The 72,089-nt window shown below is 41.4% G+C and overlaps 1 protein-coding gene across 2 annotated transcripts; it reads right to left on the reverse strand.

Moving 5' to 3' along the window:
- Nucleotides 1–6,424: 6,424 nt before the first annotated feature.
- On the reverse strand, nucleotides 6,425–58,105 carry FGF16 (fibroblast growth factor 16). 2 transcript variants are annotated; one of them, XM_073637892.1, is made up of 4 exons: nucleotides 57,937–58,105; nucleotides 56,445–56,973; nucleotides 16,542–16,645; nucleotides 6,425–8,161 (listed from the first exon to the last, which is right to left on the reverse strand). In XM_073637892.1, the coding sequence occupies exons 2-4, from the start codon at nucleotides 56,716–56,718 to the stop codon at nucleotides 7,898–7,900; spliced, it is 642 nt and encodes a 213-aa protein (XP_073493993.1). In that variant the 5' UTR covers nucleotides 56,719–56,973; nucleotides 57,937–58,105; the 3' UTR covers nucleotides 6,425–7,897. The 2 variants fall into 2 exon arrangements, with proteins under 2 accessions (XP_073493993.1, XP_073493992.1); XM_073637891.1 differs by having other exon boundaries at nucleotides 56,445–56,977.
- Between the last annotated feature and the right edge of the window lie 13,984 nt (nucleotides 58,106–72,089).

Raw genomic sequence — 72,089 nt, forward strand, 5'->3', positions numbered from 1 at the left:
GAAAAAGCAGCGATAGCTGCTAAAATGCCCTCAAATGGACACAGGTTTCCTGTAAAGGTAGGTTCACATGAGCGTATAAAAAAATCCGATTTTATCCACGCATCCATAGACTTGAATGCGTAAGTCTCATCCGATTTATGGAAGAAACTAGAGCAAGCTGTGATTTTTTTTTTCATACGCAGATTTGGTCAGTGAAAAAAAGATCGCTCATCTGCCTTGCCCCATTGCTTTTTTTCATGGAGAGCACTTGAATGAAAAATACCGTCGTGTGAACGAGCCCTAAGTCATAAAAATGGATCTCACATATAACACTTCTTGAGAAGAGATCAGATCTACAAATGTTCTAAATCCCACTTGCCTGGGCTCACACATGTAGCACGCACCCGACGCGCGCCTGATGAGAACCCACATCCTAAATGTCACATCAAGTTTCCATTGAAATTATTTGCTAATGGCATGTGCATTTTTTGATCTGGGAAATGCACCTAATGCAAGTCTATAGGGAAATTCCGCATAGAAAGCTCAGCATACCTGCAAGAGAAATTAACATGCTGCTGGTTTGAAACGCGCACAACAGATCAGTTTACATTGGCTTAAAAACAAGCACAACGGCCAGGAGATTTCAATAAATCCCATCCACTTTGCTGAAACTGTAAGGCCACGTGCACATGTTGAGTATTTGGTGAGTTTTTTTACCTCAGTATTTGTAAGCCAAAACCAGGAGTGGAACAGTTAGAGGAAAAGTATAATAGAGACAAGTCACCACTTCTGTGTTTATCACCCACTCATGGTTTTGGTTTAACAAATACTGAGTTAAAAAGCTCACCAAATACTTAATGTGGGCTCGTGGCCCAAGATGCTGCAATTTTGACGCAGCAAAAATACGCAGTCAAAAATGCATCAAAAGCTCATTATGGGAACGTAGCCTAAGGCTTCGTTCCCTCGATGAGCTTTTGGGGAGTTTTTGATGTTGCTGATTTTCTGCACCTATTATGTAAATTTGACTAGTTGCTTATTTTTCATTGCGTTTTTGAGGTTTGTTTTTACATGTGTTTTTATTGCGTTTTTGGCCCTGCATTTTTGTCCCTTTTTTGGTTTCTTCATGTTTTAAATAAAGCTGTTTTGTTTTTTATATTTCCTGGTATTTGGCTTTGACAAAACTTTATTGATATAGTAATGTGCAGATTCCACCTGAAAAAGCGTGGCAAAAAATGAACATAGTTCACAGCAATGTCAAAACAACATTGCTGTGCACATTTTCTGTCTTATGTTAAAAGAAGTAACATGTTAATTCTTCGGGCAGCTTTACTTCAGAATCTGCCCGCTCTTTATACTTCACAGAAAGCCGCCACTGGACAATGGCAAAACCGCCGGCGAAGCTGTTTCAGGAAAACGACCACTGGCATTTTAATAAAGTAGATTTTTCTGGACAAACTCTATGACTGCGTCGATGTCCAATGGTGCACTTAGCCTTATTGTGTTTCTGTTGTAATGTGTTATAAGCAATTACATGTATAATTTATTTTTGAGTTCTGTGCCTTTAAGTATACAGCCATGTTGACCATGTATCTAGTGTTGAGACATGGTGAATTCTTGGTGAGTGGCAATGGTTCTGTCCATGTGGTGCTGGGAAGATAAGTTTCAATCTGAGTATTCTTATTTTTACAGCTGGACACTGCGGGAGCATAATAATACTCTCATTGTCCCGTGCTGGTGCTGATCGCAGCGCCAGTAGGGAACAATGATGAGGGTAGCATTCAGCAGCCGGCGCTTGGGAACAGCACTAACTGTACCGCTGATTCCCAAGCGCTGGCACATGTCACACAAATGTCATCCGTGTGTCATCAGTGTAGGGCGTTTTGAGGCCCATGCAGTGGTTAAAAAAATGAATATGTCAATGTGTTTTGCCCATTGACACACGGTGCGTGGAAACACACTGACATGTGCACAGGCCTATTCATGTGAATGGGTCCACGTGTGTCAGTGTCTCCGGTACGTGTAGAAACTGTCACAACACGTACCAGACACGGACGTGTGAAAGAGCCCTTAGTTGGGAGAGGCATAGTTCTGTGATCACAGAGTGAATGTCAGGGATCTGTGATTGGAGCCGCATTCTGCTGAGCTGTGATGAGCTCAGACACAAGCGTGCAGGCCTGTAGGTGGTGCTGTGGAGTACATGCGCCCATACACCCTTGGAGGATATAAAGCACAGGAAAGCTAATGAACCGCCAATATTATTTGTTGGTTGCTCATATTTGCTTGCCACTGTTCCGTTCGTCTGTTATGTTTCTCAGCCCTTGTGGGCATTGCTCCGACATGGTTGATCTCTGAAGTAAAAACCTGTTTTCAAGTTAAAAGTACTAAACTTAAATTTTCCACTTCTCCATCATCACATAACCTGAATCTTTATTATGTCCCTTATCTGCTACTTCTATCTTGAACTACTTCCAATACTTTGTTGGGGCATATGTGTTTCCATGTTCGTGCAGCACTTCTGACCACTGGACCACCTTTATTAATGGCAGATGCAATATGCACCAAATGTATTACAGTGGTTAAGGGCCCGCTCCGATGAGTGTATTATATGCACTTGCACTGTCATACTAAAAAATGTGCAGTTCACTGACCAATATAATTTAATAGGGCTCTTCAGATGACAGTTTTTTCACACGAAGAGCATGTCTGTATGAAAAAAAAACTGCACTGTTCTCTTCCGTATTTCGGATGAAACGTACCTGATCAAGTGTACTGATGCACAACTAAAATCGGATCCCATACGGATCATCTATATTACTTCCGATTTTTACATATATATTGCTATTATTAACATAGGAATCTGTACTTGATCATGTACATTTTCAAATGTTAATGATGCTGCATGGATTACAATATGAATGAAAATTGAGCGATTTTTTATATGCTTGGCTGAGTGTTACGTTGGATGCATCTTACATGAAGTTAAATATTTTCTTTTACTTATGTCACATTTCATCTTACATTTTTAAGGCACTAATTGGTTTCTGAAAAACAGTACTTACCAATAATAAATTTGCCGCATTTTTACTCTTCGAAGCCACTCTTCCTTTTCTAGCAGATATTTTTGGTGCAGATCTATTTTTCTAAATTGATTTGCACCAAAAAGAAGGTGCAACATTTGCCAAATTATTAGTGCAACCGCAGCTTCACAAATCACTCATGCACACACATAGTAGTCTCATACTAAGAAGGAAGAGCATGATAAATGAAAAACTGGTAAAAGGCATGAATTACATAGAAAAATGTGTCTTATCCATGAAGCGAGCTGACAACATGGAGCACAGACTGCAGTCACAGCTGACAACATGGAGCACAGACTGCAGTCACAGCTGACAACATAGAGCGCAGACTGCAGTCACAGCTGACAACATGGAGCGCAGACTGCAGTCACAGCTGACAACATGGAGCGCAGACTGCAGTCACAGCTGACAACATGGAGCACAGACTGCAGTCACAGCTGACAACATGGAGCGCAGACTGCAGTCACAGCTGACAACGTGGAGCGCAGACTGCAGTCACAGCTGACAACGTGGAGCGCAGACTGCAGTCACAGCTGACAACATGGAGCGCAGACTGCAGTCACAGCTGACAACATGGAGCGCAGACTGCAGTCACAGCTGACAACATGGAGCGCAGACTGCAGTCACAGCTGACAACATGGAGCGCAGACTGCAGTCACAGCTGACAACATGGAGCGCAGACTGCAGTCACCGCTGAACCTCCTATTATTTTCTATCATGGAGACATATCTCAGTCACAACATTTGAATTGAAATTTGTGAAACATTTTAGGTCCAATCCCTGAGCCAGAGAGAAGTGCTTTACCCTGAGGAGTTTATCATCATGTGCTTCTTTTCTGGCTATTTTTTTTATTATGGATTGAGGATTTTTTTGGCGTTATTACCTGTGGAGTTTATGTACAGTCATGGCCAAAAGTTTTGAGAATGACACCAAAATTATATTTTCACATGATCAGCTGGCCTCTGGTTTTTATTAGTGTTTGTCTGATGTTTATATCACATACAGAAATATAATTGCAATCATATTAGGAGTACCAATAGGTTATATTGACAGTTAGAATGAGTTAATGCAGCAAGTCAATATTTGCAGTGTTGCCCCTTCTTCTTCAAGACCTCTGTAATTCTCCCTGGCATGCTCTCAATCAACTTTTGGACCAAATCCTGACTGATAGCAGTCCATTCTTGCATAATCAATGCTTGCATTTTGCCAGAATTTGTTGGTTTTTGTTTGTCCACCCGTCTCTTGATGATTGACCACAAGTTCTCAATGGGATTAAGATCTGGGGAGTTTCCAGGCCATGGACCCAAAATCTCTATGTTTTGTTCCATGAGCCATTTAATTATCACCTTTGCTTTATGGCAAGGTGCTCCATCATGCTGGAAAAGGCATTGCTGGGCGCCAAACTGCTCTTGGACGGTTGGGAGAAGTTGCTCTTGGAGGACATTCTGGTACCATTCTTTATTCATGGCTGTGTTTTTAGGCAAGACTGTGAGTGAGCCGATTCCCTTGGCTGAGAAGCAACCCCACACATGAATGGTTTCAGGATGCTTTACAGTTGGCATGAGACAAGACTGGTGGTAGCGCTCACCTCTTCTTCTCCGAATAAGCTGTTTTCCAGATGTCCCAAACAATCGAAAAGGGGATTCATCAGAGAAAATGACTTTGCCCCAGTCCTCAGCAGTCCACTCCCTGTACCTTTTGCAGAATATCAGTCGGTCCCTGATGTTTTTTCTGGAGAGAAGTGGCTTCTTTGCTGCCCTCCTTGAAACCAGCCCTTGCTCAAAGAGTCTCCGCCTCACAGTGCGTGCAGAAGCACTCACACCTGCCTGCTGCCATTCCTGAGCAAGCTCGGCACTGCTGGTAGTCCGATCCCGCAGCTGAAACAGTTTTAAGATACGGTCCTGGCGCTTGCTGGTCTTTCTTGGGCGCCCTGGAGCCTTTTTGACAACAATGGAAGCTCTCTCCTTGAAGTTCTTGATGATGCGATAGATTGTTGACTGAGGTGCAATCTTTGTAGCTGCGATACTCTTCCCTGTTAGGCCATTTTTGTGCAGTGCAATGATGGCTGCACGTGTTTCTTTAGAGATAACCATGGTTAACTGAAGAGAAACAATGATACCAAGAACCAGCCTCCTTTTAAAGTGTCCAGTGATGTCATTCTTACTTAATCATGACTGATTGATCGCCAGCCCTGTCCTCATCAACACCCACACCTGTGTTAATGGATCAATCACTAAAACGATGTTAGTTACTCCTTTTAAGGCAGGACTGCAATGATGTTGAAATGTGTTTTGGGGGTTAAAGTTAATTTTCTGGGCAAATATTGACTTTGCAAGTACAGTAATTGCTGTTAAGCTGATCACTCTTTGACATTCAGGAGTATATGCAAATTGCCATTACAAAAAATTAAGCAGTAAACTTTGGAAAAATTACTATTCGTCTCATTCTCAATACTTTTGGCCATGACTGTAGACATGTTCAAAATGGGTTACCACTACTGGTGAGAACTAATCCCAATCACCATCTACCAAAAAATATTTCTTTGCACGTGAAAAATATCACTAAAGTAGATTTTTTTTCAATTTTGTCCCCATGAATTTGCATTGTTTTGTTTCATTTTCCCTCCATGATCACATGTTTTTTCCTGATGAAAAACTTTCAGTACTTCGAAACGCATCGACAAATAAACCGCAATACTTGGATTCCTCTCTTCTCATTGGTCTTCGACGGCAGCACAGGTTAACCCATTTGTTTACCTGTTTTCTTCCGGGAGATGAGTTTATCATTTCATCCAAAACTAGCGTTAAAGCATAATCTTGTTGCCTTCATGCATGAAAACATATTTAAACTGCTTGATGCTAATGCCAGTCTACTATGTCCTAGAAATTTCCAGAATCTCCTGCTCTGTAACATGTCATCCACCCCACTTTAGTGGGGGGTTCATGTATTGCACCTGCCACTGTCCAAAGGTGACCTGCTCCAAGCTGAGAGCCTGACTGATGAACATATATTTGATGGACAGGAGAGCTGGAGCAGAAAAATAAAGACCTGCCCCAACTTCTTGTAATCTGTCTCAGTGGATTACTCTTGACAACAGGCAGTGAACAGCAAGTTACAAAAGGAGGACAGGACACCTAGTGGCCAGCACTTTGGAGGGTTATAAGATGCAGTTTTCTGAAAGTACACTGACCATTTAAGTCTAATCACATGCGGTCATGATTGCCAATATGAAGTTTTTATGAAGATGTGAATAAAGTGATTTTAATCCCCAAGTGCTAGACTACAATATTTTTTGGGAAAGCATTTAAGTACACTGTAGTAATAAAATATTTTTTTTCCCCAACTAACCCCATGAAAAACAAAACAAGTTACAATATAAAGACAATTTTATTGCCAATAAGCTCTTAAAGACTCCAAATTATTCTTATTTTTTTTATGCGTCAGTAGGATTTCGTTTTCTCCTCCTGATGAAAAATCTGGTCATAGGCATCTCTCATTAAAAATAAAATTATTTGAAATAAATAAATATATAAAATAAATATCATATACATTTCATAAATAGTTTTCATCCTTATGCACAGTATCTATACTTGCATCTATATAACGTTCCTTGAAAACAGGAGCACTGTGAATTCAGGGGAGGGGGGTTTCCACAGATTTGTATCTTCTTAAGAGCATTGACCAAATGTTTTACAGGTCGCCATCAGGTACAGATTGGTGATGAAATTCTTTCTTGAATTAGTTTTCAGATCTTCTGCTATAGGGTGGCAATGGTTGTGTTCATCATCTATCCATGTTGGTCACAGAAGTTGATATATGCGTCCAATGTTCCAATACACAACATGTTTAACAGTAAGTGGCCTTAGTTGCCTATATCACATCCTTATAGGTGTGTAAAATGTTAGTGGGGCGGTGATTTATGGTTATATAAGGCACACGAGAAGATGGAGCATACTTGGGTTGGACTTCCAATCATCCTGTTTGCTCCACCTCGATCTATGCTTGTGTCTGAGGGATCATTTTATGAAGCTGGTTTGAGCCGCTAGAGTGGTTAATACCATTTCTCAACCTTCAGAATATTACACACAAGTCTATTGTAACGTGTGCATGTCATTTGTGTCATTCCCTATCAGCTCCCTACAGCTTCTAGTCATGTGCTAAGGCTTGTGGAAGATTTCAGTGATAGTTCACAGTCGTTTAGAATTTTTTTTTTTTTTGTACATGTGAATTTCTAACATGAGTTGATGTTTGGTTAAATAATTCATAAAAAGCCACACGGCAGTTTAATTGTTTGCCCACAGCACCAATATATCTTGTTTCACGAGATTCCAAAAAGAATCCCCTTTTAGGAATTTTTGTCTCATTTAAAAAAAAAAGGAACAAATATATGATCCCCTTAGAAAGATAAATGCTCTCATACATTCAAGCACAGTACCATTACTCTCAAGCTAAAGTCTTCAGTATCAAAATGACCATAAAGAGCCATTATTGCAGGCCTTTCATCTACTGAAGGCTTTAACTCAACCAATGTCAGGAATGCTTATGAATATTGGGTTCCAGAGACTGGTAACCAGTGGTATACGTTTGTGGTAGAGAATGGTACAAAGTACCTATTGTCTTATCTATATTTACAAAAGTAAGTATCTCTTTTATATAAAAAGGAAAAGTGGTCTATATTGTGACGGCCATCACCCTTTCTCCTAGACAGCAAACCTCTTAAACAGGTCCTCTCACAACAGTTTAAAAGAATTGTGCCTTCTGGTCAAGTAGCATTTTAAACAGCACTCCAGCCACTGTAAGAGTCCCAGGTATGTACATTGGAATCAGCAGGTAGCGGAACATCACCTATAGTGAAAAAGGTCTCTGTACATGACTGGTATTTTAGAAGGTTCCACAGGTCTTGGGAGGAAATGTGTGAACTTCTGGTGTCGTTTAGTCCTATATCCATCTCTTGGAGACCCATCTTTATTTAGGGCCACATAATACGGTCTCTCTTGCCTTTCTGGTCTCTCGGAATCCACGTGCTTATACAAGGTGGATGCGTATGTGTTGTACCAATTTTCTTCAAACTGCTCTCGAAAAACACATTCCCTGTTCAGCTTTTTCTGTCAAGCAAGAAGAAAAAACAACAATGGTGAGGCTCAAATGAAACACATCTGGTATAGTAAAGATGCAAAATACACTATCATATAGAATGTGATTGTAAAGAAGACACAATAGTCCAATACTTATCAAGGTAATGAAAAAACAGGGATATGCACTGGTGTAGTATTAACATAAGGCAGTGTTCCCAAACCTACGGCTCGGGAGCCATAGGTAGCTCGTAGGCCAATGAAGTGTGGCTCGTAGGTCAATGATGTGTGGCTCGCGGCTGTCTACCTGTTTAATGCATTAGCACCAGGTCTAGCAAACAGCTATGTAAGGCAGGTCTCCAGATGGTGACTTTTCTGAGTAACCGCGAACATAAGAGCAGATTAGGATGCTCAAACACTGGGTGGTGGGAATCGAATGATACTGCCAGATATAGTTGTGCTTGAAGCAACAGTGCGGCAAGCATGAGTAAGGGGGTAAAATGGGCACCATTGGATGAAAGTATCCGATTCCTACCTATAAGGGAAGGGGCACAAGATCACGGTGTGCTTAATGTGGGGAAGCTTTGTCTGTCATTATACCAGGTACTGGGTCTCAGTACTGCTGAGAGTGGGGTGTGGAGGACACTGAATGTGTCTTGCGACCCTTTCCCAGAGCTATACGTGGCTCTCATGGTAAGAAATGTCAGGGGCTACTGCCCTAAGTGTAGATCATAGGCAGCTGAATAGGGCAATGGTTAATCATATGATTTAAAGAGGACCTATCACCAGGTCAAAAGTGGTCAGTTTTTGCTCTTATTTTATTTCCGCTACTCCCCTGAGTATTCTACTTTTATCTTCTTTTAAAATCCACCATATGGTTTCAGAGATATCAGCCTTTTTATTTAATGCCAATTATATAAACTCTACCATAGGGTCATTGCTCATTGTTAATAATGCTGAGTAGCCTAAGGCATGCCCCCAAAGAATTCTGTGAGCGCCGCCCATAAAAGTTAGCGCTGAATAAAAATGTCCATATCTCTGGAACTGTTTGGCGGATTTTCAAGACGAAAAAAGCAGACTTCTCATGGGAGCAGTGGGAATAAAATAAGAGCAAAAAACTGGCCACTTTTGACCCAATGAGAGGTCCTCTTTATAGTAGTCTCCAGACTTGTCCGTGTCACCAGAGTGCCCAGAATACTAATAATAACCATATATTATGGAATTACTATTTGAGAAACTCAAGATATTCTAGTATGTGTTAAAACACAAGTCACCATGCCTTAAAATAATCAGTCTGCAATACATAGCTGGTTCTACAAAGAGTATTCAATAAATACATCAATTGGAAAGTTCCTACTGAATCTGGTGCGAGTGTTTGTATAGCCGCAGTCTGCTATTCTCTGCTTTTACTTTTACTAGAACCTGGACTGGCCTTTGTTGCTACAAATATAAAATAACATATATAATTAGCTCAGTCATTGAGTGTTTAAATACATCTTAATCTATGGGAAAGACAGATGTGATTAATGGTTTAGCGTGACTTCAGATGGAAGAAATGCTACTTTCCTTATGTTTTTTTTTTTTTACAAGCTATTTGGGGCCACATAGCCTTAGGGACCCTTGATGGATTTCCAGCAGCTTTAACAGCCAGACTGATCCTCCTGCTGGCCTAGGACTGAAGACACAGAAACACCGCCGTTTATACACAGCAACAATCTAGAGTCCTTTTGTCCTCGTTATCTTCCCCATACTGGCTAGCATACCTTCCCAGTACAAGATGCTGGCGGGTAGGGGTTAATTATCTATGATTTTTTTTCCTAGCATTCACCCAGCTGGGTTTCTGGGAAGAAAAAAAAAATTCCTTGACTTTTTCCTTTGGGCCAAGAATGTTTTTCTTTTAGCGTTGCTAATTGTGTCTTTGATCATTTTAATAGGAAAATCTCCACCTGTACATAGATTTTTTGAAGATTGTTCCCTTATGCCTTGGCACAGACAATATATGTTTTCAACATGAATTTTACAGCTTTGACATAAAAGAAGCTGGCTTGCAAGTGACACATCGCAGGGCCAGCTCAAATCCGCAGAGGGAAGAGAGCAGGCTATTGTAGAAACACATTTTTAATCATGAAATGACTACCATATGTATATACGTTTGTGAAAAGCGAGAGTTCGCAGGAGAAAAATCTACCTTCTTCTTACAGAAAAAAAAAGCAGCAACATATAATACAAACTTAATATCTACGGCCAAATGCCGGTCTGAAAAGGGGATTTTTTATATATATTCTGTTTTTCTGTATTAATCTGGCAGGAAAAAAAGCTGGAAGGTGAAATATAATGACTTATTTGGCAGGAGGTGCTGAAAATAGGTGCTCAGGTTGTGAACTTGTATGGGCCCCATTAAATTACCCTTTTGTGCCAAAAATAATTATTTTCTGAACAGTAGTTTAGCAAAACACTGAGTTCAATGAAGGTAATGTAGAAAGTCTAAGGGCCGGGAATTACCATTGCACTGAACTATAAAATTCCAGAACACGGGTTTCAGGATGTGAAGCAGAAGCTCCAAGTCTCCGAGTCTGCCGGATGTGGGTTATTTCATCTATAAGGAGTCTACGTACATCCATAGCCGCCATCAGGTGACTGCGCCTCTGACTACATGGTATTAGCTGGACGACAGGGCTGAGTACATTCACATCAATAATTGTTCTATATTGCTATTACGGACATCAGCATGGCACATTGACAGTTTCGGTAATTCTCTACTATGGAGCTGTAGGTATTTGGAGGGGTACTGTTGTATAGGGCCTTCCTATGCTTCTAGAGGAGACTAGCTCTGTAATACGAAATCTAATGGAACGCGGAATCAAATCCTGTAGAAAGAATAAAATTGTTATTTCTCAGAATTAGAATAGCATAGGTCCATAGACTTCAGTATGTGCCAAATAACGACTGTATACAACTGAGAATGGTTTCATAATAAAGCACATGTACCAGATTCCCTTGTTTCAGCCGTGGTTAAAGAAGTACTCCCATTACATAGACATACATTTAATGAATAAAATATGTGCATGTAATGTAGTGCATTAATATACTCACTCACCCAGTGTCAGACTGGGGTGCCAAGGGCCCACCAGAAACCAACTCCAGGGGCCCAATTCAGCTACATGCAAATGTGACATTATCCTCAATCACAAATTTGTATAACAATGAACTGGGTAGATTGTTACATGAATAAGATGTTGTCTGTACATAGTGATTCAAGTATATTGTGCCAAGTACTGCTCATATAAGAGGGTGGTGGCCCCCTCCTACACAGGGGCCCACCGGAGGATTCTCCTGCTCTCCTGCTGGCCAGTCCAAGCTGCTCTTTCCGATGTCCAGCGCCCTTCTTCAGCTCTTCTGTGTGACGTCACCTCAATTGTGACAAGCCAGCTCACTATGCTAAATACGTGAGAAGGAAATCTCTTTTACAATATAAAACTATTGAGCTTTGTTCTGATACTACATAGGCTTACAGTGTATGGGCAGGTGCAGACGGCCATAGATTCAATCGAGAGAGTCGGGCTGATTATGCAAATGACACTCTGATCAGAGTGTGAGCATTGTGTGACCAGATTCTCTCGGATGAGAAGATGGAGAAACCCCCCCCCCCCATCTTCTCCATTGTGTCAGTCCGTGGAAATCCGAGTGCAGTCCGATATTTCCCACGCACTCATTGACTTGCATGGCTGAGTGTGATATGAATATCGGCTCAAACTTAGGCATGCAGCGATTTTTTCCTCCGACAGGAACAAATCAGACATGTTCACTGCCCCATAGACTAACACTGGTCTGAGTGTGATCCGATGTTTTGTTGGATCACACTAGGACCACGGTCATGTGCATGAGCCTCAAAAGTCACTTCCAGGTAACACAGAGCGGTGACGTCACTGAGAAGAACAGCGCTGGACACTGGAAAGAACAGCGGAAGATGAGTATATTAATACACTCACACTACATTACATATACACACACACATACATACATACATACATACATACATACATACATACACCCACTCTCATCCGCTCAGTCGAGTACGACTCTCAGTCATTCTATCGATCATTGTTCGCAAGGTTGTTCTATCCCGCTTTGCTTCTTGCACTTGATGGTATCAATCCAGTGGATTCTGGCCGTCCTCTTCTGCCACTAACCGATCCAAGTATGACATATTTCTCCAATGGCTGACTCCGCATACACACACTTAATGAAAAAAAATCTATACATGGGAGTGCTTCTTTAATACAGAGGTGGCAGTGAATGATCGCCTTGCTATATTCAGCTACCCCTCAGTTCAGAGAGGATGCCAGTTGGGACAGCGTTCCCAGGATAGTGGTTCTAGAGGTAGGACTAGGTACACATTGCGTTTGTGTCCAACCTCATGGGCACATGCTCTGGAGATCCACATTGGACAGATCTGCTATGTACAGTACATGATACTTATTTTTCCAGGGCAGCAGAAAATGTATAACTTGGTTAATTTAGTTACGGTAAATATTTTTTGGCAACAACTAGAAGCCATCGGTCCATATAAAAATGACAGAATGCAGCCCATATACAGTGACTGTAACAATGCAATACAAAGTCTGCCACGTTCACAGAATCACTGGTAGGATTTACTGTTAAATAGTGATGGTCAACGTGTATATCTTAAAAGGTGTCATATGTGGTTTCCAAAATGAGTTCATACTATTAAAAATATAGCTCTAACATAAGTGTATAAGGATGGATTGAGCACTGAAACACTAACAGTCATAGACCTCACTTCTTTTTAGAACTATGAATATTTTAGAATGCTTTGCTGATGGCCACTAGGGGCGCTGTTTCTGTGCGCTCTGCAGAGGTTACATAATCCAGAAACATTTCGCTCCCAGGGAGAATGGCATACTGACTCCTATTAATTAATGCTAATATGAACAAACATGTTGTTTCTGTTTGGAACAATTTATGTAACATATTTTATAAATGTTTGTAGCAACCTAAAGTGGAATTAAACATCACATTGAAAATCTCCAATTTCACTTTTACTAGTCATGTTTTATTATAGGATTACTTTATCTGGATGGCTCTGCAGGGGTTAATACGAGGGTATGTATTTAACCAGCTGCACAACAAGGCAACCCTGATCCAATTTCCCAATGCCTAAAAATGCACATTCTTAGGCCCTTGGGCACACAAGAGGTGGGGTTTCACTCCGTAACCCAATTACTGGTGTTTTATCAGAGTAAGTGATCAAGATATATTCAAATTAAAAAATGTGATTATCGCAAGTCAACACAGCTTGATGAAGTGCAAACTGGGTGAGGCTGTACTATAATCTAGCACAAGGGACATAGTGTTACGGTGCATAATCTCTGCACTTCCTATTTGTCCATCTGCCCCACACTTAAAGGACTTTAATAGTTGGACTGAGGTCACACTGGCGTGTAACACGGCCGAGTGCTATGTGATGTTTTATCGGATAGCACTTGGCCCAATGTTATACTATGGGGCAGTGCAGATCAACGATTATTTTCTCATGCCGATTTGGCAGCGAGACTCAGTTCACACGCATCCATACAAGTCTATGGGTGCGTATGAAACATCGGACTGCACTTGAATGCCATCCCAGTGCAGTCAGATCTATGCAGAGGAGAAATTACTTTCTCCGTCCCCTCCGCAGCGGTGATGTGATTCTCGTATGCGAGAGGATCGGAGCACGGAGCACTGACACTCGGCTGACGCTCGTAGCAGAGCAGGAGCCGAGGTTCATTAACATATCGCATCAGATGCTATTCATCCTTGTGATTCTAGCCTTATAATAATGTTTGGGATCACTGCATGGCACAGTTTATCAACAGGATAAATCGGGTTTCTCTGAGTCACGATGAGTAACATGTAGGCAACATGTCTATTCAGGCTGCAACCATTGCCTGCCCTTGCTTAGTACGACTTTACTATGGTTTCCAACATGTCATCAACAAAAGGATATTTATCTCGTTTTACTATCATAATTAGCAACTTACATACTTACCCATGTACATTATCGAAAACACAATATAAGATACCGTATATACTCGTGTATAAGCCAACTTTTTCAGCCCATTTTTTATGATGAAAAAGCCCCCCTCGGCTTATACTTGAGTATATACTTACATTCCGGCTGTGGATGGTGGGGGGTGGGGTGGGAGCAGCAGTGGAGGAGTGGGGCACAGGCAGTAGCCGGCTGCTGCAGCTACCACGTGTGCTCGCTGCTAAAGAAGATGAATATTCACTCTTCTCCATGCCCATGGGAGTGTGGAGGAGTGAATATTCATTCTCCTTATAATAAAAATAAACGTTTCTACTCACCTTCCTCCCCTCTGCTCCAGCGCTGCGTCCTGTTCTGCCAGCAGCTCACCTCAGCATCTGAGCAGTGCATGACGACTCAGACACTGAGGTGAGCTGTGGGGATATTCACTCCTCTCCACGCCGGGACTATGTGCTTGGAGAGGAGTGAATATTCATTTTCTTTAATAGCGCACACTGTCAGTCACAGCCGCCGGCTCCTGCACCGGCTAAGCAATCCTGTGTGCCCGCTATTAGAGAGTATGCATATTCACTCCTCCCCACTTCCATGGGTGTGGAAAAGAGTGAATATTCATTCTCTTTAGTAGCGGGCACATAGGATCGTATAGCCGCTTCAGTAGCCGTGGCTGCGACTTACAGTCTGCGCTATTAAAGAAAATGAATATGCACTCCTCTCCACTCCCATAGTCCCGGCGTGGAGAGGAGTGAATATCCCTGCAGCTTACCTCAGCGTCTGAGGGTGCATGGCAGTGACATCATGCGCTGCTCAGATGCTGAGGTGAGCTGGTGGCAGAATAAGACGCAGTGCTGGAGCAGAGGGAGGGAAGGTGAGTAGAAGTGTTTATTTTTTCATGTGATGAGGGGGGCTGTGCATATCAGGATAGGGGGGCCATGCATACCAGGATTGGCAAATGAGGGGGGCCATGCATATCAGGATTCTGGATGAGGGGGCCATGCATACCAGTATGGGGATATTTACCAGTAGCTGCTGCATTTCCCACTCTAGGCTTATACTCGAGTCAATGAATTTTCCCAGTTTTTTTGTGGTAAAATTCGGTGCCTCGGCTTATACTCGAGTATATACGGTAAACTGTATAAATGACAAATGGAATAAACAACCAAATATAAGGGGGTCATGGACGCTCTTAGGGTAGGGGGCATGTCTGGGTGTCAGGGTATTTAGAAAAAGGTTTGGAGCAGCAAATTGAACCATTTCCCAAGGTAAAAAAAAAAGCTTTACTTTGTCTCCGAATGTGACTACACAAATAATTTAGTGTCTACAATTTTTTGTATTATAGTATATACAGTCTGATCCTGATGGTCATATGAATGGTATAGTCAACTCTTTGCCATACCCACTGCACCATGTAATCTACACATTTCTCATAATGTAAAAAAATCCATCTTGAGACATTAGTCTTGATTCAACCAAGCGTTTAAGCCTGAATAAGCTGCGTGAAAGCTTTGAAAAAGCATTTTTAAATGGCAGTTTATCCCAGCTCCTCCAAAATGTGCAGAGTTGGGGTGGGATGGGGTCATGGCAGGAGGATAGGTAGGGGAGGGTCGTGACACCATAGATCATCTAATTCATGTTGAGCTGTGGTGTTCCCTGTGTCAGAAATGTGAGACTTCTGGTGTGGTGCATGGAGATGCACACCCCTGGTCAAATGTTCCAGATTTATGAAGAGGCAAGCACCTCTTCATGAATTAGGAGTGTCTGGCTCCACCACACCACATCATCAAGACCGGCAAGAAAATTGTCGGTCTTGATCAGTGTTTCCCAAACTCGAGTCCTCACGGCCTCCGATTGGTCATGTTTTCAGGATTTTCATAGTATTGAACAGGTGAGAGAATTCCTGATGCTTTGATGATACTTCCAATGCTAAGGAATTCCTGAAAACATGACCGGGGGGGCCATAAGGAATGGAGTTTGGGAAACACTGGTCTTGATGAATCAGGGCCTTTTTGTATATCAAGGACAGAAATGTTCCCATGTTCTGATCTAGGGACTTTGCTTACAAGGTCTACCTTTCAACTGAACTGTTCCAATATGTCTGTACATGTCATCATCTACATTAAAATGCCAACATTCAACTATTGCAAAAACGTTCTCATGGAGAGTGAATTTTCTCAGGTTCCTTATACGGTTTCAATTTTTTTATTCAAAATGAAAAAAAAAAAAAAAGTGGAAAAAGCTTCATTCTAATATGGATCTCTAGTGCCACATTTCATATACATTTCATTTACAGCTGCAATGTTTCGCCTTTATTTTTATTGCTTATACAGTAATTAAATTGTAGGATAGCGTTTATAAAGTTTTTAAACTTACCGACCCATACAGCTCTCCTCTCTCATTCATGCCCAAATACAGTCCAGAGTCCACACCACGAATACTGACAAGACCAACAGCCAAGCTGATGAACTCCAAGATTCCTAAGGTGAAAACAAGAGCAAGTATGAGGGATCCTTAGCATTATTATTCATTATGAAGCCTCTTCTTATATCTCAAAGCTCAGAAAACCATTCATTTAAATAATTGATTTTAATTTAATAATTTTTTATTGAACAATTGAATAAAATATAGATTACATTAATTTATTTTAATTATTTTAATAAAAAAAATAAGCATGGTTTAAATTAATTATTCATAATATATGTATCCTTTATTGCATTGATGCACAAATATAGATTACATTAATTTATTTTAATTATTTTAATAAAAAATAAGCATGGTTTAAATTAATTATTAATAACATATTTATCCTTTATTGCATTGATGCACATTAATATATCCCTCTGATGGGGAGGCCATTTTTTAGTACGCTTAGTATTTTTCGCATTACTCTGCATAATTCATTGACACACTGATGAATCAGATTGGGATATAGCCTCACACGTAGCAAGTCACTTTGTGCTTTTCTTTTTTCTGTTTTCTCCTTCACTATTCACTAGCATCACATCATGCAGACAATTTTTTTGAATATTCACTTTATTATAATCCTTTATTTTTATTATGTCATTCAGCACAATTAAATATATGTATGTCCTCCTGTTATTTTACCAAAAAATACATGCAATTGTACAACTTCATACGCGGTGTTTTGACAGGTGACTGTACATACTCCTCCCTTTGCTCTTGGCGCCCTTTTTTGAAAATTTTATGTATTTAAACCATGGATATCGGTATTACCTTGCTATTTTGTATGGTGGTCCTGAAGAAGGAGTCAGACTCTGAAACACGTCGTCAATAAACCTACAATTTTATTTACCAATACTTGTTTCGTGACTCCAGAGAGCGCAGAAACACTTCCAATCCGGTTACTTTATTCTGGTAAAACTATTGAAGTTGTTGCATCTGGATTCCAGGCTACAGGTGAGCGGTTTTACCTTAATTCATCAACCTTTCAGCCTGGATAAGACCCTATTGCACTCATTCATTATAAAGCCTCTTCTTATCTTTAAATGTATGTGTGTTTGCTTTACTAAATTAGTATTTACTAAAAATTTTATTTAGTGGGTACATTTTAATACTCCCTCAGTATGCAGGAATCTCATACTACTTCTGGTTAGTATACAAGGCCTTTTGTTGTCTTGGAGTCATATTTGTCCTACTCCTGGAGTCAGGGGTACCTGTAATAGGCCCAGACTCTCACCTCATGACCAGACTTCCTGCCTTATGCTTTAGCCCCTTTTAGTTAAGCTGACTTTACACTGGCCGATTATTGTGAAGAAGTCTGTCCTAGGAACACATGTTTCCCAATAATCAGGCAGGATAATTTAGCTGCCAATCACCCAAAGAATGAGCAAAATTATGATTCGTCTGGTGACCTCAAAATCATCGTTCTAGACAACATTTTGTCCTCTGTAAATAGGACAAGTGCTGCTGAGAACACTGGCAACCTACGCGCACAGAATCATCTATAACTGATCATATAGTGCACATACAGTACAGACCAAAAGTTTGGACACACCTCATTTAAAGATTTTTCTGTATTTTCATGACTATGAAAATTGTACATTCACACTGAAGGCATCAAAACTATGAATTATATGCTTAACAAAAAAGTGTGAAACAACTGAAAATATGTCTTATATTCTAGGTTCTTCAAAGTAGCCACCTTTTGCTTTGATGACTGCTTTGCACACTCTTGGCATTCTCTTGATGAGCTTCAAGAGGTAGTCACCGGAAATGGTCTTCCAACAATCTTGAAGGAGTTCCCAGAGATGCTTAGCACTTGTTGGCCCTTTTGCCTTCACTCTGCAGTCCAGCTCACCCCAAACCATCTCGATTGGGTTCAGGTCTGGTGACTGTGGAGGCCAGGTCATCTGGCGTAGCACCCCATCACTCTCCTCCTTGGTCAAATAGCCCTTACACAGCCTGGAGGTGTGTTTGGGGTCAATGTCCTGTTGAAAAATAAATGATGGTCCAAGTAAACGCAAACCCGATGGAATAGCATGCCGCTGCAAGATGCTGTGGTAGCCATGCTGGTTCAGTATGCCTTCAATTTCGAATAAATCCCCAACAGTGTCACCAGCAAAGCACCCCCACACCATCACACCTCCTCCTCCATGCTTCACGGTGGGAACCAGGCATGTAGAGTCCATCCGTTCACCTTTTCTGCGTCGCACAAAGACACGGTGTTGGAACCAAAGATCTCAAATTTGGACTCATCAGACCAAAGCACAGATTTCCACTGGTCTAATGTCTATTCCTTGTGTTCTTTAGCCCAAACAAGTCTCTTCTGCTTGTTGCCTGTCCTTAGCAGTGGTTTCCTAGCAGCTATTTTATCATGAAGGCCTGCTGCACAAAGTCTCTTCTTAACAGTTGTTGAAGAGATGTGTCTGCTGCTAGAACTCTGTGTGGCATTGACCTGGTCTCTAATCTGAGCTGCTGTTAACCTGCAATTTCTGAGGCTGGTGACTCGGATAAACTTATCCTCAGAAGCAGAGGGGACTCTTGGTCTTCCTTTCCTGGGGCGGTCCTCATGGGAGCCAGTTTCTTTGTAGCGCTTGATGGTTTTTGCAACTGCACTTGGGGACACTTTCAAAGTTTTCCCAACTTTTCGCCCTGACTGACCTTCATTTCTTAAAGTAATGATGGCCACTCATTTTTCTTTACTTAGAATTTGTATTATGGCAAGAAAAAAGCAGCTAACAGTCTATTCAGTAGGACTATCAGCTGTGTATCCACCAGACTTCTGCACAACATAACTGATGGTCCCAACCCCATTTATAAGGCAAGAAATCCCACTTATTAAACCTAACAGGGCACACCTGTGAAGTGAAAACCATTTCCGGTGACTACCTCTTGAAGCTCATCAAGAGAATGCCAAGAGTGTGCAAAGCAGTCATCAAATCAAAAGGGGGCTACTCTGAAGAACCTAGAATATAAGACATATTTTCAGTTGCTTCACACTTTTTTGTTAAGTATATAATTCCACATGTGTTAATTCATAGTTTTGATGCCTTCAGTGTGCATGTACAATTTTCATAGTCATGAAAATACAGAAAAATCTTTAAATGAGAAGGTGTGTCCAAACTTTTGGTCTGTACTGTAGGAAATGCTATTTTCTGGTCTAAACAGGCGAGTAAATGACTGCCCATACAGAAACAAGTATCTGATTGTCAGGTATTCCCACAGCGACGACACCGAGGAGATCACGCAATATCTCACTGTTGTCATCACTCGGTCACGGATTTCATCAGGGATCCACGAGCACACAGTCCCCACTATTCTCTACGTAGGTTTCAGCGAGCGACCAGTGAGCGTATAGCGTCACAGCTCTGGATTCCAACACATGGAATATGTGTTTACGGTCACTATCAGCTTCACGATAGCCCGATTATTAATATTATTCGCTGCCACCACTGGCCGAGTTTGAAATCTAATACAGGCCTGGCCGGACGCCTTTTGTTCTAGTAGCGTATGGCTTCGGGGGAGGGAACGATTACAGGACAAAAGAAACAGAACTATTAAATTTTATATTTAATCCAAAAGGGAGGCAGTGTTTAAGAAAAATATACAAGATTTTACAGAGGAGACATTACAGCGGAACATGACCTCTAGCTTATGATACATATGCTCCCTGTAAAGAGTACTGCTCCAACCTCAGCAAACTATTTTATGCTGAAGGGAGAGACCTGTCCACACCCCCTGTGCTGACATCACGGGGCTGGTCTCCAGCCTGCACATTTTTATTAAAAACGCTAACTTCTGCGATAACTTATCCCTTGTTGCTCGCAGAAGCTTGCAAGCAATGCCATTTTTTCCATTATGAATTTGCCTTTCCATAGAGTCCATGCATGGCATAACTGTGCTCTGCTATTTTGTTACTTTTGCGCCACAGCCCCCTGGATGGGATTATGGCTATGGAAAAATAAGTATATTGCTCCTTGGCTGACCCTGCCACTAAAAATATGGGTCCCATCATTATCGGATGTATGGAACTTTAGTTATTCCATATTTCATTTTGGCTCCAAAGGGCCTGGAGACTTTTATTAAACTCTCTTTGACGTCTCGGGAATCAAGCTGCAACAGTTATGTGTAAATTGATCGCCAGCCTGTGTCTAATCACCCACTGTTTCCGCCAGGGAGAAAGACCCTCGCATTTTAATTAGGTTGTAGCTTTACAAGTCACTTCTACTGTAGGTGATAATTTGCAGAGAGACAGATGCTGGACTGTCAGCTCTCCTATGACAAACGGGGGATAAGGGAGGGGTGAGAGATCTATATCTATGACAGGGGGGAGAAAATTTTTTCAAGATTTTTAAATATTTCCGTGACACTGATCAACTGTCATTAATGCCACAAGTCAAATGGTGTAAACATGCTTGTATCTTAATTTTCTTGTATGTCTTTATGTCCATTTACACTATATGATTGTCATGATTGATTATTCCTACGAATGCTCGTTTCCCGATTCTCAAGCAGGATAAACAGGTTGCTAAACGCCCGATGAATGAACAAAAATGCTCGTTCGTCAGATGAAATGTTCTTTTAAGCTGCGCAACCGATGATTGTTCTCTGTGGCGCATCATCCTGTGTAAACAGGACCTGTGCTGTCGAGAACAATAGCAGTCTATGCACACTGCACTATCTATTATTGGAAAAAACCTGGAAGTCTGAACTGAAACGTAAATTGATGTGCATGCAAAATGTAAATGCATGTTCACACAAGGCCACTAGACAGAGAAAAGCCAAAAACAAGCAAAAATACCCAAATAACTGGAAGTAAATGGATAGATCGCACAGTGCAAAAATAATAAATAATAAAGGGTATTTAGTTAACATAATTTTGATCAAAATAATGTAAAAGCCATCCCACCACGTCACGGTAACCCTTATGGAACAGTCCTAACTCTAATATTAAAAACCTTACCATTTGTCAAGTGACATACATATGGATAAGGACAGAGAGACTGAATCTCTAGTATAAGCATAGACCTGAGGCAGAATGAACCTTTCAGCTCAGACACAGGGCGGCCTTGTGTGAACATGCATTTACATTTTGCATGCACATCAATTTACGTTTCAGTTCAGACTTCCAGGTTTTTTCTTTGTAGTTTAGTGTGCTTTAGTGCATATAAAAGGGTGTGGCCGCCCTGTGTCTGAGCTGAAAGGTTCATTCTGCCTCAGGTCTATGCTTATACTAGAGATTCAGTCTCTCTGCCCTTATCCATATGTATGTCACTTGACAAATGGTAAGGTTTTTAATATTAGAGTTAGGACTGTTCCATAAGGGTTACCGTGACGTGGTGGGATGGCTTTTACATTATTTTGATCAAAATTATGTTAACTAAATACCCTTTATTATTTTTGCACTGTGCGATCTATCCATTTCCTTCCAGTTATTTGGGTATTTTTGCTTGTTTTTGTTTTTTCACTATCTATTATTGGTTCAGGGCACATATTAGACCGGATCAGCTTCTGTAAGGAGACTATTGAATGATCGTTGACTATGACGCTTGTTGCTAATCGGTTGTCATTAAACTCTGCTCATCGCACAGTGTAAACGGATCCTTACTGCTCTCTCTTGAGAAACTAAGGATCCATGAAGAGTCTATTGCTTCAGGTCACAATGTTCTGTATCAAACCTATTTTAAGCTTCTCAAACATAAAAAGATTCACAATATCTTAACTATTTCTGTCCTGAAGCACTGTCATACACTGGTAGAACTCAAGTTTTCTCACAACTCTGTGTGTGCGGTACTCTGGGGTGAGAAATGGCATAGTCGCCACTTTTTTACTATAAGGTAACCCTCTGACACCGACACTAGCATAACCTGAGACACCGCATGGTTACATTAACTAATATAGCTACGTATTTACTGACAAAAGACACATGTCTATCAAGTAGAACTGAATTTGGTACTGCCTTTTAAATTTTTTTTAAGGAGGTGAGGAGGGTGAAAACACAAATGAAATAAAGAGGTTATATGATCACAGCAAAATATCCATCAGCTATTTTCCGGCTTTCCATGCCTTTGAAAGAAAATTCTGTTTTGTGAATAGTCTGCCCAGGAAGTGATTTTAGCTCATTGTCTTTTATCTGAGGTTAAATAGTGGTTATGAACAATATAATTATTGAATTATTTTAAAAATACCCGTCTACTACTTTATATCAATAAAAAAAGCTCTACTTATGCACTAAGGATCTTCATTATTTACTGCTGAATCCATGAGAAACACACTCCAAAGTTTTCCATTGTATAGAGAAATAACCTTGGTCTTATGGGAAAAAAAGGAAAAAATAAACAAATAGTAAACTGCATTGTGGGCTTTGGATATAGCAGGGTATGTCATACTAGTAGTGAAACGCCATAAAAAGACTCTAGCCCCGATTCATTAGCAAGTGGACTTTAGGAGATTAAACTAAAGACTTCAGGGACTAGAGTAGGATTTCTGTAGTAAGGTACGTCACAACTCATCATGAATTAAATGAATTGTAGCATCAAGCCCCCATTCTTCCACCACCCCAGCTGTGCCCATTTTGGCAGAGCTGGACAAAACTGGCATAAAAACGCCAAAAAATAAGATTTTTGCGCAACTCCACGTTCAGCAAAAAAATTGCAACTTTTCAAAGTGAGTTATGCGTAATCACTTTGGTAAATTCGGGCCATTGTTCCTGGACAAGTACTTTTCTTTTGAAGCTTCAGTAGGCTGATAAATTCTGTAGGGGAATCCTTCAAGTTTCAATTCTACAACAGTGAAATGAGTCATTATAGTCCTCAAAGAAATGCATTGTAGTATTGTGTCCTCCAAAGTGACATACATTTTTAGTCTCAGGCATTTACACTATGGCTAATGGTTGAAAATTTTGAGGGAACCTCCTCTATGAACTTTAGATTTCCTCAATAGTATTAGTAAAATGTCTTTTCTAATGTTCAAACCAGATGTTCAAACCATGTCTTGTTTCATGAACAGTCACCTTATACAGACTCAAAATGTATTTAGTCAACATTCATGAATACACATATTTTGTAGAACCCTGCACACTAACCACACCTATGTCATAAAGTCTACTTCGCAATAAGGTAAACTGATTGCGTAACTAGATACACAGCTAAGGCACCCTCTCCTTCCAGCTCTATCTTGTTCAACTGCTCAAAGGGGTTTTCTGATGCTGGAATATTGATGACATAACCAGATTATGTTGTCAATTACAGATCAGTTGAGGTCCGGCACTCGGCACCTCCAGCGATCATCTGTTACCAGCTCTGGCTAGATGTAAATGATGTACGTATGGAATGGAACATCACTGCTCCGGGTACTGCAGATCAGCTCGTATTCATTAACAAGGAGCTACTCAGCAGTACAAGAGTGGCCAGTAAGCAATATATGGAGCACAACACCACCACCAGGGCCGGCTTCAGGTTTTTGTGGGCCCTGGGCGAAAGAGTCTCAGTGGGCCCTTTTAACACATACCACGATTCATGATGTACATATACCGCAGAGAAATGTAATATAATATATAGTACAATGCCGAATATTTCACTTCTTACATTACATGAGTGATATCTATTGTAAATTCCACAATAGCTCAGAAATCGCTCCATACAGAATACTGGCCCCCATATAATGCTGCATACAGAATAATGAGCCCCATATAACGCTCCATACAGAATACTGGCCCCCATAAAATGCTCATACAGAATACTGGCCCCCATATAACGCTCCATGCAGAATACTGGCCCCCATATAACGCTCCATACAGAATACTGGCCCCCATATAACGCTCCATGCAGGCTGTGCCCCCAACATAATGCTCCATGCAGGCTGTTCCCACCCACATAATGCCTCATTCAGGCTGTTCCACCCACATAATGCCCCACGCAGGATGTCACCCCCCCTTATAATGCCCCACGCAGGATGTCACCCCCCCTTATAATGCCCCACACAGGATGTCACTCCCCCCCTCCCTTATAACGCCCCATGCAGGAGGTCACACACCCCTTATAATGCCCCACGCAGGATGTCACCCCCCTTATAATGCCCCTTGCAGGATGTCACCCCCCCCTCCGTTTTAATGCCCCATGCAGTAGGTCAGACCCCCCCTCCCCATATAATGCCCCATGCAGGATGTCACCTCTCCCCTCTCTTATAATGCCCCATGCAGGATGTCACCCCCCCTCCCCATATAATGCGCCATGCAGGATGTCACCTCTCCCCTCTCTTATAATGCCCCATGCAGGATGTCACCCCACCCCTCCCCATATAATGCCCCATGCAGGATGTCACCTCTCTTATAATGCCCCATGCCTCTATACATTAAAAAAAAAAATAAATGAAATACTTACCTCTTCTCCTCACCTGCTGCTGCTGCTCTGGCCTCCAGCATCGCCGGCATCTTCCCGCTCTGCGCTGTGACGGCTCAGGAGACAGCGCGGTGTAAAGACATTACCACGCCTTCTGACCTGAGACGTCAGTCAGAGGATGCGGAAGACACCGGAGCTGCTGAGGAGGCACGGGGAGGGGTAAGTATTGTGCCGGCTGCCGGGGCCCTGAGCAACGGGGGGGTGGGGGGGGGAGGGGGCGCTGACACCGCTCTCCTCCGCTCACGGATCCCATAGCGCTGCGGGGTGCCCGATCGTGATTGGGCCCCCCCACCTGCTCAGGGCCCCGGCACTTGCCCGGTTGCTGACGCCGGCCCTGACCACCACCCCATATAATGTTTACATATGGCCACTGCCAGAACTGGTAACATCTGATCTTTGGGAATGCCAGGGTCTGACCCCTACCGATCTGATATTAATGACCTATTCTAAGAATAAGTCATCAATATAGTGTTGTAATAGAAAACCCCTTTATTGTAAAGAGGTTTTCTGGTTCTTTCAGTATTGCAACCCCAGTTATCAGCTATCTAAAGGGACACTGAGCCACCTTCATTGAATCTTTACATCTCAATTCTATACAGTAATAGCTATGCTAGGTATTGCAGCTCAGTTCATTATTCCCATATTAGCCTTTTATCGCTGAGATGGGAATATCTGTCTATGTGAGGGTTGTCAAACTTAAACACACAGAGGGCCAAAGGGAAAAACTTGGCAAAGTCGCAGGCCAACCAGTATACAGTATAATGGACCTCACATAGTTCTCTATATAGAATAATGGGCTCCGCATAGTCCTCCATACAGAATAATAGGCCCCAAATAGTCCTCCATACAGCATAATGGGCCCCAAATAGTCCTCCATACAGAATAATAGGCCCCAAATAGTCCTCCATACAGAATAATAGGCCCCAAATAGTCCTCCATACAGAATAAAGGCCCCACATAGGGATGCCTGTTCTGGTGTCGTGGGCCAAAAATATAACCACCCTGCGGGCCAGATTTGGCCCACGGGCCGGAGTTTGACACGTGTGGTCTATGTGGTGGCTGTAGGAGGTTGAGACTATAGAAACCAAGTCCTACGCTGTAATTTCCATAAAAGTGAATGGCAGTTACAGAAACAGTAACCTGCACTGTTTCAAAACTCCTGAGTTCCCACAACTTCTAAATACAGAAAGAGTGTAGCGTTTTAGTAACTCCCATTGACTTCTATAAAGTTACGGAAAAAGTTTGGCTCAGCCATCCTCAACTGTTTCCATACTGTTGACCGCTTGTAGAAGTCACAGAGACAAACATTCTTTGAACATTATAAGACCTATAGAGCATATTTCATATATTGAAGCATTTGTCCTAGCACATTTGTTTTTTTACTAATTGCTAAATTAAAAATGTTTATCTTGTTGGACTCTGGTAAATTATACAAAAAGGAAAACTACTATCACACTTTAGGTCCATTTACACTGCAAGAATATCTTGAGAGTTCCCAGGAGCACTTGTTTCATGATAATCTAGAAGGATAAACAGGCAGCTGATCTGACGAACGAGCAAAATTGTTTGAAATGATTATTTGGTCTGCGCAAAAGATCATTTTTCTCGGCAGCGCATTGTCCTGTGTAAACAGGACCTGTGCTGCCAAGAAAAATTGCAGCTTATGCGCACTGAACCATCTATTACAAATGGCTTAGTGGGAGTTTGAAATGCGGTCTGACTCTGTAAACAGGATAGTAAAGTCTCTCTACCCCTATGTTATACTGCTTACAGTATACAGATTCCCTTTGAAGCTGGCCACACACATCCGAGAGCAGGTGTCAAACATTTGTTCATCTGACAGCTATTTCACCCACTTTCCTCTACATAGGAAATATGTTTTCAATTGGCCAAAGCGAGAACGCCAGTTAGAAGCCTGTGTCTATGGCTTATCTGACCTGAAAAACATAAGGATTAGGAGTCTGAATTTCAACTGCCTGATCCCTAGAGTTTGGATGCCACCTGAGCACATGTAAGGAGATTGACATGCTGCCCACATTCCCCCTTGAAGACAAGTTTATTGTTATGATGTGCAATATGCATTGTGACATGCGTTATTAGTGATGACGTTGTAGTTTTGCTGACAGTAGGGAGAGTTAAGGCTAATGTTTGGGAGCAGCCCAGGATGGGAGGAGCTAAAGTGTAGGGACAGAGACAGTTTCCTGTCAGGAGGTCAGAGAGGGCCTAGCTTGCAGCTACAACAGACCTTTAGTCTAAGTACTCAGAAGAGCTGCATGACGTGAGTGTCCCCGAAGTTAGTGGAGACAGAGACAGTGGATAGTGAGATCCGGAGTAAAGGAAGGAAAGTGATCGAACGACAGATGCACTGGAGACGGGTCGTGGGACAAAACGCCTAACAGTACGGCCCTCAGTTCACAACTCAGAGATAACGGGCCAGGATCGAACATGGAACATGGGACGAAGAGAGTGCCCTGGGCAGGAGTTCCAATGCATCAGCCAGCAGAGAAGCTAAGTATCATCTATAATGGCACACTAGTTTCCCTAAGAGGAAATAAGGACTAGGAACCACGGGTTGAAGTATAGGACTCTCACTTACTGGACTGTAGTACTATGCTGGGTTGTGGTGAAGACAGAGGAACTTGAGGCAGAAACAAGTAAGCTTGGAAGAAGTAGAGAGAGACTGTGTGAAGATGCTCCGTATTGTAAAGGAAACATTTGTGAAGTATGCACCCGATATCTATTGTACATGGTTCCCATCAAGTTAATGTTAAGTAAAGGTCTGTTTTTTTTGACTGGTGGCCTCCCTCATTGAACTATTTAACATCTGGTTCTGGCAAGCTGAAGTCACCAGCATCATGTGGCCTTCAAGGGCGTAGCACCCCCGTAGACAAAGCCCACAAACCCAGCCAGGACCCTCATCATCATGTAGCATGCAGGGGAGTAGAAGACGAGTACTTCGCAGACGGCCACTGCCCTGCGCCACATTACACACATCTGCTAGTCAACCGGTTTTGCCAAAATTGGTGGGTTTGGCAGGCATATATACAGTACAGACCAAAAGTTTGGACACACCTTCTCATTTAAAGATTTTTCTGTATTTTCAGGACTTTGAAAATTGTACATTCACACTGAAGGCATCAAAACTATGAATTAACACATGTGGAATTATATACTTAACAAAAAAGTGTGAAACAACTGAAAATATGTCTTATATTCTAGGTTCTTCAAAGTAGCCACCTTTTGGTTTGATGACTGCTTTGCACACTCTTGGCATTCTCTTGATGAGCTTCAAGAGGTAGTCACCGGAAATGTTTTTCACTTCACAGGTGTGCCCTGTTAGGTTTAATAAGTGGGATTTCTTGCCTTATAAATGGGGTTGGGACCATCAGTTGTGTTGTGCAGAAGTCTGGTGGATACACAGCTGATAGTACTACTGAATATACTGTTTGAATTTGTGTTATGGCAAGAAAAAAGCAGCTAAGTAAAGAAAAACGAGTGTCCATCATTACTTTAAGAAATGAAGGTCAGTCAGTGCGAAAAATTGGGAAAACTTTGAAAGTGTCCCCAAGTGCAGTTGCAAAAACCATCAAGCGCTACAAAGAAACTGGCTCACATGAGGACCGCCCCAGGAAAGAAAGACCAAGAGTCACCTCTGCTTCTGAGGATAAGTTTATCCAAGTCACCAGCCTCAGAAATCTCAGGTTAACAGCAGCTCAGATTAGAGACCAGGTCAATGCCACACAGAGTTCTAGCACCAGACACATCTCTTCAACAACTGTTAAGAGGAGACTTTGTGCAGCAGGCCTTCATGGTAAAATAGCTGCTAGGAAACCACTGCTGAGGACAGGCAACAAGTAGAAGAGACTTGTTTGGGTTAAAGAACACAAAGAATGGACATTAGACCAATGGAAATCTGTGCTTTGGTCTGATGAGTCCAAATTTGAGATCTTTGGTTTCAACCACCGTGTCTTTGTGCGACGCAGAAAAGGTGAACGGATGGACTCTACATGCCTGGTTCCCACCGTGAAGCATGGAGGAGGAGGTGTGATGGTGTGGGGGGCTTTGCTGGTGACACTGTTGGGGATTTATTCAAAATTGAAGGCATACTGAACCAGCATGGCTACCACAGCATCTTGCAGCGGCATGCTATTCCATCCGGTTTGCGTTTAGTTGGACCATGATTTATTTTTCAACAGGACAATGACCCCAAACACACCTCCAGGCTGTGTAAGGGCTATTTGACCAAGAAGGAGAGTGATGGGGTGCTACGCCAGATGACCTGGCCTCCACAGTCACCAGACCTGAACCCAATCGAGATGGTTTGGGGTGAGCTGGACCGCAGAATAAAGGCAAAAGGGCCAACAAGTGCTAAGCATCTCTGGGAACTCCTTCAAGATTGTTGGAAGACCATATCCGATGACTACCTCTTGAAGCTTATCAAGAGAATGCCAAGAGTGTGCAAAGCAGTCATCAAAGCAAAAGGTGGCTACTTTGAAGAACCTAGAATATAAGACATATTTTCAGTTGTTTCACACTTTTTTGTTAAGCATATAATTCCACATGTGTTAATTCATAGTTTTGATGCCTTCAGTGTGAATGTACAATTTTCATAGTCATGAAAATACAGAAAAATCTTTAAATGAGAAGCTGTGTCCAAACTTTTGGTCTGTACTGTATGTTTATAAGGGCTGTAAAACAAAAGGAACCTTAAAGGGGTTTTCCCACAAACAAAAGTTAATTTTAATAAAATGTCTGTGTCTGACCATGTACGGAACATGGTCTGATCATACCACAGCTCCTGGGCAGGGGATGAAGCAAAAGACAATACAGACATTTACAGCAGGGGATCACAGCTGATTCTTTTTGTGAGGTAAAACATTTCACTGCCTGTTTTTAAACAATGTTTTACTTCAAAGAAAAAAAAATCAGCTGTGATCCCCTGTAATGTCTAAATACTCTTTTACTTCCTCCCCTGCCCAGGAGCTGTGGTATGATCAGACCATATTCCGTACACGGTCAGACACAGACATTGATTAAAATTAACTTTAGTTCGTGGGAAAACCCATTTAATTCATACATTTATTGTCGGGGCAGAGATGCATTTAAAACAAACTTGGTTCATAGGCTACTAATGGCAGGGGAAAACTACAAAAGTGTAAGGAAGGAAAATGAGAAAATGTAATGAAGTTTATCTGTCCAAATTCTTGACTTATCTACAATTTATGTGCTTTTAGAATTCAATACCTTGTTTGGGAACAAATACAGATATATAGCAACTTGTGTGCATGATAGAGGGTGGATTAGAAAACTCATATTCATATACAATATTAGTAATTTCATAAATCCTTATCTTTTAGCCAATGCAGAAAAGTGATTCCGGTCTTGTACTGCTTTATACTGACATCCCATTGATTTGGAGGGCATTGTGTATTCATTGAGCGCAATTGGATACTTTGGCCCCTATTCATCAAGACCATTGTTGTTCATGTCGTTCTTGATGAGGGGCCGTGGTGGAGTCAGAAGCTCCTGATTTATTAAGAGGTGCATGCCTTCTAATGAATCAGGTATGTCTTAAAAGTGATGTGTGTCTTGCCACAAATCTTACTCCAACCAACAACTGGAGTGAGATTTGTGGTGTAAGGCATGTCACAGGTAGTCATAAACTGTGTGTATGTGTTGCACAGCGAGTACAGACCCAACATCAGTAGTGTTACTAGACGATGTAGCAGGGAGTTCACATTTATCTTCTAACAAATAAAGAACAATTCGTGCCGAGGTGATGCTGTTCACCAAAATAGCAGCTGGCATTGTATCTTACAGACTTCTGCAACTGTTCACCTTTCAGCATTAAAGACCTTTTAATGAGTATTCTGTACTTTGGCAGGGAGCGCACTGTCTGAGGGCCAGGGGTGGAGACTAATTTGATCCCGTCTAGGATTCCTTTGGTTTTCCAAGTGTACCTGCTGCCATACATTCATTGAAGTGGGACACATCTGCTCTTTATTTCCGACTCGATCATCTCCAAGGTCAAGAAAACATGATAGCCACCTAAATCTATCAGTCGTTTCTCAGAACACTTCTTTTATACTATTTGCCTTGTAAAAAATGGAACGCGATCGAAGGCTCACTTCAAGCAGCTTCTTAAAAAGCCGTTCCAACAATCTAATCATGTCTTACTTCAAACATTTTTTAAACTGGGATCAGTTTTCATCTGATTAATCATAATGAAGACGTGTAATGTGTCACGCTGATATTTATAACCTGATAATACATAGATGCATTTTTCACAGACTGCAGTGGATACTCAACGCGGCACTGTGCCATTTACTGTACAGAGCACGGGGAGTCACTGGCTCCATATGGAAGCCGTTTATTGGTAGCGATTTCAGTCAAAACACAGTACGTGAAGTCCTGGTCATGCCCCTTTGTACTCATATTCACCAGATGGAGTAATTAGACAGCGGCTTGGATACAAATGTGTTTCCAGCCCTTACTCAAACACAAGTGTCGGGGCTGGACAGATCCCAGCTGTCTGATACTGACCTTCCAAAGTCTCCCCACTCAAAGGGAACTCCAGGACTTACTGCTGACAGGTGGAAAATAAGAATGCAACAATCCTTTAAAAAGTCTAAGGATTTCCCTCATCTCGTCTGATGTCACTTAATGGAAAGATTAGGAGATTTCGACATGAACACGATTGTAAGGTTTGAAGGAAGCCAAGGAGAAGCCATATATATGGGAATGACAAACTGACCAAAAGACATGTATTGTCCAGTCCACTCAAATATCCACTCAGAATTGCCTGTTAGCATGTAATATGAATGTGACATTAAATATAAGTGTATTATATGCATTTAGTCATTCTATTTGTTAAGGGGACGGTTGCAAACAACTTTATTATAATGGAACGCAACCGACCCCGGGGTCCGCAATGCAGCCTGGTGGACTGCTGCCGAACACCTTCCGGGTGAGAAGGAAAACAACCAACTTAAATGATAAACCCTTCCGTGTTACTGCACACGTGAACGGGTATAGCGGTTCGCTCAATCTCCGTTAACTGCACGGGAGATGTGCGACCGGGGAAGTAGGTGTAGCCCTGTTAACTACACAGGGACTACGCTGTAGGCGCTAGGATGCGTGTGTGACACACGCCGGGTATACGTGCTCTCAGCCGGCGTGCTACCGGACTGAGGAGAACCGCTCCACGTGGCTCACAGGCGGTACCGGGAATACGGCGTCTGCAGACTGCTCGGGGTGTATGGCGACCCCCTTGTAAGAGCCAGACTGTCAGACCAAACTACCTGCCTATTTCCACTAAACCTGCCTATTTCAACTATAGCACACGTGGAGCTCAAACGACCAAGCGTCCACACAACACCATCACTGCTCAATGATCAGAGCGCGCCGCCATGTTTGTGGGCGGGCTTTTTAAAGATTAAGCCCTGCCCACCGTCGCACCATTGGTGACGTCACCCGCGACCAATCAGGCGGCGCCAGGTCACCGGATCAGCTGACTTCCAAACCACCAATCACGGTCCGCCATGTCAAGTGCATGCTCAGTGCAGAGAATCCTGGACTTAGGCTGTAGCAGCCCTGTTTCCCTCCGCAACCTACGCTTCATATTGCTAGGGATAAAGACACGGGAAACAAGTCGTCCATCTCGTGCACCAGCTAGGCGTTGGGACAGATGAAAATGCTGAACAGCATCAGCCCTGGCTGGACCAGAATGGGAGACCACAGAATTCCCTGATGGCTCTGAACCCATTTCAAATCCAGCAAACGCCCGACGCCTAACATTATCCCCCCTTCTAAGATCCCCCTCCACTTGACACACATATTTCTCAATGAGCAGGGGAGCATGAATGTGGTCCACCGGTTCCCAGGAATGATCCTCAGATCCATGGCCCCTCCAGTGTACCGGGTAACCTTTTTTTCCACAAACCATTTTAGACCCCATAATAGCCTGCACCTCGAGATTATCACCCCTGATGTGTGTAGTAGGTTGGGGTTCAGCGAGTTTTGTCAGGCGAATGGGCTTGAGGAGCGACACATGAAGTGTGTCGTGACTCCTCAGGTGTCGTGGTAATTGTAAACGGTACATTACTGGGTTTACTTGGGCCAAAATTTTGAGAGGACCAATAAAGCGGGGGGCAAACTTAGCAGATTCCCCGCGTACTTTAGTGTTGCGAGCCGTGAGCCACACTCTGTCGCCCGGATAGAATACGGGAGCAGGACGACGAAGAGTGTCAGCCGACTCACTCATTCCATTCTTGGAATCCGCCACGGGTAACGGATGGAGAAGACCAGCCGGACTTTGACGGGATGTTTTATCTCTCGCACAGGAGAGACACGCTAGAACATACTCCTTAACGTCCTAGCGCCACCGGGGCCACCAATACGATCGTTGAAGGAACTTAGCGGTACGTTTGACCCCAAAATGACCTCCAGACTTAGGGGCATGTGCCCAGGAGAGCACCTCATTTTGTAGACTAGGAGGAACGAACGTTCTCCCAGGAGGAAGAATGAACTTGGGCTCGTCATTGCCCTCAGCCGTATCCATGGGCCGGGACAAGAGGTCTACCCGAGGGTTCTTCTTGACATAATCTGACAAGACCTGGGTCTTGGGGACAGACAGAGGGTCTGTGCCGGGGGCCACATCGGTAGAAGGGTCAGAGACTACCCTCCGGGTGACTGTCACCATACACTGAGACACGCAATTCTCACTCCAGGAAGAAATTCTCCCCGTATTCCAGTCAATGTGTGGAGTGTGACAACGTAGCCAAGGGAGACCCAATAGCACCTCATCTAATGCCCCCGGGATAATAAGGAAGGAGATAACCTCCCGGTGACCCTGAGGAATTGACATAGTGAGGGGAATTGATGGTGGGCGATTGGCGTGTCCAGGAGTGAACCGTTGACTACCCTAATGTTCATTGGTCTTGGCAGTAACTCTATAGGGATGGCATGCCTCTGGGCAAACGAAGAAGACAAAAAATTGCCATCGGCGCCAGAATCCACCCACGCCTTGGCAGTAACCGCGGATGCTCCGACGGACAATGTCACCTTATACAGTAATTTGGAGGAAGAAGCCCCAGAATCTAACACACCTCCTCCAACGGTGGTTAGACACACTTGTTTTCCCGACTGCTTGGAACCCTTATTAACGGGGGACTCCAAGAGATGTGCAGGTCGGGAACGAGAGGAGCTAGACTCAGTCTGGGATATATCCATAGCCTCAGGCTCCGGGTCGGGAGTCGCGGGTTTGGAAATGGGTCTAGAGAAGGATGGTGCCAACCTACACTGAGGTCTGGGGACCTCCAGCTCTAACTTGTGCTCTGCATGACGCAAATCTATTCGGTTAGCGAGAGAGATTAATTCCTCCAGGGAGGTTGGAATCTCTCTGGTAGATAGAGCATTTTTAATATGCCCAGCCAGACCCTTCCAGAACACCGGGATTAAAGACCGCTCAGACTAATCCAATTCAGCCGCTAAGGTTCTGAACTGGATGGCATAGTGACTGGCGGTGGCCGAACCCTGGATCAACGCAAGAAGCTTGAGAGCCGTATCATGCGTGACCGGAGGACCCAGGAATACACTCTTTAGGGCCTTAAGGAAAAGACCCGCATTGGCCACTACCGGGTCATTCCGCTCCCACAGAGGAGTAGCCCACTTCAGAGCCCTGTGGGAGAGTAACGAGATGACATATCCCACTTTGGCTCTTTCGGAGGGGAACCGTGCCTCCATCATCTCCAACTGAATGGAGCATAAGTTAATAAAACCCCTGCAGGATTTACTGTCCCCAGAAAATTTTTCCAGGAGAGCAAAACGGTGTAATGGGGCACTTGCAGCTGTTGCAGCATTCACCGCAGCCGAGTTAACCAGACTGGCTGCTAGAGAAGCCGCCTGGGTAGCTACTGCAGTGATATCAGCGACCGGGGCAGCTTGTTCTAGAGTTCTAAGTCTGGCCTCTAGTTGCTGTATATAGCGCTGCAGTTGCTGGTTGTCAGCCATGTTCGGCAAGACCCTGGCGCTCTGATACTGTTAAGGGGACGGTTGCAAACAACTCTATTATAATGGAACGCAACCGACCCCGGGGTCCGCAATACAGCCTGGTGGACTGCTGCCGAACACCTTCCGGGTGAGAAGGAAAACAACCAACTTAAATGATAAACCCTTCCGTGTTACTGCACACGAGAACGGGTATAGCGGTTCGCTCAATCTCCGTTAACTGCACGGGAGATGTGCGACCGGGGAAGTAGCTGTAGCCCTGTTAACTACACAGGGACAACGCTGTAGGCGCTAGGATGCGTGTGTGACACACGCCGGGTATACGTGCTCTCAGCCGGCGTGCTACCGGACTGAGGAGAACCGCTCCACGTGGCTCACAGGCGGTACCGGGAATACGGCGTCTGCAGACTGCTCGGGGTGTAAGGCGACCCCCTTGTAAGAGCCAGACCAAACTACCTGCCTATTTCCACTAAACCTGCCTATTTCAACTATAGCACACGTGGAGCTCAAACGACCAAGCGTCCACACAACACCATCACTGCTCAATGATCAGAGCGCGCCGCCATGTTTGTGGGCGGGCTTTTTAAAGATTAAGCCCTGCCCACCGTCGCACCATTGGTGACGTCACCCGCGACCAATCAGGCGGCGCCAGGTCACCGGATCAGCTGACTCCCAAACCACCAATCACGGGCATGCTCAGTGCAGAGAATCCTGGACTTAGGCTGTAGCAGCCCTGTTTCCCTCCGCAACCTACGCTTCATATTGCTAGGGATAAAGACACAGGAAACAACTTGTCCATCTCGTGCACCAGCTAGGCGTTGGGACTGATGAAAATGCTGAGCAGCATCAGCCCTGGCTGGACCAGAATGGGAGACCACAGAATTCCCTGATGGCTCTGAACCCATTTCAAATCCAGCAAACACCTAACACTATTGCTCTCTAGTTAAATGATTTCACCATATAGTGGTACCCCAAAAATGTCTGATCTGACTAAGAGTATCCAGAAACTTGAAGTTGAGATTCAATTACTGTCTACCTGGAAAGCCAGAGGACAAATTGTTTTTTAATTCCCCAAATTAAATTGTTCAACCGTCCCAATTGTCATTTTGGAGAACATCAGAGAGCTGGATATTTATTGTGTATAGAGTAACAGTGCAAGGGTTAAGGATCCCCCCTATAACTGTTCCAGCCCTAGGAGGATACTGATATTTTATACTGACAAACCAATGGACAGTGTCATTCCATTTAATTTTACATAAAGTGGTCCAAAATGATTTTTAGTTAGAGCTATGAACGCACTTGTATGGTCAGTGAGCCAGCTCGTTAGGATAACTTAATAAAAAGTAAAACAATAAAAGAAATGATATGTTCTAAAAAAGCATGAGCGATCATTATTCCATATTTATTCTTTATATTTGGTTCTCATAGAAGGGTCCTCATCTTACCAGAGAAAATGTTTTATCTATCTAATTTATTATACGATTTAACAGTTTCCAATTATGTTCCAAAATGGAGTTGGTTCTTTGCTCAGAAGAATTCAGTCACATATGTTTTAGTACTCCTCTTTGGAAAGATATGGTGAAATATACCGTTTAATTTAGTCTATTAAACCATGGAAACTTTGACAACTATGCCTATGAACATGATGAAACCCAAGATTTAACAAGAAAGAAAAAGAATCTATAAGTTACATATCCAATGTGTGATTAATGGCATTTCATGGATACAACAGAGAATAGATGTTAATATTGCTTTTATCTTTAAGACTTTACTGCTTTTGGATCGATGATCTTAAGGTCATACAGTATATAGGGTAACATACAGGAGATGCTGTGCATTCTGATATTGATCATCTCCACCATCACTCGGTAACTCATCGACATTCTCTGGGTTCTGACCATCCACGTCTGGAGTTTTCTTCTATAAGAAAGCAAATTCTGCCAGCACAAGTGAAGCTAAAGGAAGATGAACTGATGAGCCTTGTATTCTACTATTGATACCTGTAAAGGGCGACCCAATTATGGTTGTTGGAAGACTCTTATCCCAACTATGAGACTTGCACCCAACCTCTTTGCAGCAACATATACTGTAGAAAAAGTGGCAGTGCATGCATATTATTCTACTGAGGTCAATGGAAATTATGGAGACAGCCAAGCCGGTGGCCGCCTCTCCTCCACTTTTGTACTGGATAGGACCATTTGTTCTCCTCATAATCGGACTGCCTTTGTTATCCATACTTTCCGCATATATAAAGGGAGCAATGCAGGTTATATATAAATTTATATTTTAAAATATTAAAATTACTGAATTAATAAAATCTACAGTATAATGTATGGATAATAATGGTAAATACATATAGATACATCTGGAGATAATATAAATCAAGGTTTACAATGTCAGTAAATATAAGTTTAAGGGAAAGAAAAAAAAAAACAAAGGAGTTTGAAAAGTTGCTGAAAGGGAATGTAAACTGAAGAATTTATAGAATTAAAACCACCGATCAATCTACAGATTACGCTGTATTTAAAGATTTGAGCCCATAAATCAAAGGATTCCTGTTGGCAGCTTTGAGTTTTTCAGATTATATTCTAGCAAACTTTGAGGTTTGTATCATGGGAATTAGGGACAAGTTTGAACAGGTTTAGTGATCTAAAAGACATTGTAATGTTTCTTAGAATTGATGCTTGTGTTGTCTATTTGTTGGTTTCATGCAATCAAAGACTCGCAAATATATACAGTACAGACCAAAACTTTGGACACACCTCATTTAAAGATTTTTCTGTATTTTCATAACTATGAAAATTGTACATTCACACTGAAGGCATCAAAACTATGAATTAACACATGTGGAATTATATACTTAACAAAAAAGTGTGTAACAACTGAAAATATGTCTTATATTCTAGGTTCTTCAAAGTAGCCACCTTTTGCTTTGATGACTGCTTTGCACACTCTTGGCATTCTCTTGATGAGCTTCAAGAGGTAGTCACCGGAAATGGTCTTCAACAATCTTGAAGGAGTTCCCAGAGATGCTTAGCACTTGTTGGCCCTTTTGCCTTCACTCTGCGGTCCAGCTCACCCCAAACCATCTCGATTGGGTTCAGGTCTGGTGACTGTGGAGGCCGGGTCATCTGGCATAGCACCCCATCACTCTCCCTCTTGGTCAAATAGCCCTTACACAGCCTGGAGGAGTGTTTGGGGTCATTGTCCTGTTGAAAAATAAATGATGGTCCAACTAAACGCAAACCGGATGGAATAGCATGCCGCTGCAAGATGCTGTGGTAGCCATGCTGGTTCAGTATGCATTCAATTTTGAATAAATCCCCAACAGTGTCACCAGCAAACCTCCCCCACACCAGCACACCTCCTCCTCCATGCTTCACGGTGGGAACCAGGCATGTAGAGTCCATCAGTTCACCTTTTCTGCGTCGCACAAAGACACGGTGGTTGGAACCAAAGATCTCAAATTTGGACTTATCAGACCAAAGCACAGATTTCCACTGGTCTAATGTCCATTCCTTGCGTTCTTTAGCCCAAACAAGTCTCTTCTGCTTGTTGCTTGTCCTTAGCAGTGGTTTCCTAGCAGCTATTTTACCATGAAGGCCTGCTGCACAAAGTCTCCTCTTAACAGTTGTTGAAGAGATGTGTCTGCTGCTAGAACTCTGTGTGGCATTGACCTGGTCTCTAATCTGAGCTGCTGTTAACCTGCGATTTCTGAGGCTGGTGACTCGGATAAACTTATCCTCAGAAGCAGAGGTGACTCTTGGTCTTCCTTTCCTGGGGTGGTCCTCATGTGAGCCAGTTTCTTTGTAGCCCTTGATGGTTTTTGCAACTGCACTTGGGGACACTTTCAAAGTTTGCCCAATTTTTCGCCCTGACTGACCTTCATTTCTTAAAGTAATGATGGCCACTCGTTTTTCTTTACTTAGTATTATGGCAAGAAAAAAAGCAGCTAATTCTAACAGTCTATTCAGTAGGACTAGCAGCTGTGTATCCACCAGAGTTCTGCACAACACAACTGATGGTCCCAACCCCATTTATAAGACAAGAAATCTCACTTATTAAACCTGACAGGGCACACCTGTGAAGTGAAAACCATTTCCGGTAACTACCTCTTGAAGCTCATCAAGAGAATGCCAAGAGTGTGCATTCAGTCATCAAAGCAAAAGGTGGCTACTTTGAAGAACCTAAAATATAAGACATATTTTCAGTTGTTTCACACTTTTTTGTTAAGTATATAATTCCACATGTGTTAATTCATAGTTTTGATGCCTTCAGTGTGAATGTACAATTTTCATAGTCATGAAAATACAGAAAAATCTTTAAATGAGAAGGTGTGTCCAAACTTTTGGTCTGTACTGTACATTGCTCAAAAAAATGAAGGGAATGTTTAAAACTTTCATTCAAGACTCGATGTGTGATTTAAAGTTGAAAATCTAATGATATAAATGGTGTAATTTGATGAGTATAAAAGGACGTAGCAAAATCATCAACAATTGAGGGCTGGATTCCAAATCACTCTGAAAATCAATGTAAAAAAAAAAATTTGCATTAACCAGTGGATCCAATATGAATGAATTTCATCATGTCAAATCATAAAGTGATAATAGTGAGTATGGTCACCACTTTCCTATATGACTGGGTGAACCTCTGATGAGACACCATAAGGTGTCCTTGGGATCTCCTGCCAAACCTGGATCAGAGTATCAGTGAGCTCCAGGACAATCTGTGGCATACAATGATACATAATGTCCTAGATGTTCTCAATTGGATTTAGGTCTGAGGAAAACAAGGGTAGTAAGTCAATGTCATCAATGCGTACACATTCTGGTCACATGAGGTCATTCATTAACTTACACCAGGAGGAACCCAGTTCCTGCTGCACCAGCGTAATGATGACAATGGCTGTGAGGATTTCATCCCAGTACCCAACAGCAGTCAGGGTACTGTTGGCTATGATGTAGAGTTTAAGGCAATCCTCCAAAAGGACACGTCTTCCCAGACCATCACTGATCCACCTCAAAAATCGGTAATGCTATATAATGTATCCAGCAGGTTCAAGTTTTCCTTTCTGCAGATGCCTTTTCTCTGACATCATTCACACGTCAGTATTTTTTACATATGCAAAAAATGGTACTGGTGACATCAATGTTTTGGATCCATGTGTCATCAGTATTTTTGATGTATGGATAAAGAAATAAATTACAAAGCTTCTCCTATACTTTGCAATGTTAAATATAAAAGCACGCGGGTTACACACAGATGCCATCCGTGTGCTGCACTTGTTTTTCACAGACCCATAGACTTTTATTGCCACTTTTCAAACGCGATACTGAAAAAAAAAAAGGGCATATCTCTGAGTTTTGCATGGACACAAGGGCTGTGAAAAATCACAGACATGTGAATAGCACCTTAGGTTATAATAGGTATGAATTCATACATAAACCAAGGATGTCTGTATGAGGCCCAAATAGCAGTTTTTCCTAAGATCAGCTGCAAAGTGAGCAGAGACTAGTTACACTGATGTCTCCAATACATTGCACACAGAGAAGAGGATATCCTGCTCCACTTTGTCTCTGTAGCACACCCCCAAAAGCAGCAGAAATTGGGGGACATTATACAGCAATTATAAGTGGTTTTGGCTAACGCTTACTAGAAGCTGCAGCTACATCTACCGTATGTCTGTTGCACTTTTTCTTTTACTTAATGTAGCTGATACCTCCTTCCCTCTCCATAAGCATCAAGGTCCAGCAGTTGTAACCCGAACCCTCAGTGAACAGAGAGTTCATTTTCATATCTGTTTTTTTACAATTGAACTGACAGTAAATGATGACCGTAAAGCACCAGGTGAATGGAGAGAAGTGTCTAACAAGTGAAAAAAGGCATTTTTCTATTTTTCTATCAAAATGTACATTAGGAAATTTATCATCACCACTTTTATATTATTATTGATATTTAGGGAAAAATATTGAACTAATGGCTAAACATTAAAGAATATGTACAATCTTATTTTTAACAATATGATATACATATGGAATACAGAAGTGTTCTTGTTAATTTGAAAAAGGGGTTATTTTTGGGGGGCAATTGTTTCAAAACGTTCTACAAATTCTACCTCAGTACCATTTTCACTACCGCTGATGACAACTAAGGATGGACATAGCCAGCAGAGTGCTCTCTTTTGAGAACAGGATATGGCCCACTTGCTCTTGAATAACTCAGATATCCACCAGTGATTGTCAGATCTGAAATACATTACATCAGAGTTTTACATGCAATGAAATATAAAATGTAATTCTGCTTTTAAAGGGATATCATTAATAAATTCCAATAAGCCATTTATGATCAATAATATTATGCCAGGTCTGGTATGTTCCTCTTCACAAGGAGAAACGTTACCCCTTAGACCTCAGTCCAGAGCCTCTCACCTAGACAATTCAGTTCTTATACTTTCCACTGACGAGGGCCAACAGCCCGAAACACAGTGTCTGCAAATTGAGATTCTGATTTAGCTTTTATCCTAAGTCATATTGCAAGGCTTGTTAAAAGGGTCGATAGTGACTTGCTTCCAACAGATGGCGCTATAGAGTTCTAGTCCTCTTTCTCTCTGAAGAGGCAATTTGCATACCCTATAATTCAAAAATAAGAGAAAAGTGTAATACCATTATCTCAGCACATGAACATTTTTTAACACATCCAATAGTGGAGCTTATTTTTCTTTCCAAGATCTGTTAAGTAAAATGTACTTTGTGGGAAAATCCCTTTAAACAAGCAGACTTTGCTTTTTGAGTGCATGATGGGAATGAGCTAATCATATACTTATTAAATATTAATTAGAATAGGGATTTTCTATCATTGTGTTTGCTGCCACAAACTTCATTACGTCACATATGAAAAAACAGCCCTAGGACTGAATTCTTTGTAACGAACAGCTTGTTTCTCAGTCACGCAAAGAGTTAATGGCAAATGAATGTAGCATGTACATAATGTTATAGACTTGTGCTGCATGATTCAGCTCCGTTTTATGTACAGACACAGGTTTCCAATAAATACTATTGGGCTTCCCTTTGAAATGCAGCACACAAATATTCTTTTAACACTGCCTTGGGGAACTCTGTAATGTACAAACCCAGAATGTCTTATATTAGATGTCTAGACACATTCACTCGCGTGAATAATGGGAAATGGAACAGGCTGCAAAGCTGAGCAGTGTAAGACAATGGCCAGGTAGAGCAGGTAACAGATACAACCCAATGCTTAGCTTGTAGAGGGGGAAGGTATTGCTCCTAACTATTGGTATGGCATGGATACTAATGGCTGCCCTTATTCTAGATCTTTTGCCCAAATTTTCCTTAGCATCAGTTGGGTTGTACACTTTTTCACAACAATGTAAATTTAGGTGGTGTCTATACTTTTGATCATATTTGCACATTGAGATAACTTTAGATCATATTTATCTGGACTCTTGCGTTGCGATGTAGAGACCTCCGGAGTATCCTAGCCTGCTTCCTCAGGAGTATTACAACCAGGATGGCATCTGTCCAGTCATCTGTATCAGCATATACTTTCTAAAAACTCTCTCCTGGATACAATATCCAATCTAGGGCAGATTTAAAAATACTCACTTAAAGGGTTACTTGAAAAACAAATGAAAAAATAACCCTTATCTATTGGATAGGGGATTACTTGCTGATCACTGCAGTCAGACCACTGGGACCCCCAGGCACCCTCCCCTCAGTTAATTGCCTATGGGGCCAGCTGAGCGATGCTGCACATGCTCACCTACAATCCATTCAGAACGGAGCAGCCGACCCCATCCTCAGTGTTCCAGAGTCCTGATCTCAGGATCTATGGGGGTCCCACCTGTCTGACCCCAGCAATCAGCAAGTTATCCCCCAATGGCTGACATCTGATGAATTTGGTACATATTTAGATACTATAATCAAACTTTATGACATCTCTCAGTTGGATTATTTTAAACCGCGGTTTGACTCCCAAAATGTTGGAGCAACAAATGCAAAGCCCCTTTTCTCTTGGACCTACACCTCTGTGCCTCTAAGCCACACCCTCTTGACTAGCAAGGCAAAAAAAAACTAAAGCATGAACACCAGTGTTTAGTGCAGGTTGGAGCAGAATTCTGCCACAGTTAGATTTATTATTCTTCCCTTATATCTTTTTATGGGTGAACGAAAAATGTACAGTGCCAAAGTGCATGAGATTTTAAGAAATCATAATGAATATTACATTTTGAGAGATTGATAAAAACTATTGGAAAGAAAAACAGAACAGATAACCATGGCAAACATATAGATTTCCGCTCTAATTTTTTAGGCAGTTAAAAATGAATGTAGCAGACTTATTGGCTGCTATGGGAAACATTTTACCTTTCAACCAGTAGTTAGGCCACGTTCACATGTTCAGTATTTGATCAGTATTTTCTTTCATCAGTATTTGTAAGCCCAAACCAGGAGTGGGTGATAAATACAGAAGTGGTGATGTGTTTCTATTATACTTTTCCTCTGATTGTTTCACTTCTGGTTTTGGCTTACAAATACTGATGAAAAAAAGACTGACTGACTAAATACTGAAAGTTTGAACATGGCCTTAAAAAGCTTTACAATTATGAACTGATCTCCCTGTGAAATCAAGCATGTTGGCAATGTTGCTGTCTGCATAGGCAGCGTGCTGGTTGATTTCAATGCTTGTATTTCCCTATTGTTCACCTCCCGGTTAATATCTTTGCATCTCTATTTTATCCACATCTAGGGTCTGAGATCAATATTTTGGATAAGGAGATCTTACTATGTTAAGAAAACCTGAAAAACTGTCCAGAAACGTCTTTGATGCAATACATTCATTTTGGCCACGTTCACATGGTTATATGACAACAATATTTGTAAGCCAAAGTCAGGCGTGGATCAAAAGTACAGAAATGGTGCAAGCGTTATTATTATAGTTCTATTTTACTTTTCCTCTGATTGAAAGCCAAATCCAAGAGTGGAACAAAGACAAGTCCACGAATGCCTTTACATGGCCAGTACCGTATATTCTTTGTTTACTGACAAGTTAGCACTTGAATTCATAGGAAAATGAGGCTGAACGACTATGGTAGATCTGAAGCCTTTGTCACTCCAGCTCTATTCCCCGCCCAGCGCTGCCTCCTCCTGCTTGACTGACAGCTCCTTTGCCGGACGTCACAAAGCATAGAGACTGTCAGTCAAGCAGGCCCAAGTAGCGATGGGCAGGGATTAGAGCTGGAGTGACGGAGGCTTCAGATCTACCATAGCCCTTCAGGACAATTTCCATATCAATTCAAACACTGATTTCTCAAGAACGGTGGAACGATCTGGTCCTGTAAAGATATTGCTGAACTTGTCTTTGAAAGAGCTACATATGCATATAAATAGTTTGAGGAATGAAATTCTGCTGACAGATTCCCTGCAAGAAATAACCTTACAAAATGTATCTTTCTTTAAATTATAAATAAAGGGGTTTCCATGATTATAAAAACATGTAGGACACTGATTTTGGAAGAAATCAGCCATGTTTTTCTAATTTTGAACAACCTCTTTGACATTATAATGGACATTTGCAGGCTGATTGATAAAATCTCTCCTGTAAAATTTTTCCCGTACCTTATGTTCCACAACACAAACTGAACAGTAAGGAGCTAGGTGATTTTATAAATAATGCTGCAACTGATACCGAAACCCTTAACTCTCTCATTATGTAAAGTGGACTCTGTGGTTGACTAGCTCAGTGCTTTCAGGGTCTAGGATTTTATTATATAATAAGCGCTCTTTGATCTGCAGGTTCTAGAAATGTAACCATATTAATATATTTTTTTTGCAGAATGTGCCCATGCAGCATTGTAAATGGCACTCTATGCAATTTTGTGTTTGTTTAAGGATCATGATCCTGCAAATGCATCTTCTGCTGATCAAGACTTTTCTGTTTTTTTTCTTTGATCTACAAACTACTCTACAAGTATGATCAATATAAGGATAAGTTACACATACTGTATGCCTCCAAGACAAAAGAGCTATTTGTGCTCATTGGAGTGAACTTATACACTGTGCAGTTTCACACAAAATGCTTTCACATTTTAAGCACTTCACACCCGTCTAACACACTTGATTTCCTACACATTGTGCCATTGTTGGCCGTAAAGTGAATATTCAGTTGTTGATTTTGTGTTTAATTTATAAAGCTTCACATTCTGTGCTAATTTATTAACATATATTTATAGTTCGAGAAGCTGTGATTTACTGACTCTCCTCCCAAAAATAATGTCATGTGATGGCTGCAGACAAACAGCTGCCCTTGATCAGCTGCAGCCTGCACATTCCACCCAAACAGGACTTTCCAGGAGACTTGCAGGGGACCCAATAGCCAGTGCAGAGGTGCGATATTCAGCTCTGGGATTTTGGAGGTGAGTACAAGTGTTTTTTTTTTAAGTTCCCACCCTGGGTCCATATACAATAAGTTTTAAAGTAATGGGAAACCACTTTAACTGGTAACATTTTACTCAATTTCCCTCTAGAACCAACAATAAGTGGAGCTTATGAGCTACATACCTTGAACTCAGACATAAAGCAGCTTGCAGATGGCTTCTGGCTCTAGTATTCCACATGCATTATGACTTTTAGCATTGAATTCTATGTCCATGCAGGGGATTTGGAGTTCTGCACCACTAAACAGACCCCTGACTGCTATAAAGTGTGCTCCCTAATAGAAGTGCAATAAAATATTTACTGATTGCTCTCTTCCCCCGTTTTCATTTCCGCTCCGGTCCTCCTCTCACTCACATGACTTACGGGGTTGTCCGACTTTAGACCACAAATCTTCAGTCACTATGTGCATGCTGTCATGTGCCTGCTAGACTTGTGGGGCCTTGCTAAATGCAAGTGCATTTAGAGAGTCTGGACATGTCTAGTCGGAATGTGGCAGGAAGCATGCACATCTCATACTTGTGGTCATATGACCGCCCGCTCCCGACCCTGTGGGCCTGCTGTGTGGATTCACAAGTCTGTAGTCACATAGAGTGACTGCAGACTTATACCCCAAGGTCGGACAACCCTTTTAAATTCAATCTTGGGGTTTGTGTGTGAGCTGGAAGTTGCTTTTACAATGTAAGTGTATGGAGCATCATTGTGACACACTATGGCCTTACATTGCCTTTGTGTTGTATAGTGAGTCGGAATAGCAGTTATGTAGGTGAGAAAAGTAAGGGAGCGACAATGAAAACCAGGAAAAACAGCAATCAGTGAGTATTTTATTGCACAACACACATATTTTAACAGGTTTAGCACATAAAAAAATTCATGGGAGTGCTTCTCTAAATTTAAAAAGATTGATGTGTTAAAAGACCACACTATGAACTGTGCAAGTGCAGTATTTAAGATAGTAGGCACTGAAGGTTCAGTGACTTGTCATTTAAGCCCATAAGAATGAATATGAGAACAGAGCACCAAATAAAGAGCAGCCCACAGGCCGCCCCACAGCGCGAGCATACCATTATCTCCAAACTGCAATCAAAAATTAAACAACAACCACAGGACGGATTTCATCAACCAAGGTATCATTTAAATCAGTGTAACGTCGACAAACCTAACACTGCCTGTAGATTACTTAGCACAATCCTGATGAAAGGTTTGTTTTAAAGCATGAGAATGAAAATAGAAAAAGTCAGTCAAATGCAAACTTGCTTATTTTCATGCTGTCTAACTAAAGCATCAATAGTTAATAGCATGAGAATACCCCTTTAAGACTCATCATATGCCAGTCTTAAACAACTGCCTGTTAGAGAACAATCCACTAAATTATTAAAAGGTGCACGCCTCCTAATGAATTTGGTGCATCTTAGTCTATCCATTTAGCACAAACTAAAATCTATGCTAGATATAATTGAAACCAATTCCTGGCATAAATTAAAGCCCCCCCCATACACATTAGACTAATGTTGGCTAAAAACGCCGGTATGCACAGGTTCTGACAACTGTATATGGCGGCCCTGGACAACTGATTGCTGGGGAAGCTATGGATTAAACCTGTCCAGTTTCAGACTGATGATCCTTTTGTTCTCTTTAAGTGACAGCTTTCTCATTGAGAACACTGGAGGGCTCAGCTAAATGAGTGTTCCTGTGTATGGGAAAGCCGGCCAAGACAGCTACTGGCTGAATGATCAGCTGGAGCATCATTTGGCTGATAGCTATCTAATATGTATGGCCTGCTAAGGCTGTGTGCCCACGATGCGTTTAAGCGTTTCCGCAGCAGCAAAAACGCTGCAGAAACGCATGGTAGAAGGTCTGCCATGGTCCCCAATGATAATCCTCATGTGCTGTGCACATGCTGCGGAAATTTCCGCTGTGGGTTATCATTGCGGAAGAAAACGCAGCACTACCAATTATTTTGCGGAAGTGCTGCGTTTTCGCCGCCATTGACTTGCATTGAAACGCATGGATTACTCATCACTGTATATGTAGATGCGCATTCCATGCGTTCCAATGTGCGGATGGTACCCAGGTCTAGAGGAGACTCTCCTCCGGACCCGGGTACCATAGAACCTGTAAAAAAAAAGAATAAAATAAAAAATAAATATTATATTTACCTTCTGACGGCCCCCGCTGCGATTGTCCTCCCTTGCCGGGAGCTCGCAATGGACTGAAGGACCTGCGCTGACATCATAGTCATGTGACGGCAGGTCCTTCAGTGTAGTGTACCGCGAGCTGCTGGCAAGCCAGGGCGGAGCGAAGTAAGTAAGACTGAGGGGGCCATCAGAAGGTAAGTATAGATTTATTTTTTTATTTTTAAACATTCTTTAATATCAGAGTATATAAATCCATGCCTTTTGCATGGATTTATATAGTGACCAAGTTGTCAAGCACTTTCCAAGTGATGCTAAAATCGCTTGGAAAGTGCTTGTCAACCTGCATGCGGAAATGCATGTGAAGAACACTCCACATCCGCTTGTCCCTGGCAGGAAAAACGCATGTACAATCCGGATGCATTTTTTCTGCCAGGGAGATGCAGAAACGCTCAGGAAAAAATCCGGAACATTTCTGCATCGTGGGCACATAGCCTAAAACGGTTCATTTACATGAGCAGATAATTGTGTATGAATGATGAGATTCTAATTCACAATGAGCAAACAATGTTAGACAAGAGTTTATATAGGATGACATGGTTGAATAGCGTTCGTTCCACTCCTCCGCTATGCTGATGTAATCTTTCTCTTTGTGGAGAGTGACATGCCTGGTATGCCAACGTGAGGAGGCTTATTAGCCCTGCAATGTTCCTCTGGGAAATTAAATATGAAAACTGTCTCTTCAGAGAGGAACTTGAACTCTAGCGCCACTTATTGGAAGTAGCAATCCTAAAGTCAATATCGAGTCTTGCCATATGACTTAAGATAAAAGCCAGAACCAGAATCTCTATGCCGATGTAATCATTGTCAATGAGAATCTTACTGATCATCGGTCAGTGTAAATACTCTATAAGGGCACACAGTCAGACAGCCGTATAAATATAATCGAGATCGGACCACAACATACGGACTGGCCGGCAGCTCTCCTGACCCAAGCAAGACAGCTTAGTATATTTCTATGCAGCTGTCACGCTTAGGTCAGGAGAGCTGCCGGCCAGTCCGTATGCCGAGGTCCAATCTCGGTTATATTTATACGGCTGTCTGACTGTGTCCTTAGTCTTTTGGGTTGTTTTTGGCCTCAAACCTCCTCTAAGCCCCAACCACTTTTTTACAAAAGTGGTAAAAGTGGCATAAAAGAAAATAGTTGCAAAAAAACGAGTGACAGAAAACAGCTGGAAACAGGAAATAAATAGCTGGATAAGTCATCCTTTTATATGATGTCTTTAATCTTGGGTTCTCCATCTAAATCTGTTAAAAAAAAAAAATCTAATTAAAGACCAAGTTCACAATGCTCCATTGTTTGTCAGCGTGGAACATTGATTGGAAATGACATTACTGGAGTCAGTTGTTGCTAGGGATGCACTGACAGCTGGAGCCTTTTACATGGTGCTGTCAGGCAGCACGTCTCAAGCAGCCAGTCTGTCTAAAATTAGTGAGGTCTTCATCAAGGAAGAATATGCTCTGCATCGTGCAATAAGGGACAAGGGGGTCTGACAGCGTGCAATCCACAAACCTCAATCTGTCACATTTGTTTGAATTTGAAAAATTACACTGTAACATGAAAGTTAGCTCTAACAATATTGTAACGAATGTAACGAAAGAGGTGTCCAGTTATTGAGGTCAATTTAGTGATAGAATTAAGCCCTAGCGTTTCAACTCAATAGAATAAGCACAGTTACATAGTAAAAGTGGTCTGCCAATGTACAGTGGTCTAGTAAGAGGTCCTTTTGAGAAAGTAGAAAATATTTTACTTCCGCTGTTTTCCAAAAATACTGCCCCACCTGTCCATGTCTAGTATTACAACTCCGCTTCATTGACCTCAGACAGCCCCTTGAACAGACGTTCTTAGACTGTAATCAACATTGAAATAAGATAATAAGAATTGAATCGAATTCCTCACTAACCTGACTCCATCCGCAGAATTTGTTTTTTTTTACGCCTATGCTCTGTACATTTCTTGCCATTTGAAAGTTTTTTTTGTCTCAGTAGAAATTACTAATATTTTTAAGAAATCAATGCCGTGCTTATATAATCTTAATGCTAATTCTAACAACATAATTATTTACTCTAGTAGACCTGTTACATTTCCAACCTCTCTAAAATAATTCTGGAGTCTCTTTTCCTAATATTGTGTTATGACGTTCCTCTGTTATTCCTCTTAGAAATGTATGAATAGTTGTCAGCTGGGCGTTACCTGTTGTGGGCCCTAAAACTGTCAAATCATTGCGGAGTGTTTGGACTATGTAAGGACACATCCCTTTGACAAGTGGAATGGTAACACCCAGTTGTCAATTTATAGGAATAACCGTGTTCTAAGAGAAGATGCTCTAGAACTGTTATTTCATTGGTAATACAAATATTTACTAATATAGACAAGTCTGGAGTGGTGACATGTCTGCTTTAGGGGTGGAAACTAATTCCCCATTTCCTTAAAGGGGTTGTCCAGTCTTAAGTTACAAGTCTGTAGTCACAGTGAGGATTCTCCCACTCCGGTCCATGTGACCAAGTATGCGAAATGCAATCTCTCAGCCATATTCTAACTAGATGGGTGCAGCCTCAGGCAATACAAGTGTATTGAGCGAGGCCGGAAACAGCCCCTGTAATCACAGAAGCTGTTCACAAAAAAAAAAAAAAAAAAAAAAAACACATTACTTAAACAACACTGTGAAATTTGATGAAAGGTTTACATATCTAAGATATCAGTTTGTGAACCCTTATGTGGACGTGGTTATTGTTACAGCTCTGTTCACACTGGAGCCAGGACTTCCATTACTGAATGATGCATAAGAAGCCTAGGAGAACACAATGGTTCCTACCGATTTTATGTAATACTTTACTTTATGCACAATGGGTATGGCACAAACTGATGACACTGAATTTGATGAGGATATTGTATAATATTTCTCCATATAAATCACACACAATAACTGCTTCCCGTGGACAGGTAATAGCTGTTTACCCCACCCCCCAAAAAAAAAAACTAAAAAATAAAAAATCAGATTAAGGTCACATTCACACGTTCAATATTTTGGCTCAGTATTTTAAATCAGTACTTTTAAGCCAAAACCAGGAGTGGGTGATAAATGCAGAAGTGGTGACGTGTTTCTATTATACTTTCCTCTGATTGTTCCACTCCTGATATGGTTTACACATACTGATGGAAAATATTGCAAGTGTGAACGTGGCCCAAGGCTAGATTAACAAATCCGTTAAGACACAAATAATGCCAGACAGAACCTATTGACTATAATGGATTCCTATTTTTTTGTTAGGCAGTCTATCATTTTTGCTGAAAAAATCGTGCAGCATACCGCAGTGAAAATGATGGATTGTTCGAAGGATCTTCATATCGGACGTTCAAACCTAGAATTTTTATTTGTCCTATTAAAGAATATGGACATTATAGAGGCTTCTATGTCATCATAATAATGTCATCTGAATGGGCACCATGTATTATACCATTTTTGATGCCGAGACCCCATTGATATTAGCTGATTGCCAAGGTTAGAAAACCTGTACCCATGGCAATCAGCTGATTTATTGGACGGCTTCCTTCTTACAGTGCCTAAATAACTGCAATCACTGTCAACTCTCAATACGCATGCACTTTCAATTTGGTTCTTCCATAATTGCAAAAGCTTTGGACACTGAAATTCCGGGAGGAGTTGGGAGGACATAGGGAAGAGGGAAGAGTTCAGGGAAATTCAGGGAAGAGTTGGACACATAACACTAGAAAAAAAAAACACTGATAAAGACAAAGCGCTCTATAGTTCAAGGATCTTAAAGGGAATCTGTCACTGGGTTTTTGCTACCCAATCTGAGAGCAGCATGATGTAGGGGCAGAGACCCCGACTCCAGTGATGTGTCGCTTACTTTACTGGGTGCTGTAATTTTGATTATAAACTTTATCTGCTGCAGATCTAGCAGTTCTCTGAATGCTGAGCTCTGTATAACCCCGCCCCCACCACTGATAGGCAGATAGCTACCAATAGGCTGTGGGGACATCTTTGAACTACCTGGCTGAAGGCCAAATTGCCCTATAGTAATAATTTCCTGCTGATAAAATAGTGATTTTCTCAAAACTACAGTGAGCAACCCAGTAAGTGACACATCACTAGAATCAGGACCTTTGCCCCTACATTATGTTGCTGTCAGATAAGATAGCAAAAACCTGGTGGAAGATTCCCTTTAAGCTGGTGTGGTGTAGAAATAGACTTAGACAAGTGGTAATGTGCTCCCTTTGTTAGGAACAGTATTAGTATTAGGGCTCGCTCACACTGGCATCTAACATGGCTGAGTGCTATCTGATGTTTGATTATGGGGCTGTGCAGATCTGTGATTATTTTCTCATGATGATTTGGCATGAGGAAACAATCGTAGCATGCAGCGTGTGGCTCTGATATTCGAATCATGCACACCCATACAAGTCTATCGGTGCGTGTGAAACATCCGACTGCTCTTGGATGACATCCGAGTGCAGTCCGATGTACGCTCACAGAGAAAATGGATAAATTATGTTCTCCATCTTCTCCGCACCTGTGCAGACATTCTCTTATGTGAGAGAATAGGATCACAGTAAGATGACACGGAGATCAAATTCTGAGCAGAGCTTGAGCTGAGTGTCATTAGCATAATCTGCCCGATTCTCTGAGAATATACGGAAGTGTGAGCGAGCCCTAAGGCATGCACTAAGGCACTGAGTCAGCTGCTGGTGTTACCTCTTATTACAGCTGGTCTCAGACATCACCGCATTAACGATAAACCAAAAGAAAAGTGAGAAAATTGAGGAAATCTTTAAAAGTGCCGCTGCTCAATATTAAAATATTAATGGAAGTAGCTACATCCAAAGAGTTAATTGAAAAATGCATCCGCTGTGCATTTCCCCACATTTTTTTGTTCGCCTATCCTGTCCTGCCTAAGCCCATGGGTTTGGCCAACCTTTCTCGAACGTATATGGCGGCCTTTAGTGGCAGATTGTACTGTTACGTAATGCTAAGCCTAAACTAGAAATGGAATCTAAAAGATATAACAGAACCATAGAGGATAAAGATAGCCTTGGGAGGAATATGGAGTCCAAAATACAGTACATTTCCAATAAAAAAATGCATTATATAGTATTGAAAAATAAAATCTAAGTCTTTGCTTCTCCTGCCAATCCAGCTTTTCTAAGTAGGAGAGTGCAGTCATTTCAGTCATCTGGTTGGTAATAATATGATCACCTGCTCTTATTTATAGGCGACACATTTTCATATATTTTCTGCCCTGGCCATCATGTTTTTGCTATGTCTTAATCATGATGAGATAAAACTGGCTGCAAGCCATACAGTTATCATGTAGATACATATAACACTACATGTGCTGACCACAATATGACCACCAGTATCAGTCCTCCCATCCTTCAGGTACGTTCACAAAACTTCTTTTTCATGTGGATTTTGAAGCAGATCTTCTTCAAAAATCAACATCTAAGAGCATTTGAAGAATATTTAAAGCGCTTTTTGATGTTGATTTTTAAAGGAGCTCAGCTTCAAGATCCACAGAAAAAAACCCTGTGTGAGCATACTCTGAGAAGATAGATAAGGCCACATTCAGTATTCGGTTAGTATTTTCCATCATTATTTTTAAGCCTGAATCAGGAGTGAAACAATCAGAGAAAAGGTATAATAGAAACACGTCACCACTTCTGGATTTATCACCCACTCCTGGTTTTGGCTTAAAAATACTGATGTAAAATACTGACCAAATACTGAACGTGTGATCATGGCCTTATGGGTCACCCGTCTAAAGTGACACAGAAGAAACTTCCAAATCTCCATCATTATAAGATTCTGGGGGCCTCCATGTGATACAATAAAGCAATGCGCTTCCTGTACTGAACAGGAACATAAGAGGTAATCATAATGTCATTTCTTCACATATCTGTATATCGACAATGAAACTACACAGTGACAGAGCGGAAATGCTTGTATGTTTCAGAATTGTATTATTAGAATAACATTAAACTAAAAATGACGAAATGAAATCTTTTTGGAATTTTCTGTATTTAAATGGAGAAATTAATCGGCACAAAAGACTGGGAAGGTGTTTTACCCCAATGTGTAACAGAGTGCCTGCCCTAAAAAGTGTTAGTCATTGTATGCAACATTCTATTATTCTAGTCTGACAATGTCAAGGAAGAGAGAACACATATATATATATATATATATATATATATATATATATATATATATATATATATATATATATATATATATATATATATATATATATATATATATATATATATATATATATATATATATATATATATATATATATATATACATACATTTGGCCATAGTGTTTTAGTGCAATTTGCATTCTATTACAATACTGTAGACTGTTTATGTAAGGTAACCATTGATCCTATTCATCGAATAGTCCGACCGCCCGATATGACGTGTCTGACAGCTGAAATCAAGGTTCATGTGAAATGTAGAAGGTGGGTAGACAGAAACCCTGGACCCTGTTCTGTGATTCCAGAAAGGAATCCGGGGGAGGGCAGGACCTGGGATGAGTTGACTAATCCCAGACATTCCTGAAAATGTTTTTTGTGCACCTGCAGGAAAAAAAAAAAAAAAAGGGGGAAGTTGGAAAAAAAAGCAGCTGACATTTCTTGAAAATGAGCACATTTGTTTAGAATTTCAATCCTACCCAAGCAGAAACTGGAAAGGAGAGATGATTTATATTAATCGTGTAATTAGTTTTGTATGTGGCACTGGCGGCGGTGTTTCTGGGTATGGTATGCAGGTTGGCAGGGAAAGGGTTAACCCTTGCCTCGCCAGACCAGGCCCACAAGGCATCGCAGGATGGTGATGTGAGAACAGACATCTAGAGGAAGGACACCTGTTTCCTCTTGGGTGGGTCGCAGACATGGGAGCATGGGAGAGGGTCACTGAAAAATACTCTTGAATGAAGGCACACCTTAAATAGGTTAACTGTTTCATCACTGGCCAAGCACCAGAACTATCAGAGCTATGTCCGACACACGTCCTGTGGGATCAAGGCCATGAAATTATTTGATAGTAGCATATACATTATAGGGGAGATTTATACAAACATGGTTTAAAAAAAATAAAAATAAGAATACTAATAAATTAATCAGGGTAAATCAATTAATCCTTCGTATGTCTGTCTGAGATAAGGAAAGTTGGAACAGGGACTGAAGGGAATCCTTAGGAGTTATGTGCAGCACTGCAGAATATGTTGGTGCTATATAAAGAAGTCAATAAGGGAGTAAGGAAATGATGATTTGCAGTGAGGGAACACATGATTTGCTTTGTTTAGCTGCAGGGAAAAGTAACAAGTGAAGCTAAACATAGATTGAATCATGTGACATTTGTTTCCTCTATCAAATTTTTGACAGCTAATTAAAAAGTAACAAAAAAAGAAAAGAAAATCATAGATTTCCCGGAGCAGTCAGCTGCTCTGAGCTTTGCTATAGATGTATCTCTGCTTCATGTGCTATAACCCAACCCATTCAGCATCATAACGGTGAGAAAGTCATGTCCGTCTACCTGAACTTCTACATTCCCTTGCATTTCTATGCCCAATAAGCTACGTTCTAATGATGAGCTTTTGATGTTGTACATTTTCTACACCTATTAAGCAAAATAGATTACTTGCATTTTTTTGAAAATACGAAGTGTAAAACAAACAAACAAAAAAACTCATCATGAGAAAGTAGCCCAATACTAACAAGGATAAGACACAGTTTTATTGGCTACCTATGAAATTTGCATATGTGTATGCCAGCATAAGGATATTAGGTTACAAGTACAATCAGTGCACAGCATGGGTGTGCTATAGCATTAGAAAAAGAAATATTTTACAATAAGAAACCTAGAGCTAGAGATTAGACTGCCCAGGTAAAAATAACATTGTGGAGGAATTATGGAGAAAGGATGAGGAAGAAAGTTCCCTCATCTCCAGTAAGGTCATGGTACCTTGCAGTGCAGGGCATCTGTTTCTAGTCTACATCAACATTTCAACTGATATGGGTGAGAAAACTAGTAATGAATACAGAGCAAGAACATGATAAACTGACACGCCATAATGCTGTCATGGCTTTATTATGCCAATATATTCCTCTGCACCAGAATATTACTCTATAGCAGAAGATGTCAGGTTATCTTTCTAAAACACAACATGCCATAATATTCCTATATTCAACTCAATGTCAGGATATCTCTCTATAAAAGAAAACATCAGAATATTCTGCAGCATCTGAACATGCCCAGAAATTAAAATGTGGGTAATGCAAAAGCAAAAAAAAAAAAAAAAGGAAAGTGAAGTTCTAAAACAAAAATGATCAAAATGAATAAACAAGCCAAGGAAGCTGTAATGGACATTACATTTGAAAATAGACAAAATAAATCATATATACATCAGATTTCCCCTATTATTATTTCAAAATATCACATTTATTTATTATTATAGTCATTTGTAACAGGTGTCTCCATGAGGATTCATCAGACACATGCAGAATGTTGTAGAGATTAACATTTTGTAGTTTTATGGCCTGCACTGAATCCAAAAGTTGTGATAGAAAAGTTTAACATTATTATTTTTTTTTTTTATTAAAAAAAGACCAAACTATTTCTTTAACTTGGATATTAACAGTTATTAATAGTTATTATATTCCCTAAATATGCGAATCAGATGTAATTAAAAAGTTAAAATATTCTAAAAAATAATATCTCTAAAAGTCACAAGAAATCTTACCAAATCTGCTGTGGTCTTGCCTTGTGCCATGCACGGTACCATTAGGGAAAATCTCCAGGTGAAACCCAGTCCTGCAGTAGAGTTGCCTTCTCCTCAGGATGCCCTTTAGGTGAGCAAAATCAGTGGGAGACCCTCTCTGCAGCCTCCCTTCTATCTGACCCAGTCTTTCATTCAGAAACCCAGGAGAGTCAGCTAAAGCAACATTTCCAAGAGATGAAGAAAATCCATGCAAATCTATATCCAGAGATGCCAAAAAGCCACCAACTTCAGCCATTGCAGTAGATGACAAGGATGGGCACGGTGTTGTCAATGCAAAGTCCCTCAGACTTTTTAGGAAAAAAGCAAGAAAGTGAACTTTGTGGTTGAATCAGATAAGTAATGTGCTGTTGATGTCCATCAACTTGTCAATGCCTCTTGGTTCCAGCAGCCCCTCTGTGTAGATGTGTCTACAAGTGACCTTGTTCCAGTGGGGAATTGAAGTCTTGTCCCTCTTCATTAATCTCCTCTTGCTTTTCATAGCTGGGTCTGTCTAGCTAAGAGATGAAAACTGCACTTTATATACATAACACACTCCCCTTAACATTGACTTACTGGATATTTAAATACAAGCCACACCTCATTATTATTCCCCCTGGCTAAAGCTTTTTTTTTTTCCCCTCTGATCCATTTAGTTCTTTTTGAAGAAAAAAAAAATGTTGCACTCCCTCCTTTATTATAAGAAAGGAAAAAATGTGCACATGGCAGTGAGGCAGAACAGTTTCTGGCAAAGTCCCTGATGAAATCATGAGTGTGTGTGACCTGAGTGTTGTACACACACCAGCCTGCACTCACACACTCCACATAGGTGTCTGTTCACACACTGCCAACAGCTGATGAGCCTCACAACTGCATTGTGCAGGGGACAAATGCAAGGCAGTGGGGGAAATGATACAGCACAGTTTATGGATTGATAGTTTACTAACTACCAGAGAGAGGGGGATATATATATATATATATATATATATATATATATATATATATATATATATACACACATATACTGTATATATGAGACAGACTGAAGTCTGACCACCTTATTTTCATGCTGAGAACAGGTGTTTCCCCCAGATCATTTGTGTCCTGTGATACTGTGGCTGGAACTGCAGCTGTCTGGGGAAACTCAAGAAAGAGACTGAGGACAGAAGGAAAACTGAGACAGATAATGTGCCTGACTGATCCCAAGTGATAAGCCTATGGGGGAGAAGGAACTATTCTGACTCCACTTCAATTATACACATGGTCATTAAAGCAGCCCCCCATACAGGCCTTACATACTTCATGCCCCATACAATGCCATGTGTGCAGCATTTCTGCAGGGCAGATACAGGTAGCACATTGTGTTCTTATTATGTGTAGTATAGAAGACATATTGCAATCAGCACCCCCCACCCATTTATTCATTGCACACTCAGCAGCTCCACTGTCCATCTGCACAATTAGCACATCATCTTACCAGTGAGTGTGAGATGAGGATGCGGCCACTAGTCGGCGCTGTTGTTCATTTGTTGGCTGCTTCACCTGCAGACGTCTTGTAGGAGCTGCCTGTCTGCAGAGGAGACTGCTCTGCAGGAGAAGGTTTGTCTTCTTTGCCTCTTTTGGAAACTGCTTGGGTCCTGTAGCAATCAGGTGTCTGCCCATATGCAAAGCTCAGACAGAAGGGCAGGCACATTGGTCTCCAGGGAGGAGTCACAGAACATTCCTTAGAATGGGGAAATGTAATTTACATGCTGAACTTTGCATTTCTACACCCACATCCAGGAGGGAATTTCTTAATGTTGTCAGTTGCACTTCTATAAAATCTAATTTTGAGGAGCACATTTCTGCTTCATATGATCCCAGCTGCTGTGCTTGAAGTGTCAGCCAGTATCTGATCACTGTTAGGGCTCGTGCAAACAGGGGTATATATCGGACAAGAAGTATATGATTTTCGATCAGATATCACACGGACATCATACTGTTATTAAATAGGGCTGTTCAGTTGAACAGTTCTTTTCTCGGTTTATCTGCCCGGGAGAAAAAACGCGATACATGCTCCACTTTAACACGATTTATGGACAAGAATAGTGCATGTAAATGGCTGCACTTATCCGATATCAGAAGAGCACACAGAGCTGCAGTCGGAGCCAGTCATGTCTGCAGTTTGCGGAGGTGACTGGTCCGAGTTTTCTTACGCTCGTCTGCAGCGGCCTTAGGTTAAGCTCACATGAGAGTATCAAAATTGTCCAAATTTCATAAAAAAAAAATGGGCGATTTTTATCTCAATTGTCACCCATAAGGCATCCGTTTATTATGCATCAACAGTTATTAAGAACAAATACAGATTCCTAAGTAAAATAATTGTATTTGTTAAAATCTGATGCTATATGAATGATCCACATGGGATTAATTTTTTTTTACACAACCATAGATTTCAATAGGTGAGTTCTATCCAACATACGAAACAAACTAGTGAATGCTGCAATCTTTCACATGCAAATTCGGTACATAAAAAACCTGCTCATCTGAACAGCCCAAATGAACAACACTGGTCCTAGTGCCTAGTGCTGTTTGTGCGCTGCCAGCGCGCTGTACGTGCGCTGTCAGCATGCTGTCCGTGTGCTGTCAGTTTTTTCATGGTCAGCACATTGACCTAACATGTATAGAATAATATTAAATATATACCTGTCTTAGGCCTCATTCAGAAAAGTGTGTCACATTTGTGTTCAATCCCTGATTTCACAGAGAGAATACGCACCCATTATAATCTGTGGGGCCTTTCACATATCCGTTTTTTACTACCATTTCAGATGAAACGTACCAATACAAGTCTATAGGTCAGTGAAAATCCTGGACAGCACGTGGATGACATCAGTGTACAGTCCGTGTGCTGTCCATGATTAACATTGTGATGTATACGAGAAGCTTAAACATTTATTTATCCATATGTGAGAATCACGGATGAAACTGATGATAAAAACTGACACTGATAAAACTCGGATACAAAACACTGATGACGCTCGTTCCATTTTTTTCGTGTGAAAAAAGTTGTGTCTGAATGATGCCTTAGACCGTGTTTACATATCTGATTCTAGTAATAATTACTATGTGTAAATAGAAAAAATACTCTAATCCCTTACATCGGAGAATGGTCGAACTGTTAGAAACTTGTGGCTGGGATTGTCCTTGCTACTACTATTCATTAGTATAAATGTATGTGCAAATAGCAATCATGAGAGAAGACTCCAAAATGGGAATAAATAGTGTCCCAAATGTTATATTCTAGTGTTTCCTGGCATGTTACTACAATATATAATAAAACGCTCAATGGATTAGTTTTATTCGTAGGCATTAGTAGAGCATGAACTGTTTAAACTTTCCATTTACTGTAGGAGACCTTCCCGTGAATACATTTAAAATAGTTTTTCCAGGACAAAATCAGAAGTGGAATCTATATAAAGAAAAAGTATTATGGAAGGATTTTCGTATCTTCCTTATTTTGAACACTTTTTAGATTACAGTTATCAATGCAAATAGTAAACAAAATATGCCGTGAGAGGGTATGTGCCGCATATAATGAACATGGAGCACTGCAAGGTCAAAACGACATTGTTGTGCACATGTTTCATCTTATGTCACTTCTTTTAAAGAGAACCTGTCAGCAGGATTTTGCTAAGTAAACTACAGGCAGTGTCATGTTGAGGCTGCTGCACTGATTAATATGATACCTGAGGTGCAGACATACGTCTTGTGTAATCAGACCTGCCCACAGGCCGCCCCTATCTGTCTCTCTGTCTGACTGTCTGCATGATGAGGAACATACTTTTGCTTTGGGTTGGCCTGTGGGCAGGTCTTTTCTTGCTGATCTGGCCTAGAGCACCAGGATAAGACCCTGCCTACAGTCCTGCCCCGGAGCATGGGCATATCATTAACTCAAAACTGCAAGAACCACAAAATGGATTTCTTCACCTCAGGTATCATATTAATCAGTGCAGCAGCCTCAACATGACCCTGCCTGTAGTTTACACAATCCTGGTTCGCTTTAACTGCTTCAGCGAGTTGCTGGTTACAGAGCAGGTGCAAGGGCTACGGCAAAGCAACAAGCAAAGCCGCCTCAGGAAACAGACTGCCTGCGTTTTCCTCAAGAGGCTTCACTTTGGAAACCTAGTGACTGCACCGGGTCTAAATGACGCAGTGTGCACATACCCTGGATATGTCTGCAGAATGGAGTGAATGTGCTTGTGTGGCTTGTATGTCTCTAGTGGCTGGTACTGAAATCAGCCTACTCTTGGCTGGGTGGGGGTCCGAAAAACCTCATCTCCGTGCAGTACCAATCAAGGTGATTCCCTAAAGAGTGAACTAAAATAAAAATGCTACATAGAATCTCAGACGCTTTTTGTTAAGAAGCTGGTGAAGAGCACAATTCCCCATAGGAGGATAGCATCCACTCATAGCTCTCTATAAGGAGCTTTCATGACAAACTCGGCAATAATGGTGGAGTCTCTGTTAACAACCTGCGATCCTAAGGTACACTGCTTGATTTAATATTAAATGTAACATTACAGTGGGAGAAACTATTTATTGTGTAAACCCAGCATTCAGGGAAATGAACCATAAGAAACAGCTGTAAATTCAATACTGCGCAGTTTATTGAGCCGGTCTCGGCAGTCGCAGTCGCAGCCATATACATTGTACTCGACCTATATAACTTTTTTCACTCCATAGCCTTCTTCATATAGTTTTTGCACAGCAGACACACAAAAGTTTCATAAAATGTAATGTGCATGTGGCCTGGGACTGTTACGTGGCAGTTGCCATTGCAGCTGTCATGTAACTCAAGGTCTGTTTCACTTGTCTTACTGGGCCAGTTACTAATTTTGACCTATAATATATTTAATAACATATTTAACTTAAACATGCCACACAATGGTCCTAGAGAACTTGTTTTGAAAGCCAAGTTGACTTATATTGGATCCATCAGCAACATTGTAACAACTGTAAAGACATCACAGGGGAAATAGGTCTGTCTGGTGTCTCCCTCCCCCTAAGCACAAATATAGCCCCGGTCCCTGAGAATGTTTCACCTCCATACCATGTTATGCTCACAGCATAAAAGAAGATGCAAGACAATGGATTTAAAAAATAGTTACAGTTAAGTACAACAATAACCAATAGCAGCAAACAAGCTCAATTCAAGCTCCGTTTATTGCTAGGTTAGTTCAGTTTTTTTAATGAATGAAACAAAATAGATTCTGGGAAGCACAAAGAAAAATATATAAAAAAACAAAACAAAAGTTTTCTCCTGTAAGGCTGCGTGCCCACTATGCGTTTTTCAAGCGTTTTTGATGCGGAATTTCCACAGCGTAAACGCTTGATAAAACGCTTGGTAATCCGTGCCCCATGATCCCCAATGAAAATCCGCATGTTCTGTGCACATGCTGCGGAATTTTCCGCAGCAGAAAAATCCGCAGCATGTCTATTATTTGTGCGTTTCCACATGCGGATTTGAGGTCCTAATGCATTTGAAAAACGCAAGTCAAATCCACATGTTAAAACGCTGGAAAAACGCTTAAAAAGCGCGTGTAAAATCCGCAAGCGTTTTTACTGCCAAGAACATGCAGAAACGCTGCGGAAATTTTCTGCTTCAATTCTGCATCATGGGCACATAGCCTTAGAGATGTGATAGTAATGGTGGAACTGGATTACTCTCTAAAAAAATATCGCCATGCCTCTATAACTGTTATATTCATACAATAACCTAGACATATTGCATTACAACACATTTATTTAATTTGCACACATAGAGTAATATGTCTCTTTTTTTCATGATTCTAAAGAAATATTTAGAGATGAGCGAATTGATTAGATATCAGTCAAATTCATTTAAAATTTTAGGAAATTTACAGGTCCCAGCGAATTTGAACAGTTTGCGATTCAATCCAAAAAAATGCTCGACGTCATTTTACACGTTGCAGAAGATTGCATCAGCCATGGAAAGCTCATATGAACTCAGGCACCAATGCATGGCTTCCCTGAAATGACTCGCAGTGATCACTTCATATGGTATAGTACAGCCAATCAGGAGGGACTATCATAGCCCCTATAAAAGCCGAGGCAAGAAGTGCAGGAATGCAGCAGCCATTTTAAGGGGATTTAGGATAGTGAGAAGACATCAAAACTCAAAGCTAGGCAATAGAGACGAGAAGAGTTAGCTCTAAAACATTAAATGAATACTCCAGACAGTAAAGTGTTGTACAACTGCAACTCTGAAGAAGATGAGAGATTCAATTGATAGGGAGCAAGAAAGATAGGGGAGGGGCCAACAACAGTGCCAGACTTAGTGTGATTGACCTGTGATATGGTGTAGCTGCCATCTGTCCTGCTGAATTTGAATTACACATTTTTTCTTCATTAATGAACTAGAAAGCAGCAATAAGCCAGCACAATATTTTTTACAGAAAAAAAGAGAATTTAAATCAGTGTTAGTTAGAGGATGTGTCTCCTTGTTGCAAGTGACTGTATTGTATCTTACAAAGTGTGCGTTTCACAATCAATTCTTTTGTTTTACTAGTCGAATATTACATCCATACACTCCACTCCAATATAATGTCTCTTTGCAGGTGTTGACTTTTTTTCAACCTAGCATTTCTTGTTCATTCTTTTTGGGAAGAGGGTTACATGTTGTAAAAAAATATATATATATTTTAAAATAAATTTAGACATTTAGCTGCACATGTCTGTTTTTGTACCCCTGTTTTATTAATCAAAATTGGAAACCAAACACTCCACACCTACATTGCGGCCTTCCACTTTCACATATGTAATATTATAAAAGAGCGATATGATACATCATCCAGTGAAAGGAAATAAAATTACAGTGTTGAGGATTTTTATATGTGTTACAAAAAATTGCATTTAGCTTTCGGAATGTCTATTGGCTGACATGTTTATGTCGGACAGATTTCTAGCCCAATTAAAGGGGATATCCGGGACTTTAAAAAAAAACAAAACATTCAGTTGGTAACAGAGGCAACTCCCTGCCTGTTGTACCCGGTGCCGGTCATTGACCGCTCCTGCCAGAGATTCAGCTGCTCCCTGTCAACAGAGCGGCAGTTTCTCTTCCTGTTAACAGGGCGGGACTACTGGTGTCATGCTGATTGACAGCCAGCTCTCTGCTGCATAATAGGGGGAAGCCGGCTGTCAATCAATGTAATTTAGTTTATGTCCTGAGGAAGAAGTCCTGTGTGACTTTGAAACGCGTTGACTTTAAAACTTGGTAAAAAATAAAATTTCTCCTAAGAATTTTTAGATGTCCTGGAATGTCCATGAGCAGCGTAGATTCAGACACACCATACCTGGATCAACAAGCTATTTGGTCTCTTTGACCCGTGTCCTGCAGTAGCATTTTCATGCGTTAAAAGTGTTGCAAATGGGCAACTTTATCAGGTGAGCAAAATACTCTCCTTTTCTTTGTGTTACCAGTTAAGACCCTCTTTTGCGCTTGTTTTGCTCCCCAGTATTTTCGACTACTATAGCTGTGTTGGATTTCTCTTTCAGCTGGGCATCTAGAAATCAAATCAGTCAAATGGAGGAGCTAAGGATTTTCCCACCCTTAGGCAGAATTGCGGACCAGTAAAAGTGCCAAGGAGGTGATGTCTGCCAAGGTAGGTGGTGTCATCGGGCATAAAGAGCTCAGCCAACGTCCAGCCCCCAAAACCTTTTTCGGATAGATCACTTCTTCATCCAGCTAGGGAGTAGTTGGTACCATGACTGCTGTTGGTGGAGGAGACTCAACAAAGCCTGAAAGCTCTGGTGGTAGTCGTGGTGATGTGTCCTATGTGTGGGTATCTCATGTGTGGGAGTTCTTGTCCACATTATTAAAGGACCAATCTATTGTAGTGTGCATGTTCTACAATAGGAAAATAAGCCATGGACGCTCTACCACAAAGTGAATACAATGTGCACCTCTCCATCAGCATGTGGAGCGGCATCACCTGCTTTCTTGGGAAAAGCAAACTGAGCAGCAATTTAAGCAAAGATCAAGCTGTTATCCTTCTTCTCTTAATCATCTTTCTGGTAGCCAGTCCACATCCTCAAGTAGTGCCTGGTCATTGTCATCATCCTCATCATCATTCTCATCTACTACTTTCCATACTCTTCCGTCATTCCCTTATCAGTCATATTTGTGCCCAAGAAACGTGCCTCCAGTCATAACATGTGTTGAAACTGAAGTCCAATATGTTTAAGTTCACCACAATTAAAGCTGTACCACCTGGCTAATACTGCCTTTTGCGAAATGATGCTCTGCACTCGATGGAAGATGTCTAGTCCCCTTTATTTCGTAAAGAAAGCAGTCTCTGCTTCACCATCACTTTTAGTGAAAATAAGATGTTTTTGGTCAACTAGGGTGAATTTCCCAGGTAGGATCCTGTACTAACAACTAAGTGTCACTATATGAGTGGTCGTAACCATGGATACCTAAGCTACTGCAATGCCCTGCACATGTGGTAAGTGACATAGCGAATCAGAAGAACTATACTACATTTCTAATTGGAGGTATTTCATAATATTATTATACCTACTACATATTGGGATAGGAAAAACGAAGTCTTCAGCAGAGCCATGGGCATAGTGACCCATGACTCAGCTTTGTAGGGTAAGCAGGGGTTAAGTAAATTAGAATGTAAAAATGCGGGTTTTTGTGGGGTCAAAAGTTTAAGGGGGTGGGAAAAAAGGGCAGTGGTGAGCAGATAGAGCAGGCTTATATATAGTTAGGGAGAGGGTGGGTGCTGCTAAATGGCCGGTAGGCACCACGGAGAAAGGCCCCACCCGTTAGCTTAGGAATAAGTATTTTAGAATTATTTAATGTAGTGTATGGGGCATCATTGGGTAATTCTGGTGAGCGATGGAGAGAGGGTTGTTGTAGTTGGTGCAAATTGGTGGATGGTAACCTCCCCTTTATGTTCCGAATTTGGTTTATTGCCTGGCGAATCTTGGGAATCTTCAGGATGGGATCCCTGGAACTCAGTGATATGGAAAGGGTTTTACGGCAAAAGAGGTGCACCTGAACGTGTGGTCACGGCTGGGGGTAATGCTGGATGGTTTATTATTATTATTATTATATTATTTCCCTCCAGGTTTTCGAAGCTCCAAGAGCCTCCTCACCTTCAAGTTATTTATGTAATGTTTGTTATAATAAAAGGCCTATTTGGTCAATTTAATCCAAAAAACAGTGATATGTGTTTATTGGGAAAAGATTCGGGGGAGAGGGGTGGTGGTGTGTAGTTGGTGAATGGTAGAAGGTTAAGTCAGAGGGGTTGCATCTACAATACTGCAGTCAAGGATCTTGGAGATGCGAATACCCCTTTTAGCTAATAAATTATGGAGAATTAGGGTGAGGTGACAGAATGTAACATCAATGTGGGCACACTCCCTAAAGTTGACCATACACTATCAATAGCTGTCATTTGGCCAAAATCTATTTCTTCTGACCCCACATGCAGTGCCACTGAGCCTACTTAGTAAGTTTGAGTGAGTAAGCTCCTGCCAGACAGATTTAGTGGCAGTGTATCAACCTTCAGAAATTTAAGATGCTGATACTTCTCCTGAATTTAGGGAAGAGTTGAGAGGCCCCAATACACATTGGCCAGTCTTGACAAAATCACTATTGCTTTCATGGGCATGGACAATTTAAGGTTATGTTCACTTGTTGCAAGCATGTTGTATTTTTGGCTACTATCACAAAATTTTGGAAAAAGGCAGCAAATTAATTTTGGAAAAAAAAACACACCGCTGCTGCAATGTATGAATGAAGCCTAAGATTTTCTGGATTATTGAGTGTCAGTTAAAGGAACTTACTGAAGTTCTTACGTTGTACCACATATAATTACACACATTTGTAATGCACTTTTTTTTGACGCAACGTACTCAATACATAAGATACACATCTCTGTTTTCTTATTTACGCCTAGTCCTATGTAGTTGTACTACATCTTACATGCTGTTCCTTTGTCTGTGTTAGGTTAATACCAAGTTTCAGAAGCAAATTAGATTTTTAATTTCACCAGGGTTAAAATATGAGTCTGCAAAATCTGAGGGAAATGTATTAATTTTACTGCTGTGCATTGAAAATCAATGTCACTAGAAGATTTGAGCAGCTGCTGAGGGATTAGGCTCAAATGTTTGCTACATGCAAAGTCCTCATAACTCAGAATTTGGGTTAACAGCATCTGTGAAGTGTCTCCGTCTATTACCAAAATCTTTCTTGCACAGGAAATCCGAACTCTTTTTCATCCAACCGTCGGTGAGCAGTAAAATTACTCAATACTGGTAATGAAATTAGCCAGTAACTCAAGGGAGCTCAGTGTCCTGTCTTTCCCTTGCTGTTTATCCTGATGGTTTGATGTGGTCACATTTCTACAAGGAAAGTATCTTGGATAACAGAAAATCTTTCTCTACGCTCCTAAGTAGAGTTTGTGCTGGGAATTTAGCTGGAATCAGTCACTTCAAAGTAAAGTCTTACTTATTGTGGATATTAAAAGAAAGCCGATATGATCATTTGTATTCCACTGCAAGAAGAAAAATGTCCAGGACTTGAATCAATATAAAGCCTCATTCAAATGTCTGTTTTTTTTTCTTTCCTGTACATTAGAACAAATCGACCGTGTTATATTTTTGGTCCATGTGTCCAATTTTAGTATCAGTGTGGCATGCTTCTTTCTCATATGCAAAAAAAAAAAAAAAAATTATTTCATTTTCCAAGTTTAAAAGTCCAAAAAAGACAGCACTCGGATAATGTGGATAGCTTTTTTTTTAATGGCATCATTGCTACCCATTTTTTTAAGTCCTCATTCACTTGAAAGGGCTAGCAGGGTCTACAAATCTGATCAAAAGTGGACCATAGACTGTAAGGCCATGTGCATGTGCTGAATATTTGGTCAGTATTTTTTCTCAGTAGTGGGTGATAAATACAGAAGAGGTGACGTGTTTCTATTATACTTTTCCTCTGATTGTTCCTCTCCTGATTTTGGCTTACAAATACTGATGTAAAATACTGACCAAATACTCAATGTGTGCACTTGGCCCAATGAGAACTTATTCTAGTCGTGAAAAACATGGATAAAATGCGTAGGTGAAATACGGACATCTGAATGAGGCCCAAGTAACATGTAACATTATAAGCTTCATTTTGCAAATTAACTCAGTGTAGGGCATGGGACTGGTAATTAGGAACTACATTAATGTCAACCAATCATCTATACCTGAGCAATAGCTTTGTAATCGAGCTATGCAAATCCAATAATATCTCATAACATCTGCAAAATAAAGCTGGTTGGAGGTAAATCAGTATATAATTGAAGACGGGTTTTCCCACGAGCAAAGTTGATTTTAATCAATAGATCTTGGAATAATAATAACTTCCACAATTGGATGTGTTTAAATAAAATGTCCCTGTGCTGAGATAATCTTATAAATGTGCCCCTGCTGTGTACTGTGTAATGGCTGTGTCTGACCGTACAGGAACATGGTCTGATCATACCACATCTCAGTTTTTATACCAAAAGAAAAATCTAGATTGCCAGCAGAAATGAAAAGTGACTGGGACACAGGAATCTCCCAGGCACAGGGGATTGCAAGGGGCAGAATAAATTACTTTCCCTTTCCAATAAACAGGATGCAATTTCCAAGTCCAGAATGGCACTATTTATTAATCCAATCCACAGTGGAATAGTGGAAAAACTGAATATATTTCAATAAAATTTGGATTTATATGGCTAAAGTCCAGCATTTTTAATGGTACTTTGATATACATATATGTAATTTTTTCTATCTCTTTCGCTATCTGTATTGTGTGCATGAATCAGGATAGGGTATATTAGGGTTATAAGGGATACCGGCATTTAGCAGGGGCACCACGCAGTGCAAATTAGGGTGCCAACCTCCACTGCCAGGAAGGGACAGAAAGAAGGGTTTTGATAGGCCTGTCTGTACCATTCCCTGGCTGAAATGTAAAACCTTATATGCTGAACCAAGATAAACCCTCTAAAGTGTATATACCCTATAGTATCTTTGTCTCCTATATGTGTCTTAGAATGATTAGTCCTACATGTTTTTAAAGATATTAATAAAAGATAATTTTTAGGGTTCTAATATTTCTGTTTTTGGTTGTTAACTTAATTTAGGCCCCACATATATATCTATGAGTCTGTGTTTTTCCCCTTTAAATATCCAGGAACATGGCTGCCTACACTAAGCATAATAAACAAGTATCTTGAAGTTATAATTCATAGTCTATGTATGCTCTTCACAGAAGTGGAAAAAGATAATTTTACTTCTAATCCAGTTATTTTTCCAGGAGCTCGGACATATTTCACTTTCGAGACTTGTGTCTCATCACATATCTTACCTTGTATTGGAATAATGCACTGGAATAACTCAAATGTCCTTTTAAAGGAATGTAACACCCTACTCAATAGGGACACACATATATATAGTAGGAAAGTGACTTATAAAACACACATCTACTGCTACTTTTATTTATTAAAAGTCGTTATCAATGTGATATAATATACACAACATGTATTTCTGCCTTAAGAAATAGTTTGTTGTCCAATATTGGAGTTATAAAAGCAAAACAATTTCTAAAAGTATTCAGAAGGAGCAGACCATGTGCCGGGAAGGAGTAAAGGTGAGGCAGGTATGTAAACAATTCTAATTGGCACATAACATACTAAAAATAGGTAGGAAAAGTTTTACTTTAAGGAACAATGAGTACACCGTGTCCTATTGTGATCTCACGTACACCGCACCTTCAATTCCTTAACCCATTCCGTTCACATGTAGGCCAACTATACTTGGAAAGCATAGATATTAAAATAAAAATTCTGCCAACTTTTAAACTAAATGTGTTGTGTATGATTCAACACCTTTAGCTGTAGTTATGCAGAATTATCTATAGCATTACTTAAGGGTTGGACAAAAGGTAGAAATTGTGAACCAATGTTGAATCCTGGTATCCATGTTATATCTGTATTTATTATTATTATTATTTATTTTTAAAGCACCATTAATGCCATGGTGCTTTACATGTGGAAATGGTTACATATAACATACATAAAATTAAAAAAAATTGACAGACTGGTACTGAGAGTGAGAGGACCTTGCCCTCTCAGACTTACAATCTACAGGGTAATGGAGAAGGAGGAAGTAGGTCAGCTCTGGTGGTTGTGAGGTGGCATCAGGGTTATTGCAGGCTCCAGGCTTTCCTGAAGAAATGTGTTTTCATGTTGCTTCTGAAGGTTCCAAATGTGGGAGACAATTGGATGCGCTGAAGCACTGAAATCCAGAAGATGCTCAGAAAAATCTTGGAGGCAATTAGTTGAGGAATATGGGATAGTGGATGAAGGAGGTCTTGTGACGACTGGAGATTTCCCGTGGGAAGACAACAGGAGACTACTTAGGCAACGGTGGCTGTGGACCCAATGCGCTATGGGCCGGGCTTACCCTGGAAGGGTGTGACTAAACGAGCCTCTGGTGGTGAGCATAGGCTTGGTCACAGGTATCCTCCAGTTGTCACTCTTGGGCAGTCCCCAGACCTGCAGCAGCTCACCCAAGGGTCAAAGCAGGTATGCTAAGTACAGAAGGGTGACACAGAAGCGTAGTCAGACGGTCTGCGGTCGGGGCACGCAGCACGGGTTTACTATGCAAAGCCAGGGTCAGGAATGGAGAGGTCAGACAGAATGGGCAAACAAGCCTGGTCAGTAACAGGGAAGATGAGATAAGAAAACGCACTGACTGAACGCTGGAGAAAAACAGAAACAGGAACCTAAGTTCAGGCACGGAACAGGAGAAGGAGCAGCCCAATATAAACCCTGCTGGCAGAGGATAGGGGAGTCCAAACCCTGCAGGACACAGCAGGTTTAAATTCCTGCAGAATCTGGCTGTGTCTCCTTATAGCCAGATGGAAACAGCATGGAAGAGCTGCAGAGTTGGAAGTGCTCATGAGGACTCAGCATGGCGGCCTGACACAGGAAGGAGCAGAGCGGCGAACGTAGTGAGTAGCATGGCGTTGTGAACGTGTGCGAGTTATTGTCATGACAATTAGTTTGGAGATGTTTGGAGGAGATAGATTAGAGAGGGCCTTGTAAGTCATTGTTAGTAATTTAAACTGATTTTTTTGGGAAATTGGAAGCCTGTGAAAGGATTGGCAGAGGGGTTGTGGCTTGTATGTGCAGTTTGCAGCACAGGGCAGAGTCAAGGGTTTCACTGAGGGATCAGACATGTGAGACAGGGGAAAGTGTGATTTCATTTATTATGGTGTATAGATTTAGTAGGGAAGTTAATTGGGATTGAGGACAGATAATGAGTATTGCCCACTGTAATGCAGCGGCTTGCGGCATTATTGTAATGGTCCAGGGTGTGTTTTGGCTGACCATGTACCTCCTCCTCAGGTGACTGATCACATGACTGTGACATCAGCACAGGTCCTGTGCACACAGAAGGTCTGATCACATGACTGTGACATCAGCACAGGTCCTGTGTGCACTGGAAGATATATAAACCCTGGTAGTTTTGAAAGAGGTGTGAAAGACGTGAGGCCTGTTCCCTGTGTGGGACACCGTTAGAGTGTGAGGCCTAGTGAAGCCTGAAAGGCAGAGGCTGGATCCTTATGTGTAAGAGATGCCAGTAGTCTTGGAGGGCAAGAGGCTTGAAAGACAAGAGTCCTGGAAGGCAAAGGCTGGATGTTATGTGTGAAAACATACCAGTAACCTTTGAAGGTACGAGGGCTGGAGACCCCCATCTGGGAAGCCGTAAAGCCACAGCGGTGGCGGAACAAATCTGACTGAAGCAGCTACGACCCGGCAAAGGTAAAAACACTACTTGATGTGCACATTTATATTGTTACCTTGCTGAAGGCTGTATCTGGAGCCAAATGGACATATCAGTCACTGGAAAGGCTCTTGACATTATATGTGTAATGTGTCGGCGAGCCACTGAGATAGTCTCGGTTATAAGCAGTTATGAAGTGTAATAAACTGCTGGATTGTGAAATACTGGAAAACGTGGCTGGTGTGCTTTAATTGACCCGGTGAAGCGAGTGTCCCCCAGCATGATGACTAGCGCTGCCTTACACCACATTAAGTTTTAGAAAGCGTGATGAGAAGAAAGCGGATATGGCTGATAGACACTCTGAGATACTGGACAGTAGGGAGGTGACATCTGGGCCCCAAGAGACCGACTACAGAAGTTAAAACCTAAATAACAGTGCCTTCTGATGAGAAAAGGTGAAGAAATTTGACAAGTAAGTCCACTGTAGTTAGCTAAAGTAGAAAGCCAAACAGGGCGAGTCTTTACCATGACACAATAAGGCAGGGGTCCTCAAACTACGGCCCGCGGGCCACATGCGACCCGCGGAGGACTTTCATCCGGCCCGCCGGGCTATGGGCGGAGGAGAGGAGAGCGGTGCCATTGCCCGCCCTTCCCCCCGCTTGCTCAGGGCCCCGGCAGGCGGATACTTACCTCTCCCCGTGCCTCCGCAGATCCGCTGTCTTCCGTGCTCTGCGCTTCCTGTGACGTCTCAGGTCAGAGGGCGCGGTGACGTCTTTACACCGCGCCCTCCCGAGTGCTGTC

Source organism: Phyllobates terribilis, unplaced genomic scaffold, assembly GCF_046119375.1.
Source record: "Phyllobates terribilis strain yellow unplaced genomic scaffold, ASM4611937v1 Scaffold_7__3_contigs__length_470593459, whole genome shotgun sequence".
Classification (NCBI taxonomy): domain Eukaryota; kingdom Metazoa; phylum Chordata; class Amphibia; order Anura; family Dendrobatidae; genus Phyllobates; species Phyllobates terribilis.

What these genes read in the sequence shown, in the direction of transcription:
- FGF16 (XM_073637892.1), bottom strand. Translation starts at nt 56,718, where the DNA reads ATGGCTGAAGTTGGTGGCTTTTTGGCATCTCTGGATATAGATTTGCAT. An exon ending in GCAAGACCACAGCAGATTTG is followed by an intron (nt 16,646 to 56,444) that starts GTAAGATTTCTT and finishes TTTTCACCTTAG; the next exon opens with GAATCTTGGAGTTCATCAGC. An exon ending in GAGGAGAGCTGTATGGGTCG is followed by an intron (nt 8,162 to 16,541) that starts GTAAGTTTAAAA and finishes CTTGCTTGACAG; the next exon opens with AAAAAGCTGAACAGGGAATG.